Source organism: Pogona vitticeps, chromosome 3 (assembly GCF_051106095.1).
Source record: "Pogona vitticeps strain Pit_001003342236 chromosome 3, PviZW2.1, whole genome shotgun sequence".
NCBI classification, from domain to species: domain Eukaryota; kingdom Metazoa; phylum Chordata; class Lepidosauria; order Squamata; family Agamidae; genus Pogona; species Pogona vitticeps.
Genome location: NC_135785.1, coordinates 20,503,499 through 20,575,587, shown reverse-complemented (window position 1 = coordinate 20,575,587; position 72,089 = coordinate 20,503,499). Strand labels below are relative to the sequence as shown.

Genomic DNA, 72,089 nt, shown 5'->3' with positions numbered 1-72,089 from the left:
GAACTCGAGACCAAATTGCTAACTTGCGCTGGATTATGGAGAAAGCCAGAGAGTTCCAGAAAAATATCTACTTCTGCTTCATTGACTATGCGAAAGCCTTTGACTGTGTGGACCACAGCAAACTATGGCAAGTTCTTAAAGAAATGGGAGTGCCTGACCACTTTATCTGTCTCCTGAGAAACCTATATGTGGGACAGGAAGCAACAGTTAGAACTGGTCATGGAACAACTGAGTGGTTCAAAATTGGGAAAGGAGTACGGCAAGGCTGTATATTGTCCCCCAGCTTATTTAACTTATATGCAGAATACATCATGCGGAAGGCTGGACTGGAAGAAACCCAAGCCGGAATTAAGATTGCCGGAAGAAACACCAGCAACCTCCGATATGCAGATGATACCACTCTGATGGCAGAAAGTGAGGAGGAATTAAAGAACCTTGTAATGAGAGTGAAAGAGGAGAGTGCAAAAAACGGTCTGAAACTCAACATCAAAAAAACTAAGATCATGGCCACTGGTCCCATCACCTCCTGGGAAATAGAAGGGGAAGATATGGAGGCAGTGTCAAATTTTATCTTCCTGGGCTCCATGATCACTGCAGATGGAGACAGCAGCCCCGAAATTAAAAGACGCCTGCTTCTTGGGAGGAAAGCGATGACAAATCTGGACAGCATCTTGAAAAGCAGAGACATCACCTTGCCAACAAAAGTCCGAATAGTCAAAGCTATGGTTTTTCCTGTCGTGATGTATGGAAGTGAGAGCTGGACCATAAAGAAAGCAGACCGCCGAAGAATTGATGCCTTTGAATTGTGGTGCTGGAGGAGGCTCTTGAGAATCCCCTGGACTGCAAGGAGAACAAACCTATCAGTTCTAAAGGAAATCAACCCTGAGTGCTCACTGGAAGGACAGATCCTGAAGCTGAGGCTCCAGTACTTTGGCCATCTAATGAGAAGAAAAGACTCCCTGGAAAAGACCCTGATGTTGGGAAAGTGTGATGGCAAGAGGAGAAGGGGACGACCGAGGATGAGATGGCTGGACAGTGTCTGTGAAGCAACCAACATGAACCTGACACAACTCCGGGAGGCAGTAGAAGACAGGAGGGCCTGGCGTGCTCTGGTCCATGGGGTCACGAAGAGTCGGACACGACTAAACGACTAAACACACACATAAGTTATTGCCAGAAACTCAACAATAGGCTTTTCACACATTTTATGGCAAGCATTTCAATGAAATGAAACTAGAAAAATAAGTAAATTAGGGCTATTGGCTTAATTATACTACTAGAAACATAGTTGCAAAATGTCTGATGGCAAACACCTTTTACAATTATACGTGACATCCCCACCATTACAAGCTACCCTTTCTAAAGCTATTGCTTTCATTAAAATGCCTAGCAATTATATTGATTTATGACTGTGTGTACATTAATCAGCTCTTTGTTAAAAGCTTTTATGGCATATTAAACATCTTCATGAGTCAATTTTTAAATGTGTTTATATCAAACTGATGAAATCTCTAGTTAACCTGTGAGCCATACCAACTACACAAAAGATCGTCAACTATAATTGGAGTTCACAATGATACCTGAAAATGCAAAACACAATGTCTGTGTGATAGAGATATTTATTCTCTCTCTCTCTCTCTCTCTCTCTCTCTCTCTCTCTCTCTCTCTCTCTGTGTGTGTGTGTGTGTGTGTGTGTGAGAGAGAGAGAGAGAGAGAGAGAGAGAGATGCCTACATCCTACAGAACATTCAATTTATAAGTAGGAAATAATTTAAAATATTTACATATATTTCTAGAATCCCAAAGCACAAATGTGTTTTGGCAGATCTACCTGCGGCATGGATTTCATAAACCAATATTGAGTGAATCCAGGAAGGAGCTGCATCATGGTCTTGAATGTTGTTTGAGAATGACCCTGCAAATAATCCTCCAATCCTCCATGAGATTAGCAGTGTGTCCAGCTTTCCCTTGTATGGGAACACAGCACTATGTATACACACTTCTTTTGCAGAAGTTTGGGGTGGGGGGTAGGAAGACTGTGTTACACTGTCATGATAGTGAGGATCCTGCTGAATACCCACCCACCCCAACTAGAAAATTCTGATCTCCTCCCTTCTCCTTTACTGGAGTTGTCTCCCTCTTTTCTGGAGTAGATTACAGCTCTCCCATACCATTTATAACAGCTAGTTTTGTTGTTGCTAGTGGCAGGTGTAAAGTTAGAACATAGAAACCACTCTTATGAAGTCAGATTATTGGTCCACCTCTACTATCTAAGGCAGTGATGGTGAACCTTTTTAAGCCCGAGTGCCCAAACTGCAACACAAAATCAACTTCAAAGTGCCATTTGTGCAATTAAAACCCAAATGCTGAGGTTTTAGTTTAGAAAAACAACTGTTCCTGCACTGCAAGGGTTAAATGCTTGTGTTTTCCAATCCCCCATTGGGCTAGACTGGTAATGGTCGCCATTGCACCCCTCTGCTGGACCACTGCACCAGCAGAGGGGAGTGCCAAAATCTGGGACTGGAAGACAGGTAAGTAATTCTCTATGGCGACTTATGGCTGACAGCTGCTCATTTCTAGAAGGATTCAATTTAAAATCTTGTGACTATTTGAACCATTTGTGTTACCACCTGGGAGATGGTCAGCAACAGAGAGGGCTCTGGTGTGCCAGATGTGGCATGTGTGTCATAGGTTCACTATCACTGATCTAAGGCAACAAAATTTTGAGGAGAAAATTCCGGGAGGAACCTCCCTGAGGGCCTGTGGCTTGATAGAGTCACTTTGTGAACCAATTTTGGCCAGGTGGTCAGTAATGCCGTGTTTCTCCTATAAACTAGATGGACATTGGAAGGCTTTTTCAGGTGCCAAAAAAAGAGTAACTCCTAATGCAACTACATCTGAAAATCAATTTTAAAAGCATCAGGGAGATAAGAGTGGACAGAGTAGTTCCTGTGGTTTCTAGCCAGTGGAGCAGAGGCAGTGTCTCACTTTTTCTGTTCTATTTTGTTCTGAACGGGGGAAATCAAATTGGAAACCTGGAACAATCTAAGACTACAGAAAGTCCTGAAGTCAGGAATATTGCATTAGGCAAAAGTTTGTAGTAAGATAAAAGAAACAAACTGGGTCAGAGTGTACCCCCCCACACCCGATCTGCACGAAACTGTATGTTATATAGGAGGGCAAGATGATGTGTCATCAGCTATTTGGAGCACAACAGGATCAGAAATATTATAAGTTTGTCGTATTTTGAATGACATTTTATGATGAATCATCTAATCTGTTCTTAGAGTAGGCACTTGATAGGTAAATAAATTCACCCATAGCTCAGGGTTTAAACATTTTGAGAGTAGTGGTGGTAGGGTTATAAGGTACAACTTAAATATTATAAATAAGGTGGGTTCTTTTGGTTTGTGTTTCTGTTTCCTTTAATAAGACCATTTTCACACACTGAGATCCAGGATGTTCATTTTGAAATATAAGCATGTTCATTCCAGTATCTGACTTACCATATTTTTCCATTTATAAGACACTACTTTTTCCTAAAAGCATTACACTAAAAATTGAGGTGCGTCTTTTACACAAAAGTAAGCTGAAATCGCTGAGGAGAGAACAAAATGGCAGATACCTTGCCTCTGTAAACTGGCTTCCTTCAGCCACAAGGCTTAAGTTTCCTACAGTCAGGTGACTTAGCTTCCTCCAATCACAAGCCTTATGGAACTGATGTCAGCTGATCCTGAACAAACCAATTGGAACACACCTCCTTGGAGGTGGAGCATGTAGGCTCAAGATTCAACAGAGATTCAAAATGTCCAATATTCTGAGCCCAGAGGCTGAATCCTCAAAGCTATGTTTTCTTAATTTTTGGGCTAGAAAATTTTGGGGCTGTCTTATAATTGGGAGCATGTTATAAACGGAAAAATACGGTATCTTGTTACACATATTATATGCTGCTGAGCCTTACCTTTTGTTTCAAGGGTGATTAATACACGGTAATGAGCTTCAGATCACCCTGTGTTTGGTTGAAACAGTCATGGACCCAAAACTTGACACTGTGACTGAAATCAAATACAGTTTGTGGAAGGAAAATGCTCAAAACGGAGAAAGGAAAGAAAAAGAAAGTCAGGAAAAAAGTTAACTCAAAAATTGATACGGATTTATTAATAAAAGAAGGAGGGCAACTCTGATACCTTTGGAAGAAATAACGGCCAAAATCCATTTGAAATTTTCCATGCACAGAAATACATTAATGGAAATAATGGGTTTTTTTGGGGAGAGGGGGGGTTGGTGATCATGCAACAGGTTATGTGACTGAATATACAACCAAAAGCAGATCTGGTGCACAACAGCCAGCCATCCAAACAGCAAAACATGAGCAATTTCCCTAATACGATCACATACAAATCACATTTGACTTCTTGTAGGAAGTCAAAATAAACTGAAGAACAAATTAGAATTACCTGTTAGGTTCTGCAGAAATTCTGAGCTACAAAGCATTACAAAATATTCTGTATATTCCGTCAATAAAGACAGCAAATTAGGGACAAGAAGAAGAAGATACTGAATAGAAAATAGTAAAAGAAATTCAACAAAAAATGCCATAAAAACCACCAGCAACAATAACAACACAATATATACAAAATATATACAAAACATTAAGATAAAGCTGAGCTATATGACATATTGCTTTCCATTATAGGAAACCCTCCAGCATTGCTCTTTAAGAATTAAATCATGTTAAGATGCTTGAAGTTTTATAGTACCTCCTATATTACAAAAACATTTTAAGGGTAAAAGCTATTCATAGCTAAGAGAGTTCAGTGGGAGCTTTTTCTTTTCCTCCTCCCAAGAAGGAGGGGAAAAGAACAGTCTGTTTCCTTCATAAGCTTTTTATATCAAGCAGAGATTATTGCAAACGTATTTTGAGAACTTGCCTTCTTTCCCTTTCCCTAGATAACATATAAACAATGTTGATGCACAATTCATACCACTGTCCTTTTCTTTGCTAAGCACACTTTATTTCAGCATTATGTCAATATAAATTATTCCCATTGATTCCACCTCCCAACTTGACACACTGAGGATATTGAGGGGGTTAACATACACTTGAGGAGATGAATATACTTACATGATCCTCGTGGTGCGGTGGTTAAACTACAGTACTACAGGCAAAACTCTGCCCACTACCTGGGTTCAATCCCAGGTAGCCAGATTGAGGTTCACTCAGCCTTCCATCCTTCTGAGGTCAGTAAACTGAATACTCAGCTTGCGTGGGGGGGCAGGCAGGATGTGTAGCCTGCATAATTAAATTGTAAACCACCTAGAGTGCTTTAAGTGCTGTGTGGCAGTATATAAGCAGCATTGTGCTTTTTGCTTTTAGTAATCAGAATTCCCTGTACAATGGGGGTCTCTAGTTGCATGACACTTCAAATTATATTCAACCACAGAGAACTGAAAGGAGTTGGTGGAAATACTGTAAGAGGCTATTGGAAAAGGAACAGAACAATTCTGTTACCCTCACGGATGAAGAATAATGTTTTTTCCCCTTTACTTGTAGTTAGATCATCATAATACTGTTGTACAGTGTCACCAGATTATGACAACAATGTCTCTCATCTCTCAACTGTTCCCAGCCTCACTGACACACTCAAACCCCTCCACCACATTAAGGTGTGTATTTAAGATGGAATCACCATCCAGCACTAGTCACTAACACCGTATTTGCTTGTGCATTGTGCCTTCAGCAGGTAGAATATGTGGGAAACATTCTTAAAGAAATTTTCTGTTCCATGTCTTGGAATATGACAAGCCAAGTAAACAAAAAAATTATATGGTTTCATTCAACTAGTTTTATCAATTGATCTGGACCTTCAACATTGCTTGTCCATCAGTTTCATAATTCTTAACATAGATTAGGACTCTAAAATTTAGGGAACCATGGATAGTGGCAGTAGAAAGCACTTCAGTTGGACAAGGCTCAGTCCAAGAGCATCTCTATGACTGTTCAGCTCCAGATGACCTTAACAAGTCATGACATGCATTTTCCCTGCAATAAGCTTTTAAAGCTCTGGGTGTAGAGTTTTCATCATTTTTCTACTTGCTTTGTGCTGTCATTGAAATGCTGATATGCTTTTCTTACAGGTTTGTGTGAAATGCCATGAGTACAGCCGCCTAGAGTGTTCGCAATGAACAGATAGGCTGGGTATAAATGGAATACATAAATAAATAAATAAGGTGGTATATATATATATTTTAAAAAATCTCAGAACAAGAGGGCAATTAAAAGACACAAATTGTCCATGTTAATTGAGTTTGAAGGCTTGTCTTGAGAACCTTTCTGCAAATCAAATCCCTGTGATTTCAGTCCAACCAATTTATTCTTTCATTTGTACAGGTCAAGTAACCAAATGCATTTGGACATCCACGGGTTATTGATTTGCCCAGTGAAAATCAGATGTGACACCCGATCTCCTAAGATAATTTTACATTGGACTGCTGTTGGGTGGTCAGGTTTAAACCTTTATGCAATAACATTTACACATCTCACATCTGAAATACAATTATTCTTTTTCCTTCAGCAGAATACCAGTCCTGTGCCAGAATATAACAGTCCAGGCTATCATTTAAATCTTACAAAAACCTGGAGTTTTCTAATTTTTAAAAATATAAAAGTAAAACAACTATGATTTACCTGATAATTGCTGTAATAAATACTGAATGTCTTGTGTGGTTGCTGATGATGCTTAGATAAATGTGTGAGAGATCAATTTTTCAAGAATTAAAATAACCACTGTTTTAAATTTGATTTAAAAAAATGAAACCATATAAAAAGATTCTCATTCTTGCAAACAAAACCTCCTACGAACACATATAATCACAAGGGCACCATAGGACTTGCTAACAACATTTCAAGACTTCATTTTACTCTCTTAAGCATCCTCAAAGCCTACATTTAGCATTTAAGTATACAGTTGTGAGACATTTGTTGCCTGTAGAAATAAGTAAGCTGATGTTGCCTGGAATCATTTCAACAATGAAAAAACTTATACCTTGATACCCAGGTGAATTTTGATACAACTGGAAATGATTATGTGGATTCATTCTGGAATTAAACCCTTTTCAGGGTTAAAAGCTGGCTGTGAGAAACACAAGGTTCTGATATTTCTCTAGAATTCTATAAAGTTCTGAAAGCCTCTTAGGAAGATGTTCAGGTGGCAGATTCTCTGATCTGACACATGCACCCCATCACTTGTGTTTAGATGCTCCTAAACCACCCCAAAGCCTTCAAGAAAAAATGTGGTTGGAAACAAAAAGTGGGCCAACCAAACACACAAAAAGGGTTTCAGGATCAGATGTTTTCTCACAGTGCCCCAGTATTTGCTCACCCCTGCTCTAAGCAGTGTTGTTTTTCTTACAAACAGGAAACACCCTCCTTTGACCTAGAAAGGGTGCCCTTGGCAAATGTTTACCATACGATTTGACAGGACTCTTTGAGGTCCATCTGAAATTGCCTTTGTGAGGCATGTTTGGCTCTGAGGGCTGCTCGTTAGCTTCACTTTGCTCACCTATGCTATAAAATACAGCATTTGTATGCTTGCCATGTGTGTCTCATATACGTCAACATGACAGAAGCTTTTCATATCAGACATAAAGAACTCATCTCTTCATATAGGTCAAGAAAACAGTTTCGCAGTGCAGCCATCATTATGGTACAGATAGTACTCTAATAAAACACCTTACTGATTAGTAGCTTTTTATCACTACACAGGTTAATCAGCTGTCCTCAAAATAAGTGGGACCAAGGGTTTAGAGTTAGCTTGGAAAAGGGAATCATTGGGCAGCTGCTAAGTCTCTTAGCTTGCATAAAATCTTAAATACTTCATGCAGCTCATATCTGATATGCTTCGAGTATCCAAAATTTGTACATAATAAGCATCCACCTGAAGTAAAAGGCAGATCTGCTGTCACAGAGAAGGGTGAAATGAATACTTGTGAATTTTCTCCTTGATGAAAAGAGGTGTCTCGACACATTAAAAGCTCTAGTGTAAAAACAACAACTGCTGTGATATTCTTTGCTCCTCTACAACAGGCAAAAAGTCAGCAGAAACCAAACCAACTAAGAAATAAAACAATCATGCAATAAGGTTGCATTTTTTTTATAAAGAGCCTTGTGCTTTATCCAGAATACCCTGCATGTGGTGCAATATTAGAGATATTTTGCATAATATGCATGTTTTTGCAAAAATAAAAAAGAGAGGCACAAGCAGCTCTTGAAATACCAGTCTTGCAGAAAGAACATTTTTGTAATGTTTTATTTGTCCTGCTGGAATGAAAGAAACAATGATTTATGCCCTCTAGTTAAGTGGCAAACTAGAAGTTGATGCTTCTGTCTAAACTGGAATGGAGAACTGCATTCGGAAATGACTTGGGAAAGAGAAAACAAACTATTGCAGCATGAAGTGTGCTTCGACTATGGTAAGCAACACGCTTTCAGCCAATTAAATGTATAATAATAATTTAAAAGCTTATCCAATTCTTAAAATCTTTCAGATACACCCTTAAAAGGAACATGTGCACACTATTCATAAGGGACTAATCATGCCTGATTTAGTTATTTAAAACCCTGCCAAAAAGGCAGGACTTTAACTGGCATAAAAAAGGATAGAAAGGAAGGGGAACAACCTAATCTCCCAAAGGAAAGTATAGTTCAGTGGTTAGCAACATATCTGTGAAGATTCCCATTTATTCAAGTGAAGTTATCTGGAAGCTGAGTTATGGCAACTGGAGTTCTTTATTGTTAGGTTGAAACATTTTGCTACTCATCCAGGTAGCTTCTTTAGTCTAAGGAAAGTTGGTAGGAGATGCCTGATATATCTTCCATGTTCGTTTCACCGTCCAGAAAGATTAAGACCACACATACCAGAAAGACCACTGTTGACTACTGTTAACAACTCATGAGGGTCGGTGGAGAAGGACTGCAGAAGTGGGATTCTCCCCCACCTCCAATCCTTTGTCCCCTAATGAGCATATTCAGACCACCGGAAGTGAAACCAATGTGGAGGATATATCAGGGATTTCCTACCAATTCTCCTCAGACTGAAGAAGGATGAGTAGCAAAATGTTTCAACCTAACAAGAAAGAACTCCAACTACCAGCTCAATGGCTAGATATTTGGCTGCAAAGCCAGAGGTTGGCAGTTCAATTCTTCACTGTATCTCCTTGACAGGGGCTGAACTCAATGATCTATTCTATAGGGTCCCTTCCAGTTCAGCAATTCTAAAATGATTATGATGTATAATGATGATGATGGAACTGTTGGATAGCTCAGTGGTTTAGGTATCTGGCTGCAGACGCACAGGCTGTAGGTTTGATTCTCCATTGTGCCTCCTTGACAGGGAGCGGATTCCGTGATCTTCCAGCTCTGCAATACTAAGATGGTGATGATTCTACAGCCTGTTTGCACATATTTTGTCCTCTTGTTCCATTAATTCTCAGAACGGATGTTCCAGTGTCTCCAAGAATTGGTGGAAAAGATTCCTGGTGTGAGACCCTAGAAAGCTGCTCCCATTTGGTGTCAACAATGCTAGGATAGAGAAATGAATAGCCTGTCACACTGTAAGACACCTTTCTATGTTATATACTGAATAGGCTATTCCATAGACTGTAGATGGAAAGAGTAACTTTTCCCAGCTTTGAACACACTTACAAAAATGCTGTAGTCATGTGCTGAACATACAAACATCTTTGACAAAGCAAAAAGTATGAGCATATATGTGGGTGGTGCATCGGTGGGCTAATTTTTGTCTCATCTCCATGTTATTCCTGTGAGTTTGTAGATGAAGACCTGCATAATGACCATCATCTCTGTAAAACTCATTTGCTAGAACTCCTCGTAGTCTTTGTGCAGCATACATCGTTTGCAAATATTTCATTTATTAATCTCTCTGTATAAATCTGTATCATTCTGAAATTTTGAACACCAAGAGTATGAAAGTGGAAGTGAAATGTCACAATGCAGCAAAATCTTCATGTAATCTCAAGATATTTCTGTCAAATTAAACTGCAAATTGTTCACTAGTCACTCTTCCTTCCCCTCCTCTCTCTTTTTTGCTCCTTTTCAGAACAGTGATTGTGCCTTCAATTTATATTGGGCCCTGAGCTACAATTTTCTAGTGAGGAAAGACCCTGGAAGTAAAAGGTCAACCTTCTTTATGTGTCAACAGCATATATCACGGTGTGCCTTACTGCTATCCCTCTTTTGAATCATTTTTATGTCCTTGAGGTTTTTAATTTATCTATAGGAACCTAAGAGCCTACTTTATATTCTCTCAGATTGTTGTTTCTTCCTCTAGTCCAAAATATAAATTCTGAGTGCTGGTAGTGGGATCCTGTACGATGCTTTTCTGATAATCTCCCAACCAAGAACGAAACCAGTCCTAGTTTACTTCTGCAATTAGATTAGGCTGAGTTCGTTTAAAGAAAAGCAAATCCATTTCTTCCATAGTCATAGACAACCTTCATTTGTCTTTAGACACCTTCTAATATTTGCTGCTTGAAATTTAGAGTTACAGGAGAAACCATCCACAACCTGAAATAAGGATCTTTGCTTCCATCCCTTCAGATGAATGGAGCCTAAGGTATCAAAGCACGGACAAGGTGAGGAACAGTTTGACAAGTGTTGCATTTAACTGAGTGCTTAACACTTCTCAAGCAAGCTGTTCATTTCCAGTGTTCTATGTAAGGAGGTGATTTTTATGATATAAAACTTGTCATGGTTTCACAGGTTCAGGTGAGGATGTTTCTGTTACCATTAAAGAGCAAATGAAAAAGGTCCATCAAATTTCTCTTAAAGTTCTCTCCTCTGGGAATTTTGTCTTGAAATATTCTCCTAATACTTGAATATGTTCTGAGAGTTACCTAATATTTTTGTCAATATCAGTCAAGGGTAGGCAACTTGTGGCCTTCCTAGTGATGTTGTACTGCAGATTCTGTTAACCCAAGTAGGTATATGGAAGGGTAGTGGTTTATGAGAACAGTAGTCTAATGATATCACAAAGGCCACTAATAGTCCTTCTATATGGCATCCTAAGTTAATCAATAGCTGGCTGGATAGCTTGGTGATTTAGGTATATGGCTCTGGAGCCAGAGGTTTGCAGTTTCATTTCCTACTGTGCCTCCTGCAAGCACAGCCAGCCTGTGTGGCTTTGGGCAAACTGCACAGTCTCAGGGTGCCACCAGAAGAAGGGAATGGCAAACCACTTCTTAGTAGTCTCTATCCAGAAAACCCTGAAAAGTCAGAATTGGCTTTAGGCCTTCTCCTCCTTCTCCTCCTCCTTTTCTTTTTCAAGTTATTTAAGGCCAGTATTTAACAGAGAGTGTATCTGAGAAGTTTCTTTTAAAAAAAAAACACTTGGTATTTGAAATCCAGCAATATTTCATGCTTTATAGCAGTGGTTCCCAACCTAGGGCCCCCAGATGGTCTTGAGCTAAAACTCCCAGAAACCTCTATCACTAGCTGTGCAGACCAGGATTCTTGAGAGTGATAATCCAAGAACATCTTGGGGACCCAAGGTTGGGACCCATTCCTTTATAACAACTTAAGGTTACCATACAGTGGCCAAAATCCTATTGCGGAACTCCATATGTGTAATGGTGAGGATATCATCAGTGTCAAATCACCACTGATTAAGGCTTCTTTTGGGGATGTCAATGTGCACTTGACTTCACTTCATTATTTATTTATTTATTTATTTATTTATTTATTTATTTATTTATTTATTTATTTATTTATTCCTTCCTTCCTTCCTTCCTTCCTTCCTTCCTTCCTTCCTTCCTTCCTTCCTTCCTTCAGTCGTTCATTCGTTCGTTCGTTCATTCATTCATTTGATTTATACCCCGCCCCCTAGACAGCATCTACTGTATTATGTACAAGTATTATGTACAAGGCAGGTGCAATCCAAAGTTGCCTTTAAGCAGTGGAATCTTTCTTTTAATCAGTTTTGATTTGCTGCTGCTGATAACATCATTATCACCATTGTTTGCACAGAATTGTGCAACAGGATTTCTACAGTATCACCACAGGCAATTTTTAAATTTTGCTAATCTTTATTAAAAGCTCTCATCTTTCCATCCATAAAGACAATTTTGCAAGATGGTTGATATTCGTATTGGATACAAAAGGATGCTTTTATTGATTGACTTTTTTCCAGTATTATCTCACCACTTTTAAACAGCATCACACTATAGAAAAGCAGCTAACACTCCCGCTCAGGTCAAATATCACTTCAAGCTGAAAACCAAACAGAGCAACAGCAACTTAGGTAGCTGTTTAAAGGTTGACAGTGAAGGATCATGGTTTCCACTTCTGAAGGTCACTTGTAACACTGTAGGTGGAACAAGCCTGGGATTAATCAGATTTGGGCAAGCTCATATGGGAACTGAACCCAGAATCCAAAGTCTAGATCATTTAAGAAAGGGGAAAGGAAATTTTCATATCGAAGCTAGATATTTCTGACTTCAGTTACCATCATGCCAAACCAGTATGGTCAATGCTAAGAGACTGTAGAGGATGGAGACCAAAATATCCAGAAAGCCCCTGGGTTTTAAAGGTCATTATCGGGTCCAGTGGTTGGCTCACAGTACAGAAACTAAGAATGAATGAGTTGATATTAAAGAGTAGAGATACCACCATTTCTAAAACACTCACAATCAAATGTACAGGCAAAATTCCCAGTCACTCATTGCCCTGCCTCACAAGGGTGTTGTGAGGAAAAGAAAAAAACATTCGTGTCATCTTAAGTTCATTAGAGGAAATGTGGGCTATGAATGGAGCTAATAAATAAAATCCCAATGTAATAAATAAAATTAGTGTCTTTGGTCAATTTGAAATACTTCAAATGATTCAGCTTATCTGTATTGAGCACCTTATTTCCCTGTCTTCCCTTTTGTATTTTATCATTTCTATTTCACTTGGTGTTATAATAAATGAATGACACCATTTTCTTACCTATGTTCTGCCCTGACAAAGTTTATACTGCTGAGCATTAAAACTGTACGTCAATGACTAGCCTTTCATCAGACTTGCTTTATGAGCACATGGAATTTATTGTGTTCACAAGGCAAGGTTAAAACTATAAGGTAAGATATACTGACCTCCTAGATGAGATAGTTCAATTGTTTTCAGTACAATGACACCAGTAAAAATGGACATTGACTCACCCTTAAAACTGGAGTAAATTATAATTTAATGATTAGTTTTCACGTAAAGCCTTGGCCAAAATGGATCTGGAGGGTATGTTAGCAATGTAGTTGCATGCTTGTGTTTTGTGATTTCCAGACTGAATGACAGCAATATCAGTGTAGGAAATGCAGTTCACGGTGTATTTAATTTAATTTTTTAAAATAGATGTAAAATAATAGTGAAGAAATAATGATATCTGTTGCATTTCTTATTCTGTGTTGTCAAGTGGGAACCAAATTACAGTGATCCTAATAGGGCTTTCAAGGTAAGTGAGATATTTAGGGAGTGGTTTTATCAATTTTCCTCCCCCAGTGAATTTCCATGGCCAAGTGGGGATTTGAACCTTGTTTTCCAGAGTCGTAGTCAGTCACTGTATCCACTACACCATACTGAGAATCTCATTTGCTAATTTGTAATTAATAGAATAGTATGGGGATGTGGTGGCACTGCGGGTCAAACTGCAGAAACCTCTGTGCTGCAAGGTCAGAAGATCAGCAGTCGTAAGATCGAATCCATGCAACAGAGTGAGCTCCTGTCACTTGTCCCAGCTCCTGCCAACCTAGCAGTTTGAAAGCATATAAAAATGCACATAGATAAATAGGGACCACCTCGGTGGTAAGGTAATGGTGTTCCGTGTCTAGTCGCGCTGGCCACGTGACCACAGAAACTGTCTATGGACACACGCTGGCTCTACGGCTTGGAAACAGGGATGAGCACCGCCCCCTAGAGTCAGACATGACTGGACTAAATGTCAATGGAACCTTTACCTTTACCTTTATCTTATCTACTGTAATTAATAGGATGGATACAGATTAAGGAGAGTGTATTTAGCCAATTTTTCTGGATCTCCCTCTTCCACCACAATGTAGCCAATAATATCCTTCTCCAGCCATATTCACAAGGATGTAGTGGACTACAGTTTGTATCATCGTCAGTTGCAGTGTGACATACATAATGAATTTTATGTATTTATTCATTATTCATTCATTCATTCATTTGCTGGCTATTCTTATTTCTCCTAGCTCATGTTTGAATTGAAGGCTTGTACCTTGACATTTAACAGCATCTATTTAGCAGGAGATTGCTAAATAAGGAACGAAATGTAATACTGTGGGAAACTTCTGCTTAAAGGTTGTAGCTGCATTCTGTTCCAGTGATGCGCAAACACTCCTGGCAGGATGCGGCAGCTGCCAGCAGGCAGGGTAGCCCCTTATTTTTGCCCTTTCACTTAGAAGTAGAGCATAAGATCAAAGGGTTATTTCAGCCAATCCTGGTTATGATTACGTAATTAGTATCCTATCTGTTTCTCTTATAACATACTGTGCAATCATGCTAAGTCAATAAAAGAGCTCTCAGGGCATTGGCAGTTGGCTCCGCTGGCTTGGACTTTCGCTGTTGACTACTTTGTTCTCTCTCTAAGGCAATTGGCCTTCCTTTGTTCTGTGATCACCCACATAATACAGTAATAAATGTGTTAGAGCAATTTGATACAATTTTATCATGGCATTTTCAATCTCATTAGGACGATTAGACATATGTATATTATAATTTGATGGTTAATATTATTAGCTATTGACCTCAATGAACACCGCTCAAAGTTTTCCTTGCCAATGACAAAGTGAGTTGCAGAGCAGCATACGAGGTATATGCAGTATGACTGGCATTTTTCACAAATAAAATGATGCTTCCTTCATTCTTGAAGAGTGCGGGCAGCATACAAGTTGAATAAATAAAATAAAATAAAATATTTCCTGTTTGATCTGGATAAATAGGCAACTTTTGGAAATAAAGAGCTGTCCAAAAAAGAAAACTGCTTGTATTAACATGTAGAAAAGTAGCAATACTAATTATATGATACTTTAACCCCGGCTTTTTATCTCATCTTCTGTAGTATGGCAAAACTGTCTTGAAACGTAAAGTACGTTGGAGGCGACTGGTGCAACTCAGCTTGCAATGAAGATGTCATTTGTTTACATTAGAAGGAATAGATAGAGAAGGACCTCACTGGGTTTCCTAGACTGTCCTTCACTTACTCTAGCCTGTGCTGACTTGCCTTCAGCCTAGCCTGATATGTATAAATATTGATGTAACTTCCTTCTCCTCACATTCTTTCTTGGTTCTCTCATGGAAAAGTGAAAACTTTCCTTGATTTCTAAGAGGAAGAGGGCAGCTATGGCTCACTCCATCTTCACCACAGTCATGTAATGAGAAATGAAAAGTACAGATAGTTACACCTAATGGTTCAGGATAAAATAAATGGAAAGAAGTTCAGGTAAAAGAATAATTTCTTAGCTTAAAAAACCTCAGAGACTGATTTGGATGTAATGTAACATCCTTTTTGAGCTGCAATATTTAAAGTCAGGAGTAGAAACGGGAAAGATTTCTCTGTTTAAAATTGTAATACATGGCTGTAGGATTCTGTGGTCCAGGAAAGAAACATGTCTCATATCCGAGGCATGGCCCAAGATAGTCTGCAGCATAAGGAAAGGGACAAGATGATGCTCTGCCCACATTTCATGTAGAGAAGCCAACTGAACTGGCAGTCATGGTTTATTTCAACATGGCAGTGGGATAAGCTCCAGGACATTTTCGAAGATTCAGGGCAGAGTATCTGGCACAGATTGCTTTGTCTTCTGGCATCAGCTATGGAGAAATGTCTAAATGGCCATTGCTGTTACTAAGGATGTGCCCACCTAAGCCAGCTCCTGAAGGAGGTATAGTCCTGCTTCAAGCTTTTCCCACAGTCATTCTGACAAGCCAAATTTATGTATGTGTCAATTAATGTATGGAAAGTGCAGACAAGAATCAGAAGAGGACTGAGAAGGACTCAAGAAAAGATCCTCAAGTGTATGGATGAGTCAGTCAAACCCAAGATAAGGACAATACTATGGTATTGCTGTTACTGTGTACAGATGTGAGAGCAAGAAAGCAGAGAAAACCGAGAGGGGAAAAGTTATTTCATTTGAAATGTGATACTGAAGGAGTGCTTTAAGTATACTGTGAGTCACCAGAAAGGCAAAAAAAGTGCCTCCCTCTTAATCAGAGGATGAACCTTTATCGGCTTGGGTTTGGGCTCAAGGAAACCTGGGTTCAAATTGCTACTTGGTCATGAAGCTCATTCAGAGGCCTTGGACCAGTCACCGTGTTTTAGTCTGAATTACCTTGCAGGTAGTGGTTGTGAGAACAAAGTGTGAAGGAAGAAGGGCCATGGAACTGTAGTCACCTAATCTAGACCCTAAACCTTGTTAGGGAAGAAATGTGGGTGCCAAATATAACAAACAGATGCCTACATTTTGGGCAGAATTGTGTAGGGTTACACAACTGAGGAAGGGCCATCACTCTCACTGTTTTGCAAGGTGCCCATCATACACATGTATATGCCGTGATTACACATGGCTGATAACACAACTGGCTTCATAATATACAGTTGACATAATGTGACAATCACACTGCTTGTGTGATGGCCTTTCTGTATACATAACCCTCCACTGGAATGTGGTCCTAACAGGTCAGCAGAAGCTTCAGTCAACTTGATGCCTTTGCTACTACTGCTTTTGTTATTTCTGAGTTGTTACAGCTTTCGAAATAAATTATATAAAAGTTGGTGTGTCTCATTGGGACTGATATCCTGGGGCATCCATTAATATTGCCCAAAGGGAATCTCCTCTGGCACATTCTTAGGCACTTGCTTTCTATTCTCTTGATTTCTCCAGCAAAATGCTGAGCTCATTCCTGAAATTTAATTGAGAAGATGGAAGAAAAGCCAGGCTTCCCTCCTGTGGGATTAGCTCCTGTATGATCTGTCCTCTCAGTGTGGTTCATTTGAAAGCACACGGACTAAATTTTAAGCTCTAATTGTTTTCCATTTACATTATATTCTCAGGCCTAAATCCAATGCAGAGTTTGGCAAGCATAAGCCCATTGCTTAGGGGGCATTTGAGCAAGCTTAACTTTGCTTTGGAGTTGAGCCTGAGAGAGGAAGCCCTTTTGATTAGAACACTCAAGGATAGAACAGAATATTCTATGTCACAGGCAGCGACATGGTTACAAATTCAGGTGCAGGGTCTTTCTGTGAAACATACATAGACAGACAGACACAAATCCTCTTTCCATGTGTGTGACCCCTTCCTTCATGATCACACATATACACATCCATGTCCTCCAAATCATGATTTAGCGGCTATTACTAGTGGAAAGGGAGGAGGGAACAGAAATTCATGGGGAGGAGAGAAGCTCCCATCCAAAGACCAGTCCTACACACAGATACACACACTATCTTTCGCTGTTGTGAATGGATGAGGCAGCGCAAACTCTGGCAGCTTTCCTACTACATCTCCTTATTATTCCTACTCTCCTCTTCTCATGAGCTCAGAAACAAGACACTGCAAAACATACCCACTCAAGGATTTGCGTGGGATAAAAGGACAGAAGTACTTTTCCCTAGCAGCCTGATGAGTAAGTTGCAAGATGCTCTTTTTTCTGGGTGTTATGTTAGCTGACATTTTGTGTGCACGTGCAGAGGAAGATTGGGGCATAGAAAGCCAAGTAACGCTCATGCCATCTTAATCAGATAGGCCAAACCAGCTGTTGCAAGTCTATGTGATTTGGTGCACAACCAAGAAGCTCAATGGTGACTCATTCATGAGAGACAAGTTTGCTGTTGAGTTAGCCTTATTCCCCTTTCGCCAGTATAACTATGCAACTATGGGAAGCTAATGCCCAAGGCTATTAGTTGTTATCTGTTTCACTGAGAGCAAACTCTCCTGGCAGAGAAGCAGTAGCTGTCAGTGGGCGGAGTAACCTACTCATTCTGCCTTTTCCCTTAGAGTTAGATCATAAGTTCAAAGACTTTCTCAGGCCTAGTGGCAATTAGGTAACCAATATCCAATCTGAATTCTCACAACATACGATGTAACTTTTGCTAAGTTAATAAAAGAGTTCTCAAGGCGTTGCCTTTAGGCTCCGCTGGCTCAGACATCTGTGGTTGACTTCTTTGTACTTTCTCTAAGGTTAACTGCTTTCCTAATTGTCTATGATCACCCACTTCATTGGCCTTCCTTTTGTTCCGTGATCACCTACACAGGACTTGGGCCATTATTTAGCAATTATTACAAAAGGGTCCAACTGTTGTGACATGACACAGTCTCACCTGCTGTTCTCAGGTTTTGGCACTGAAATGTCAGATTATTTGAAACAAATAACCTGGTAACCCATTTAGATGCCTGTAAAGGAAGATATAATTTCACAAGAGCTGGCTGGGTAGCTCAGTGGTTTAGGGATCTGGCTGCGGAGTTTGATCTCCCACTGTGCCCCCTATAAGTAAAGCCAACCTTTGCCTCCTTGGGCAAGTTGCACAGTTGCAGGACACCACCCCCCAAGAAGGAAATGGTAAACCACTTCTGGAAATCCCTGAACAGAATTTCTATAATTCAGAACTGACTTTATAGCAGATAGTTAGTTTCACAAGAAATGAAAGTGTATGTTTTCCAAGTTTGGCTGCTGACATTTGGGAAACTGGCCATTTCAGGCATTGCACGCTCGTGTACCTCTACTGTGACACTCATTATCTCCTCCTTTGACCTATAAAGGAAAATGGGGCTGCCCCTTAATTTCACACGAGACACACACAAATGAAGGGGCTGGTCATTGGGAGCATCGTCTTTCTATTGTTTATAAAAATGGCACCCCTTGAATCAATAAAGCGCAAGTTGATGTCCAGAATCTATCTGAACATAGAATTATGTCCAGTCCTGAATTGTGACAAACTTTGAAACAATCCAGTAAAAACTGCCACAGATGAAGGTAAAGGTAAAGGACAATTTTTGTCCAGTCGTGTTCAACTCTAGGGGGCTCCTCCCCGTTTCCAAGCCGTAGAGCCAGCATTTGTCCGAAGACAATCTTCCATGGTCACATGGCCAGTGCGACTTAGACACGGAACACTGTTACTTTCCCACTGAGGTGGTCCCTATTTATCTATTTGCATTTGCATGCTTTTGAACTGCTAGGTTGGTGGGAGCTGGGACAAGCGATGCGCGCTCACTCCATCACGTGGATTCTATCTTACAGCTGAATATCTACAGACCTTACAGCACAGATGAAAGAAGTTAACAAATGCTGAAAATGTGCCCTTCTTACTTCAGTGTTCAAATAGGCATGTAATATTTTTTTTGCATTTTGAAAGAATTGCTGCTGTTCATTCAGGTTTGTCAAAGCAGGCTTTCTTTGGCTGGTGAGAGTCCAACTGTTTCACACCCTGCTGGCTCACTCTCTGCATCATTTGTGTGCGGAAGAGAAAAACAGCCCTTCCTAAGGCTCCTTCAATCCATTCTTTAGCTGTGACCTTTGGGAAACTCAGCTCTGCATGGACACAGCTCTTTCCAACTTTTGCTTCAGAAAGGGATTTAAAATGCTCACTTCATCTATCAGTACAGGGTTATCCACTGAAATAACCTTCTTAAGGTAGCTTTGTGAGGAGAATAGTTCATTCCTGATGTTATGTGGTGATTCTACTATTTGGCAATTATTACAATATCATTCCTGAACATGGAGTACATCTGTTAATGAATCAACACTAATTAGAATTACAGTGGTGCCTTGCTTAACGACGTTAATTCATTCCAGCGAAATCGCTGTAGAGTGAAAACATCGTAAAGCAAAAATAAAAAACCCATTGAAGCGCATTGAAAACCGTTCAATGCGTTCCAATGGGCTAAAAACTCAAAGTCCAGCGAAGATCCTCCATATGGCAGCCATTTTCAGTGCCTGTATAGCGAGGAATCCATCCCTAACCACAGCGGGGAGCTATTTTGAGCACCCAGTGGCCATTTTGAAAACCTGATGATCAGCTGTTTTGATCATCATAATGCAAAGAATAGGTTCCCGGGGCAGGGAACCGATCTTCGCAAAGTGAAAAAAAACATTTAAAACATTGTCGTGAAGCAGATTTGTCATAATGCGGGGTAATGGTTAAGGCACGACTGTAATATGAAATTGGTTCGACTCTGCTCTGAACTGGCATGATTATTTCTCTTACCCTTCCTCTTCTTTATATTACTGAATCTCCAATTATTTTAATATTTCTATCTTTGTCTTCTTTAGGCTTCCAAAGAAAATAATTTGGGGCATGAGATGGATAAGAATTGTGCATGCTCAACTTGTTTTACACAAAGGAGGTCCAGTTTAATACATTGTAATCCAAAGAAGAAAAATAAATAAATAAATAAATAAATCATATGAGTTACACAGCCTTCCTATTTGTATGATCATAGATAGAGCTTCTGAGTATTCACTGGAAGGACAGATCCTGAAGCTGAGGCTCCAATACTTTGGCCATCTCATGAGAAGTGAAGACTCCCTGGAAAAGACCATGACGTTAGGAAAATGTGAAAGCTAGAGGAGAAGGGATCGACAGAGGACAAGATGGTTGGACAGTATCACTGAAGCTACCAACATGAATATGACCAAACTTTGGGAGGCAGTGGAAGACAGGAGGGCCTGGCGTGCTCTGGTCCATGGGGTCACAAAGAGTCGGGCACAACTTAAAGACTGAACAACAACGAAGATAGAGCTTCCTACCAAGTCAGTGGGTATAGATCAGTGGTTTCTAGCCATGAGTCTCCAGATGTTTTTGAGCTATAACTCCCAGAAATCCTGGGCAGCACGGCTGGTGGTGAAGGCTTCTGGGAGTTTTAGCTCAAGAACAGCTGTGGACTCAAGGTTGGGAACCACTAGGATAGATCAGTGGATGGGCTAAAAGATCAGTCCTAATAGGTCAGGGAGGGAAACTCATGGCAAAAGTTCCACCAGAACTACTGAAGGAAAAGAGATGGTGATACATGTTAATTTCCTTCCTTTCCTCCCTTCTATCAACGTTTCCTCATCATCTTTTCTAGGGTTAATATTCTTTTCTTCCTGTTCCAGGGTATGTTGAAGGAATGACTGGGCTTTGGATACAGTAGTACCTAATCTTCACCCAAAGTAATTCCCATGTGATAGTAACAGCCAATATCTGGTGAGCTTGTAATTGTTTGCCACAGTGTTTCTGGTCATTGACCTTCACCCTTGAAAGACTTCAAAACGAAGTCTGAATTAAGGCCAATATTACTAACAAATACATTTGTAGGACTCTTTTTACTTATGCATTGTCACTGATCTTCACGTCGTTGTCTAGTCATTTAGTCGTGCCCGACTCTTCGGGACCCCATGGACCAGAGCACGCCAGGCCCTCCTATCTTCCACTGCCTCCCGTAGTTGTGTCAATTTCATGTTGGTTGCTTCACAGACACTGTCCAGCCATCTCATCCTCTGTCATCCCCTTCTCCTCTTGCCTTCACACTTTCCTAATATCAAGGTCTTTTCCAGGGAGTCTGCTTTTCCAGGGACCTTCACACCTACGCCCAAAAGTGAAATGGTGTGGACTTTATCAGCTCAAACAACTAGGTCAAGTTAATAAATTTGAGTTTAGAGTCATGCACAAGCTTAGAAATATTTGACAAAAGGATTCCCTAAAATAAACATAATTCTGCATTTGTGAAAGGTAAGGGTTTTTAAGCCTAGAGTCTGTAGAGTCAGAAGTGACCACAAAGGTCAGAGAGTCCATCCTGCACCCAGTGCAGGAAAGTCCCAGCTAAAGGATTTTTTACAGGTGGCCTTCTAGCCTGTTTTAAACCTTCTTGCAATGGAGAACCCACCACTTTCTGAGACATCAAATGACTCTTATTGTTAGGAAGTTCCAAAAAATGGAAGCAGTTTTGAAAGCAGCCCCCATCTAAGCCTTCCTGTACTCCTGATCAAAGTCCTTGAGACTGTTTTTTTTAAAAAAAATACATTAAATTGCTCATAAAATGCAGTTTTAATCTTTGACCTCCTTTAGAGTACTTGTTCGTACACGTGTTTGGCCATGTCCATTTAATTTCACATTGTGTATGCTGAATTACCAACCATTGTGAAACAAGATGGCCAGTTGGGTGGGTGTTTCTAATATTATTTAATATGGATGTTTTGTTACTTCCTACCCCATCTCATGTTATTTTGTTTCCATGTATTCAGATACATTATGCCAAGTTTACTGAGGGGGGGGGAATGCATTGAGTATCTCCAAAGGCCATCTTGAAAGGATGCTTTGTATTGCAAAAGCATCCACCAGCTACCATAACAGAAAATGCTCTGCCATTCATAGATGACACACAGCACTTTTCAATATGTTGAGAAGCTATTCAGACCATAATGATCCCAAAGAAATTATGGACGTGCATAACTCTATGCTCCAAGCTTGGTCTATGATGGATTGCTTTAATTAAAAAGCTTGCTTTGTTTTGCTAGATTTCCACATAGGGTATGGAGAACAATTGTTTTAAACAAAGTGTTCTGTATACACATTCTTAAATTAATATATTTAACATTGCACTTCAAAACACTGAAGAGGCAGAAAGAGGGTGTGTAAAAAGGATACATATTAGAGTTAGGCAGAGTTGGGGTTTGGGGGACTATAGCATTTTGGGAGTTGTAGTCCAAAATTCCTCAAATCTGCCTACCTCTAACACATATTATGCATAAGGTAAAGGTAAAGGTTCCCCTTGACTTTTAGTCCAGTTGTGTCTGACTCTAGGGTCCAGTGCTCATCCCCGTTTCCAAGCCATAGAGCCAGTGTTTGTCTGAAGACAATATTTTGTCGTCACAGGGCCAGCGTGACTTAGACACAGAAGGCTATTACCTTCCCACCGAGGTGGTCCCTATTTATCTAATTGTATTTACATGCTTTCGAACTGCTAGGTTGGCGAGGAGCTGGGACAAGTGACGGGAGCTCACTCCATTGCATGGATTTGATCTTACGACTGCTGGTCTTCTGACCCTGCAGCACACAAAGGCTTCTGCGGTTTAACTCGCAGCACCACCACGTCCCTTTTGCATATTATGCATAGAAAATGAGAAATACTTCCCTTTCAATGATTTACTTTGTAAGTTCCAAGCTGACTTTATTACATGTTGATTCCTTAATAAATTATATTCCATATTCTATACTTGAAAATTTTTGAACTGTGCTAATATAAAGGGCTATATACTGGATTTGGATAAATGCCAAGACTAATTGAATAGACTTGAACTTATTTGTATGGGGCCCAGGTTGACATGGAGATGCTAGATTCAGTTTGGGGATGAAGCAGAGTGAATTTGGAAATGAATTCAAACCCAGGACACAAACTGAAACGTAAGGATCACAGCTTACTTCAGCCTACTAATTTTTTGGGGGATGGCTTGAAACAGATTTTAAAATGTGCCTAGTACACAAATCCAGAACTTCACTGTTTGACCTTTAGCAGGTTTACTCCCTTCTTTAGGCTCTACCACAAAAATGTGATGGCTATTTTGGTATTCCAGTATATTGACTGGATACATTTACAAATTGACTTGGAACTGGTGCACAAATGAAATTGGATTCACTATAAATTGCTTCATACAAACTAGGGTACATTCCAAAGCTTTGAACCTGCTACAGAATGAATAAGGGGATCTACGCACAACTTTACTAATGTATGTAGGCTGTCTCTGTCTGCCTGCCCTGATTCAGCAAAACAAGTAAAATGGAACAATTTTCAATACGGATTGTACTGACCTTAAAGCTCTTTTTAAAGTTTGGCATTACCATACAGAGAGAACTCTACCAAGATCACTTTTTAAAAAAATCATGAGGAGCTTATATCCCTGGCAGCAGTCCAACATTTTCTTGTCAATCAGGACACTCACAAAAGTGCTGATGGGACAAGAAAGAATTTCAGATTCTTCTCCTGTCAGCCAAATCGAAGTATAATTTGAATATTGCCACCAGACAATAATTTAGTACTGTGAAGAATGTTATCTTGGATGCTGAGAACGACGGGTAAAACAAGAGCTACTGAAATATATCTCTTGTTGCTGAAAAGGGACTTCTGGGGAGAGGAAATTGCTAGGATCAATATTATAGTTTTTGAAGACACTCCTTACATCTGAAAAAGTTATTGAGAATCTATTCAAAACATAATAATTTGAAGAAAAATATTCCAGACCCACGTTTAGATTGTATAATTTTGTGCTGTGCTATCTGAGAATTAGTTCCAAGACTCCACAGGAGTGCTACAAAAACTCAGTAGAATTCCTACAAACTATGTCTCACAACATTTCCAAATGATGCAGTACTGAAGTACTTAATAAACAACAAATGTCAATTTAACTTGCTGTATTAAGAACTTTTTATATTCACACACATCCCCAAATGCCAGAAAATTGCAACAATTGAAAACAATCCCCTTAATTTCATTGGAATATGGTATGTTATCATATGCTGCCATTAATTTTAGATTTAAGACTGTTTTGGAGCCAGAACAGCCACAAAGAAATCATTCCTCTTCATGTCTTCAGAGAGTCAGTATGATGTAATGGACACAACATTGGACTGGAACTTGGGAGGCCAAAGTTCAAATCTCTACTCACCGTGGATTCTTATTGGGGGTGGTGGCACAGGTAAAACACTCCTTAAACATCTCACATACCTTGAAAATCCTGTTAGAATAACCATAAAGTGTTGATGGCATATAACACTTAATTCCTCACGTGCATCTATCACACTGGAAGTCCTGTTGTTTATAAGGGCATTGCAGGAGGATCTCTTAATCCTTTCATTCATCTGTTCTTCACCCCACTTACACATGGGGTGGGGGGGGAAGAGAGGTTTTGGACAGCCTCTGCTATCATGGTGGTTCTCCACATCACGTAGAACTTGGTTCTGACTCATGGAAAACCTACACAGATAGTGAAGTCTCCCCACTTCAGGCTGTCATTCATTTGTGGGAGGACAACAGAATCTGGAATGCAGTGGGGTAGCATTGCTCCAGTTCCTCTCCTTAAGTGTTGATACAACATACTATTAAATTACCGAACAGGCGAAGGTTTCAGTTCCCTCTGTAACCTTGAAACATGAATCCCCCCTGTATAATATGTTAATATTCTTTTCATGGAATGAGAAAAACTGCTGAGAGAATAATTCTATTCAACATTATGAAAGTATGCAATCTCCACATGCAAAAAGGAGAAAGTGGCCGCCTCAACCCTCCCACGATTGCTTTAATCACATGAAAGTGATAGTCTGAAAAAGGAAAGGCTGATTTAGGCATGTAGGCTCTCTGTATGAGCCAGAACCAAATTTGTTCACTTTTTTTTTTACTTATGTGAAGATCCTACACCAAAAGAACATCCTCTTCAGAGAATAGCTTTTCTGTTTGCTGGCTCCTAAGAGAGAAAAGCAGAGGAATAAAACTGAGGCAGACGCCAGGGAGCAAGCAACCAGAGAGAGAGAGAGAGAGATAACAGGAGTTTTACAGGGAAGGAGTAGTGAGGAACGGCTTCACTGTAGGAAGAGACAAAAGGAAAAGGGAGACCAAGGAGACAAAAGCAGAGAGTTATATATCAGTCAAATTGTCCAGCATCCTTCAAGCAGACAAGACAAAGCAAAGGGCATTCCCGGGTAAGCAGAAGAAAATTAAAAGGTATCAGAGATCATGGGGTGAAGAGACATTTCTGTGGTGATGAACTGCAAAGTGTGTACAATTTTTATCTTTGTACCTGAGAGCAACACAATGTATGCATGCCCAGATATCTTCTTGCCTGTCACATTAGTACTAAGAAGAGGAACAGAAAAGGAAAGGGAAATGATCCAGGTGAATGACTGGCATATGGAGGTGGTACAGTTGTGAGGAATTTGGGTTTTGGGACCACAGACCATGCTTCCTGGAAGATGGACTGCTGGCAAGTGATGGGTTGCATCTCACAAGGACTGGGAAGAAAGTGTTTTACCACAACATGAAGAACTTCATCAGGAGGTCTTTAAAATGAATTGGAAGGGGAGAGAGATTTTCCTAGGTAAACATGATGATGTGAGCATGACAGGTAGTATGCATGTATTTTGTTCGTTTTTTAAATTGGTTGTTGTGGGTTTTTCGGGCTTCTTGGCCGTGTTCTGAAGGTGGTTTTTCCTAACGTTTCGCCAGTCTCTGTGGCCAGCATCTTCAGAGGACAGCAAACTGTGCTCTGGTGTAGTTTGGCTAGGGCGTGGAGTATTTATGGCTGTGAGTTGGGATGATTAGTGTGTATTGTTGTGAGTGTATTGTTTTCTGTGGATGGGTGATTAGTGTGTTTTGTTGTGGGTGTATTGTTTTGATAAGGAGATTATCTGCCACTGTGGTTGATGGTAGTGATCCCCTTGACCTTGAGGTTGGGTAGAGTTCGTGACCTTTTGCATGCTGTATTTTTGAGAGCTGGGAGCCAAGTTTTGTTGAGTTTCAAACTTTCCTCTTTTTTGTTGAAGTTTTTCTGGTGCTTGTGGATTTCAATGGCTTCCCTGTGCAGTCTGACGTAATGATTGCTGGTGTTGTCCAGTATTTGAGTATTTTGAAATAGAATTTCATGTCCAGTGCACTAGTTTTTTAAATTCTTTATCTTCAACTCTGAAATCTCCTGGAATTGCAATGTCAATGACGCAGTTTGATTACTACTAAGTCTGATGTGTTATGTACAAGGTGTCTATCAGTTTGGATCTGGAAATCCTACAAGATCTTGATGTCATCATTTTCTGACACTTTCTCTCCTTTATGTTCCCATGGGGTTTTGGAGGTTTGCAAGTTATATTTTTTGCATAATGACCAGTGCACTAATTTTGTCACTCTATCGTGTCTAATTTTGTAATCTTTTTGTCCAATCTTTGGACATTCACAGATGAGGTGTGACAGTTTCATCTTTTTCTTGGCAGAGTCAACATTTCATGTTAGCACTCATTCCTTGGATCTTAGCTTTCATCACATTGGTTTGGAAGCCTTTGGTTTCTTTCTTAATGGACACCTGTTTTAGCAATCTCCATGTTGAATTTATATCATACTTTCCATCAATATTTCTCAAGTGTTGTCCATGTAGTAGTTTATTTTTCCAACTGTTTAATTCATTTTCAAATTGTTGTTTCTTATATTGAGCCTTTGTTTCTGTTGTTTTCAAAGCAAGGGGGAAAGAATTAGAGAATTACACCTGGTGAAGGTGCAGTAGCCTGATGAGGAACATCTGCTTAAGGCAGCCAGAAGCCAGATAAAAAAGGAGTGAAATCAGGGCTTTAAGACAATGCTGGCCAACAGAAGGAGGAGTAGAAGGAACCTCTGTTGATGCCCAGAAGGAGCTGGTGCTGCCTCAGGGAGCCAGAAGAGCTGTGTGATGTTCCTTCACCCAGAGGACCACTGCTAACTGTCAGCAGAGCCTCGCCCAAGCCTTCTCCCTAGGAAACACAAGAACCAGGGAGAAGGGAAGGGATGGGCAGCTGGCATCCATATCAAGGACAGTACAAACCCTCTTTAAGCCAGTCAAAGTCTCATGTTGGTGGAATTGAAATATGGGGACCCTCAGTGAAGATAACTGAGGGTCCCATTAAGGGAGAGGGTGCCCAAGTACTGATGTATGCCCTCAACCTGCTTCTTTCAAGTTTGCAGGGATTTCGCAAGGCTGTAGCACCACAATAAAGCACCTATATATTTACACCCTGAAGTTGAACCTATGGAGTTTGTGCCAGGGAACCCAGCTATAGGCAGCTCCACAGCATCAGAGGCTGGCTATGCCCACAGTAAAGATAGATGAAAGCCTATGCACAATAAGAAAAACAGACTGAGTAGCTCTAATGAGCCCAATAAAAATCTTCATAAATATGTGCAAAGGAAAGCAGGCCACAAATCATACACTCTCCAGTGTATACAGTATATATGAATGCCAAGAACATGGGAAACAATCAAGAAGAACTGGAAATCTTAGTTCAGGAGGATAAACATGACTTCAGAAGAATAACTTGGTAGGATGACTTCTATAACCGGAATAGAGCAATTAAAGGTTACAATTTGTTCAGAAGGAAGAGAAAGAATAGAAAGGGACGCAGAGTTCCAGTATATGCCAAAAAATACACACTTCTGCACAGAAATACAGGAAATGAGTTGGATTGTCCCACCAAGAGCACCTGAATTAATATAAATGGGTTGAAAAATAAAAGCAACAGAGTAGATGAAATCTCCCATGACTGCCCAATCAAGGAGAATATGTGGATGAAGCCTTTGAAAAACAAATCACATGAATTTTAAAGAGACAATGTAGTAGAAATGAAGATTTCAATTACCCTGATATCTTTTGGGAGGCAAATTCTGCCAAATATGGCCTTCCAAGAAGTTCCTGGCTTGTATGTCCGATAATTTTCTCTTGCAAAGAGTGGAGGAAGAAACTAGAGGATTAGCTATCTTTGACAATAGAGATGACTTGGGGGAAGAGGAGGGAGTAAGGTTAACACTGGGGGAAAGTGACCATGTTCTACCTGAGTTCTTGATTAAAAAGGAAATCAAAGCAGAGTGGAACTGCATGTCTATGCTGGATTTTAGGGAACCCAGATTTAATAAAATCAGAACAATGATGAATAAGGTCCCATGGCAGGAATCCAAGGAGTCCAAGATGTGTGGGAGTTTCTTAGAAAGGAAATTCTAAAGGCAGAACTATAAACAATTCCAATTTTTAAAAAGGGTACAAGACAGCAAAAAAGACCAATGTGGCTTCACAGAAAGCTCTGAGAGGACCTGAAAATTGGGAAAAAAGGATGGGGAAACATATAGGAAGCAGAAGGAAGGCCAGGCCACAAAAAAAGAGTACAGTCAAGAAGCAAAGAAATGGAGTTTGGAAGGCGAAAGCTGAGAATGAGCTGAGATTAGCAAGAGACACTAAAAGCAACAACAAAAAAAAATTTGTCGGGTGTGTGTGTAGCAAAAAGCAGAGAAAAGAAATAGTGGCTCAGTAACTCGATGGGGATGGGAAAATAACATGACCAAAAAAAAAAAAAATGGTGTTCAATTCCCACTTTAGCTTGATTTATTCCCAAAAGACAGTATATAACCCTCCCCCCAATGTAAAGTACAAATGGAGGGAAGAGGATTGCAGCTTGGAACTGATACACAGTGAAGGAATATCTTATCACTTTGAATGGGTTTGAATCTTTCAGGCCCTTATGAACTGCATTCAGTGGAGTAGATCATCTAGGGTCCCAGTAATGTGGATGCTTATACACTAGCAGTTACTCATATGCCATCTTCTCTTTTCAGAGACTGTCCCTGTCAATAGACCTGCAGACATCAAGAAGCTACTCAGCTTTGCAGACAAGATCAGCCCCACAGTTCCATTGGCTCCTTCTGCCAGAAACAGAAGGGGGCAAACAGCTGAGTGATAACTCGCATCATCCCCCTGCCAGTGGCCAGGCAGGCTGGGACAATTCTGAAAAACAACCAAGAGGTTGTTTTTCAAGCAGCAAATTTTGCAAATACAGTGGTGCCTCGCTTAACAACGATAATCCGTTCCAGGAAAATCGGCGTTAAGCGAAAACATCGTAAAACGAAATTTAAAACCCCATTGAAGCCTGTTCAATGTGTTCCAATGGGGTAAAAACTCACTGTCCAGTGAAAATCCTCCATACAGCGGCCATTTTCGCTGCCTGTATAGCGAGGAATCCGTCCCTAAACACAATGGGGAGCCATTTTAAGCACCCGGTGGCCATTTTGAAAACCCGACAATCAGCTGCTTTGAACAACGTAAAGCGAAAATTGGTTCCTGAAGCAGGGAACTGATCTTCGCAAAGCAAAATTCCCCCATTTAGACCATCATTTTGTGATCGAAATTGTGATCGCAAAAAGATCATCGTAAAGCAGATTTGCCATAATGCAGATCATTCGTTAAGCAAGGCACCACTGTAGGAGCTCCCTGTGGAATATGTGGAAGCACCATATGGAGAAGACAGGATAGAAATGTACAATCACCAGTACCTCTACCTCAGGTAGGCCAGGTCTTTCCCACAAAATTCATGGATGAAAAGAAATATGGCTATCGGAATGAAATGTTAGTTGCCTCAGCACAGCAGTTCAAGTCTTTTACTATAGTAGTACCTGTTGCATCAGCAGTGCAAATAAGAACTATAGCAATTCAATGTCGATGAAATATTAGCTGTAGGTATCTCTTAGGGAGAGTCATGTTTGGAACGCTTCCTTCTTGCTGCTGTCAAACTCCAGGTCCACAGAACTATGGCCAGACTGAACTCCAGTGAAATCTTCATTCTCTTAGAATTAAAGATGGAAAGGGTTGAGTGATCTAGATCACTACTGCTCTTTGATCTCACTTTGTGAGGACATTTGGCATGCAGTGGCTATGTAAAATGAAGCCAGATAATCAGCTTCCATATAATAAGTACTGGCATTGTCAATGTGTTCCTTTTTAACGTTCACTCTAGCTAGTGACTATTACATTGTTATTATGGATTGTTGCTATTGATTAAACAGAAGAGCTCTTAGAGTTAAAAAAAAATAAACTTGTCTCTTTCAGATCCCTTGAAGTGCTAAAATAGTGCAGCTTCACAATGTGTCTGCCAGCACAATTGCTTTACATTTAATTTGATCCCACTGAGCATAGATTGTAAAGGAGAAATTTATTTCACTATCATTTAGTATTCTCTCATTGCAAGGACACTATAAGTTTCATCGTGAATGCTTATTCTTTGTCTAGAAACTCTGTCAACAGATGCTTCATTGATGAAAAAGGAAATTCTTCATTTGATCAATGCAGAGTTGATCAATGCAGAGTTTGATTAACAGTTTGGGGATGGGAAAAATCAATGTATATGATGCATTCAAACATAGAATCATCAATTGCACTGACTCTTTTGAGGGCCCACATTGTAGAAAAGCAGAAAATATATTTGAACAAACTTCACTGATTTGCACCATATTTGTTCCTTGGAAAAATCAGCCCAGGTTGAAGTTAGTCAGTTACTTCCAGCTAGAGTAGACCTGTTGGATCAACTTAGTCCCAACTAGTGTACACTTACTGAATCAATCTGGGAAGCCAACATTTATATAAGCAGCACTGATTCACATTTTTTTTACATCTAATAGCGACTAGTGACTTTATTTAGGCCATCACCTTATACATGGCGATTTCAGGAACCAAATACAGTAAATAAAAGAGCTGGATGTTCCTTCTGATGGTACATGTCCATGCAATGTTTCTGCTGATAAAAGAGGGGAAGCAAATTTATGGATTCTCCTATAGTTCTCTCTGTCCCCAGTAGGTCCCCTGTGTAGGATTATTTTTATTTATTTATTTATTTATTTATTTATTTATTTATTTATTTATTTATTTATTTATTTATTTATTTATTTATTTCATTTCATTTATATCCCGCCTATCTAGTCAATTGTGACCACTCTAGGCGGCTTACAACATACACTTAAAAAAAAATTTAAACATATAACATACCACATCACAAAAAATAGGGGATTAGGGGACTCTTCAGAACATCGTGGCAGTGGAAGGCTAGAAGAGATACTTGGCGGAACACCTTCTCCCACCAAGATCTACCCGTGTCACTCGTGCGAACCAGGAGGTGAGGATGAGGATCCTAACGCCGAGGGAGGTCCAGAAGGAAAAGACAAGAAAACGGGCCTTCTCAGCGGTGGCTCCTCGCCTATGGAACAATTTACCTCCTGAGATTCACGGGTCTCCCTCGCTGGGTATCTTTAAGAAACAGTTGAAGACATGGATGTTCCGGCAGGCCTTTACATCACATACCTCCTGATCCCCTCTTTCCTCTTCTTCTGTTTTTGTTTTGTTTCCTATGTAATGTCATGCTTTTATCATTTAGAATCATTTATTTGTATTTTTATTGTATTGTTTTTGTTGTTAGCTGCCTAGAGTGGTCCTCACCGACCAGATAGGTGGAGTATAAATTAAATAAATAATAAAAACAATAAATAAAAAACTGACAGAAATGTTCCTTTTCCTTCAGGTGGACGCTTGCCAAGTTTCAATACACCAGCTAACATTCAGGGTACCACTATGTTTCTCAGGCAAAGAGACAAATTTCAGAGTGAGTGGTGCTAGAGAAGGAAGATGTTGGATTTGTGTCTGTCAGGAGACTTTAAATCATGGAGACCCATCGCCATCCAATTCTTGTTTGCACAGGAGGAGTTTTAGTTCCCCTTTCAAATTTTGCACGTTCTGCCCTGTGCCATCATAAAGGTTCATACTAGAGGTTAGGTTTTGGCCTTCAGATTTTAGAGATTGGACTGCTGTTGACATCATAGCTCTGCACCAGCCCCAGAAGAGCTCACCGCCAACGTCTTTCCAAGGTTCTATTGTACAGTCCAACTATCATCACCATACTGAAACTTAGAACTCTTCAGCTCAACAAAGGAGAAAAGGTTTTTTTGGGGGGGAAACTTACCTTGGTTCTTAAGGAATTAACAGGCTGTTTTCCACACATTTGAAGAAATGAGATGACTTCCTTAAAATCTTAGGCCAAATAAAGTGTGTTAGTCTTTAAGATAAAACAAGACTGTTTGTTGTTTTCATCCCTATCAAGAGTTTTGAGCATACCCTTTTATTAAGCTTTTCTGAAGAGGCCTTTCTCTTGGTCGCGCCACCCTCACAGGTACATTTGGTGGAGGCATGAGAGAGAGTATTCTGTGTCACTGCTCCCAGACTCGGGGAGTCTTTCTCCCACAGGCTGGCTCCATCTTTGCCGTCCTTCGCAAGCAGGCAACGGCCTTTCTCTTTAGGCAGGTTTTCCTCTAAATGACTGATTGAACAAGGAGATTTTTTTAAAAGGGTTTAATTTCTTCTGTTGTTTTAAATGTGTTTTTAAATAGTGCTCTTATTTATGAGTTTTAATATAATATCTGTTTAATGCTTTTTAAAACATTGTAACAATTTATTATTTAGCTTTTAACTTTGTTTCTTTTAATACTGTAAGCCGCCATGGATCTGTAGGAGAAAGGTGCGATGTGAATACTTTGAATAAATAAAATAGTAACATTTTGAGAAATTACTTTTTTGGAGTAATCCTCATGCCAGCTGAGGACTCTGGGAGTTGCCCTCTAATGATTTCCAAGTTCTGTTGCACTTTTATCACATTTTATTTGGCATAAGCTTTTTGTTTTCTTCCCAGTAGACTTTGTTAAAGATCATATGGAATCTGTAGGAGTCTGACTCATCAACTCCATACTTACCATCTCTGGACTGAGTCTGATTTATATTTCCATAGCTTAAAATATTTAGCAATTTGTGTGTGTGTGTGTGTGTGTGTGTGTGTGTGTGTGTGTGTGTGTGTGTGTGTGTGTGTGTGTGTGTGTGTGTATGTGTGTGTGTGTGTGTGTGTGTGTGTGACCTTGCTCACCACCTCCACTATTTCACTCTCTAGATCAACTTTGCTGCATTCATGTTCAACCTTAGGTCTCTGTTATTTCACTGGGCTTGGAAATGGCTTTAAATTGCTATTTCTTTCCCTTGAACAGCAAAAGCAATGGATAGGTACTTCTAGGCTTGTCCTTGGGGAAGGCAATAGAGCCTTGTGGATAACCCCATTTCTATCTTGTAAATTCACCTCGCTTCTGTGAACTGCCCTCCCTGTCCTATAAAAATAGGTGAATGTTTCTTATTTTTAAAGTTGAACTGACAAGTGTATGAAGGCTCTAAAATGCCCCGGGTGAAGGTGGAGTGGAAAATGTCCCAGAGGGCTGCATGCACGCCCTGCCTACCCACCTAATACATACTATGCTTACCAGTTCAATTTTAAAAATAAGAACATAGCAGCCTGAGCAGCTTACACATTGTTCGTCTAAAGCTATTCCTCACCTGTGAATTTTTTATTTGTTTAACTCCTCCTTTAAAATAGCTTGCAGAGACTAGTCTTGCTTGTTCCCCTTTTCAACTGAAGACCATCTTTGGAGGGGTTATTTTGTCTCTGTGTGTGTGTGTGTGTGTGTGTGTGTGTGTGTGTGTGTGTGTGTGTGTGTGTGTGTGTGTGTGTGTGTGTGTGTGTGTGTGTGTGTGTGTGTGTGTGTGTGTGTGTGTGTGTGTGTGTCTCCAGCTGTTTCAATTTGTGTTGATGAACTTGTAAGTGCCACTTTCTTTTGTGTGGTGGTGGCGGTGGCGGTGGTAATAATAATAATAATAATAATAATAATAATAATAATAATAATAATAATAATAATAATAATAATAATAATAATAATAATAATAGGATCAGGTTTCTGTAAATTTATTTTTGTAAAAAATTATAAGTTGCTCTGAGTATGAGTTGAAGAAACGTGATACAGAAAATAGCAAATAAAACAGCAATGTATACATATTAATTTTTAAACTGAGAGGCAGCACGGTCCAGTACATTAAAAGTTTGAATCAGATTGAAATCCCTCTTCAGCCAAAAGTTCATGGGATAATCTTGGTCAGATTGCTGTGCCTCAACCTCATGTCCAGTGTCTGTAAAAAGAGGGGAAAAGATTGTTTATTGCAAGAAGATGCATTGTGTATAGCCATCCTGCCCAGGTTTATTTTCAACCACACCACAATCTGACCCTGTATCTGGAGCAGCTGAAATTAAAGAGGAATTTGTAGCTCTGTACACAGCTACCTCGTATAGAGAGCCAGCTGGGCTAAATGTTACAGAAGGTAAGCAGTTTGCAGTAGTTAGTTCTTTAAAAGATATTCTCTTGTACTATAGCTTTTTCATTCCCCAAAGCAAGCACAGTCACAGTGGTAGCCACACAAAAAAACCCTAATTTTTCAAGCTCTGTTTCTCAGCTTCTACAATGACTTTATGTTTCTTGGTTGGCTTTTAGCTTTCTTACCAACAACTGCCAAGAAAGGAGGTGTTGATTTGCATATGTTAATACACAGGCTTCCCTGCAACCAGATGAAGGATTGTGTGTGCCATGTGTTGTCAAGTTGCTTCAGGCTCATGGTGGCTCTGATATGGTTTTTGAGGTAAGTGAGATATTCAAGAAGTGTTTTCATGGGTTTGAAATCAGGTCTCCTGAGACGTAGTCCAACACATGATCTATTATATTTCACAGGCTGTCAGATAAAGAATATCCATAAATTCAAGGAACAAGATATGTCTCGCTATGGGAGAGAAGACTGCAACCAGGGGCCTTAGTTCCATCTGTTCTCTAGGTGCTGATGGCTAACCTCAAGACCTCTCTTTCCCATCTTATGGTTCTTATCTTCAAACTGGATTTGGATGAGGCAGGCCTTCAAATGGAAAACATGCCTTCAAATCCTCTATTTCCATGGCAGAGAAGCTGTAGCCCTCCAGGCAATATTGAACCGCAGCTACAAACCATCTGCATTAGGAATGCAAAGGACACATGTGAAGTTCTCTTTTCTATTGACTTGTACTGCTTCAACTTGATGCTATACCTCAACATTGAATGTTCAAACCTCATACAATGTCTTGCTTCCAACAGAAAAATGAGACAAAGTATTTTTCCCTCAGCATAGTCTCTGTAATTTGCACAAACTGCCTCTACACAAAAGTGGTGTTTGAGAAACAGAGCACATAAACACAAGCATATACAAAGAAAGCTCACAATGGATGGGTAATTGTTAAAAGAGGTACAACCAATTACTCTGAAAGTCCACACAACAAACAGCAAGCCATTGCTGTTTTGCACATTTTTTGCTATTTGCATAAAACCATTGTTAGTTTCACCCTCTTAATGAGAGTGAAAGAGAAGAGTGCCAAAAATGGTCTGAAGCTCAACATCAAAAAAACTAAGATCAAGGCCACTGGTCCTATCACCTCCTGGCAAATCGAAGGGGAAGATATGGCGGCAGTGACAGATTTTACTTTCTTGGGCTCCATGATCACTGCAGATGGTGACAGCAGCCACGAAATTAAAAGACACCTGCTTCTTGGGAGGAAAGCAATGACAAACCTAGACAGCATGTTAAAAAGCAGAGACATCACCTTGCCGACAAAGGTCTGCATAGTCAAATCTATGGTTTTTCCAGTAGCGGTGTATGGAAGTGAGAGCTCGACCATAAAAAAGGCTGACTGCCAAATAATTGATGCTTTTGAACTGTGGTGCTGGAGGAGACTCTTGAGAGTCCCCTGGACTGCAAAGAGAACAAACCTATCCATTTTAAAGGATATCAACCCCAAGTGCTCACTGGAATGACAGATCCTGAAGCTGAGGCTCCAATACTTTGGCCATCTCATGAGAAGAGACGACTCCCTGGAAAAGACACCGATGTTGGGAAAGTGTGAAGGCAAGAGGAGAAGAGGACGACAGAGGATGAGATGGCTGGACAGTGTCATCAAAGCTACCAACATGAATTTGACCCACTCAGGAGGCAGTAGAAGACAGGAGGGCCTGTCATGCTCTTGTCCATGGAGTTGGGAAGAGTCGGACATGACTTAACGACTAAACAACAACAATTGTTTTCACAATTTTGCTTAATTTGTGCAAAAAAAGAGAGTTGCTATTCTCTTCCTTTGTCAGAGTCCAAGATACATATCTGCCTATCACATGGCATGGATGATTGTACATTCCCTTGTGTGTGTTTTCAAGGGAAAAAAAAACCAAGGATTTCCATCCCCTATTTAACCACTATAGCTGTTGATGAGAGAGGATGGGAGATGCAGATGAACAACACCTTAGAAGGCCACATATTGTACACAATAAAAATAGAGGTGTCTCCTTTGATAATCCTTCAAATATCAGATTCTGCATACTCAGAGAAGTATGATACATGGCTCACCTGCATGACTGCTTTTTCTGGGTTTGCAATGTATCTGAGATGTTTTGTAGCTTATAAGCCTCCCCACTAAGGTGGTACTATCATTTGGCAGAGTAAGGCAGCTGCCTGGGATGGAGGTGGGAATTAGCATAAAGGTGATGGGGAACAGAGTGATGTAGTGCACACATGCTGTTCTGCAGACCCTAAGTTAGTCTGCTGCTGTACAATATGCTGTCCTACTGCCAATGTTGAAGTAAGACTCAATTGCTGAGTCAGCCAGCTTCTGTGTATAGAAAGAGAATGGAGATAGAGCCCTTTCTTCCACCTCAAATAGTAGTGCATTCCCATCCATAATCCCTATGATCTTGCTGCAAGCTTTTACTCAACTATTGCCTATGGCTCAGCTTTGATATCTAAAGGCTTTCTCCACAGTTCCCATTTCCCAAATGAGAGGAAGATGCAAAATGAATATCCAGACTAAGGCCTCTAGAGACAATTTGGATTCTTCTATTAAAACCAATGAGATTTAAAGGTCAGTTGTATGTCTGCAGAAGGATTATGACATCACTGTCAGGTGAAGATTTTTGATAATTAAAGACTTCCTCTTTCTGTCCCACAGCTCCTACTACTTTCATGCAATGCTGATGTCTGTTACTCTAGTTAGAAACATATATTGTAATAGTTTCATTCTGAAACTGGTAGCAAACTGTTTAAGATGGCCGATCTGTCATACAGCAGTTTTTATTTAATAAAATGTAAGGCACTTTATGCTTTTGACTACTCTTACAGACATATCCATGATACAATTCAAAGCTATACCAGTTTAACTCAGTAAAACATGGACATTATGGACTTCAGTGAAAAAAAAGTGATTGCTCAGTTTTGAATTGTCTGATGAAAACTAACAGATATGTTGATTGTTGGAGGAATAGAAATTATAATACTTTTCAGCTATTATATGCGTGCAGAAATTAGGATTTAAATATTAAGTTGGCTTTAAGCAAATGAGAGCATAAACAGCCAACAAGAATAGAACTGAGCCTTAAATGTTAAGTTGGCTGTAAGCAAGTGAGAACATATATGGTGTCAAAAAGAATGAAATTGAATAGTTTACTGTAGCGAATTGGCATTTTGCAATACTAAGGGTCAAGGATATCCATTTATTCTTTTAGATTCTTATTGGGCCCCAAACCAAAGGCTCTGAGGAAATGTAAAATTGTAAAAAAAATTAGTAAAGCCCATTTTTGCAATTCCAAGTAATGATAAATTCACATACCTCATCCCATTTTTGCTATATCTACACTAATGCTTCCTACTTTGAGCGTATTTTCCCAGGTCCTAACATAAACAGAACATAGACATTTCCTATCAGGAAACTGAGAGAAAAAGAAATTTTGGGACAAGAAATAGCTTCTGCTTAAGGAAAAATGATACCAAAATCATTCAGTTTCAGAAAGAGATTTATTTGGTAGGAGGAATTCTGATCGTGCTTTTGAACAACCAGCAATCATTAATGGAAGAATTCGGTTTCTTATACAGCAGGGAGGAGAAGGGGACGACAGAGGATGAGATGGTTGGACAGTGTCATCGAAGCAACCAAGATGAATTTGACCCAACTCTGGGAGGCAGTGGAAGATAGGAGGGCCTGGCGTGCTCTGGTCCATGGGATCACAAAGAGTCGGACACGACTAAACGACTAAATGACGACAACAACAGGGTGTGAAATCCCATGGTTTATTTTTTTTTCCAAAGGCACTTTAGCACTCCAGAAATTTTAGCCTACAACATCTAGTCTTTTATAATTAGCAATACAGGCTAGGGATTCTGTGAGTTATAGTCTAAAACATCTGGAGTGATGGAGGGTTGTCACTATTGTATATTTAGACCAAAGAAACTTGATGCATGAATGACTGAGCTGAGGTTTGATCCCAGGCTTCAGATACTCACATACAACACAACACATGCTGGTTTTGCTTTTGTCTCCTCTGTAGATATATTTGCTTTGACTTGTTGACACTTTGGGGCCAGATCTATAATTTTGCCACCTTTCTGTTATGGAGGATTTATTCCTGTGTGCAGATCAATGAAACTCCAGCCTCATTCACCTGATAAACCTCTATCAAAACATGAAGCAATGAAGCTGCAAAAATATTACTGGCCTGCACAAACCAATGACATTTCAATTAGATATCTAAGGGCGTGCCCAAACTGGCCTTTTTGGTGTGGGCTGATGTGTTCCAAATAGGATTGGTTGAGGTTGGGGGCAGGAGGAATGATAGGCTGTTTGGTGTGATCCCCATGTCCATATGGCACAAGCAATCCAGTTTCCAGTATCCTGGAGTGGCAAGTTTGTGCAAAGCTGGAGTTTAGGAGAAAAGAAGGGGTTGGAGGTGCGAGGGGGGGGGGAAACAGCCAATCACTGGCAAAAGCAAATGGATTCCACTTCCTATCTATTACTCTTTCCCCTAACTTTCAAGTGACGCATGCAGGAATTATCTCATCTCTGATCATATAAGTGTTTAAACTATTAGCATGATAAACTGTGATAAGAGATGAGGTAATTCTTGTATATGATACCAGAAAGTAAGGAAAAAGAGGAAGGGGAAGGTGGTGATCCCTCTTATGGAATCCTTCTGATGTGTTAATTAGAATGCATTTTGCAAAATTAATGTTCAAACTTTTGATGTTTTGTACTCTTAGACCTTTAAGTACCTTTCCATGTTATTTTTCTATAAAAAAAGTTTTTGAAAAATGTAGTAAGTAGCCTGAAGGTTTAAAAGAGAAAACAGATTCACAGCAAGCCATAAAAGGATAGGCAGAGGTGGGACCAGAGGAAGGAAAGAAAGGGAGGTTGTGCACCAAAAGGCAACTTGCATCACATCCTGTATGAAAAGTGAACTCTTAAATCAATCTGCAGCCCTTGTGTGAGCCTAACTGTGATTTCAAATGCAACAAAGAATGAAAAGCAAATCATAGCAAAGTATTTCCAGTGTAGATACAACCTAAAATTTGTTTATTATTGTACTGCCTGTTTACAGCCTAGCTTCAAAGTCTGGATTTATCTAGTCCTCACAGACCAATGCCCTGATTTCCTCCACCAGCAGCAGCAGTAAACCTCCAAACAAGTGGAATCAAAGCCTTTTTCCTGATTTATATATCTTATTTTAGCATAGCATAGAATTTGTCCACTATTTTAATATTATGCAGTACAATTTAATTGCAGAACAATTTACTTCTGAGGAAACATAATCCAAGAATTCCAGTATATTTTTCTGCAGAAAAGAAGCACCTAGGAATGTCATGTGGATAATGACCTCTGTGTGTTATTTATCATTTAAAGAGCAAAGTGGATTGAGGTGCTGGCATTATTCCATTTGTATTATTGTATTCTCTTATAGTATTACTCAGAAGCCATCTGTTGATTATAATTCACCCTGTTGGCATCAAGGGAGCAAAAAAAAAAATCTCACCCTTTGGCTTATGCTTTATACTGACTGCAAGCAATGTACATGAAGAAAGAGGTAGATTTAAGGTGCTGTCACACAGCTAGTGACAATGCAGACCAACATGGCCTGTCACTTTGTGATCCTAAAGTGCTGTATTGTGTATCAATGGACAGCGCTCTCCTTAAAGATTTTATAGCACATGCTACCCAGAGATTTCCTGGAGATGAGTAGTAGAAAAGCCACAACTTCCTAATTACTGTTCAGCTTGTATCAGCCAGGATTGAAGCTCTGTGAGGGCAGGTTTTTTAAAAACACATTTTCTTTGCTATATTCTTGACAGGTGATGATGATGAATCCCTCCCCTTCTTTCCAACCAAGTCCAATGGAAGGGAAATGCCTATCCCAGTTATTCTGCTCCCCATCCACTCTGGAGGAAAGGTCTGTTGGGGGTAGCAGTTGCACAGTTTACTCCCATCTGATCAACAGCTCCTCCAGGATTCCCCATTCTGTCTTCAAAAGAATCAAAGTCATGATGGCAGCAAAACTTGCCTTCCCGATCAAAGATGGGTGCAGCGATGACGACAACAACAACAGAGAACAAAAATAAACAAAACAAAAAGAGATCCCCACCACAATTCTTCCTTCCTTGTGAAAGGGTGAGACGTACCTTGCCAAGTTCTCAGATTGGCAAAACTCTGCTTTTACACAAATATCACACATTACTCAAGTTGTGCAAATGGTACAGACCTTTGACAACTGCTACCTTGTTCCATGACTAAAAAACAGAAGCATAAAGTGGCTGGTTTTGACTAATCATCTGGTCCGTCAGTGTTTGCTGCATGTGCGTGGCTTGTTTTCACAAATGGAAAAGGCACTCGTTTGATGTGCAAATTCTGGAGAACTCCATTGAAAACAAGCGTTCTTTGTCTAGTTCTTGCAACAGAGGTGGAAATCTCATGGAAGGTCAGTGACTTCTTTCCTCATTGTCTCCTCGGGAAAGAATAACTCTGCAAATTTTCTTCACCCAGTAGGGTGGCTTCCTACTTTAAAGGCTACAGCTATCTAGCTTTACTGATACAGTGGGGTCTCGACTTACGAACTTAATCCATATTGGAAGGCAGTTCTCAGGTCGAAAAGTTCTTAAGTCGAATCTGCATTTCCCATAGGAATGCATTGAAAACCATTTAATCCGTATCTGCTCTTTTCGTCCATAGAAACTAATGGGAAGCTGCTATTCCGCCTTCTGCCACTAGAGGGGGATATCTTTTTCTTTTTTTTTCCTTTTAACCTAAGATGACTTAGTTTTTAAAAAAAGGGAAAAAAGAGTTCATAACTCGAATCTAAGTTTGTAAGTCGAGTCCATATATTCCTATGAGAGCGGTTCGTAAGTCGAAACGTTCGTATCTTGAGCTGTTCGTAAGTCGAGACCCCACTGTACCTCGGTCAAATCAGTGACATCTTGTTCTATTAAGTTATACCACATAAAGCTGAAGATGTTGTCAGCTATGCCAATTTCTTTTTAAATAAAATATTTCCAGTTCCTACTCTGAGGGTCCTTAGTCTCCCGCAGAATCCCCTTCATCATGAGGAAGCCATTAAGGGATGAAGGGGAAGGCTTTCATTACTAAAAATCACCACAGCCATAAAATTATCCTAGCAGCAGCGGTTTTTGGAAATTAAAGGCTTCTCCTACCTGCCTTGTAGATTCAGTGTTAGCTCAGTGGTTTAGGTCTCCGGCCGTAGAGCTGGAGGTTAGGAGTTCAATTCCCCACTCTGCCTCCTTGACTAGGGCTGGATTCAATGATCCATAGGGTCCCTTCCAGCTCTGTAGTTCTGAGATAAGGAGGAGGAGGAGGGTTCCTGGTGATGAAAGGGGTTCCACGGGAGCCTCAGGAAGAAATTGGAAATGTTTTATTTTGGAAAAATCACTGTAACTGCTGACATCATAAGCCTAACATGGTCTAAATTACAGAACATGATTTCAGCCTCTGTCTCTTAGCTACAGTTCCCCAGCTGAAACTGGGAAGATTGCAAGGTTACTCTAATGTAATGCAATGTTCTATTTTAAAAAAAGAATATATATATTGAAAAACATATTTCAACAAATGCATACCTTTTTTTTTAGCTAAACATAGTTATAGTTTCTTCTTCCTCCAATAGCAAATAACTCAAAGAATTAATTACGTGCATTTTCATTTATGTTGTATTTTCTTAAAGTTGGTTTATATAATCACAAATGTATGTGTTTTTTGGGAAGGGTACTAGAATAAATTTGCTAGGATACATTCAGAATTAACAGTGACATCATTTACATGTGCAATGCAGGAAGTATGGCCCTCCAAATGATGTTGGGTTGCAAATTCCATCATCTACTGCCATTGAATGCTGTTGGCCTGTAATCCTTATCATCCTTCCCAACCTCTTTCCTAAACCACTGCTATAAAATGGGCCCCCAGTTAAATGCTCTGCTTCAATATCTGGAAGAACACAGATTTCTGATTCCTGCTTTACCAATCAACTTGGAAACTGATAGTTGTGCCACTGCCAATTAGTCATGTTTATAGTTAGAACCTCCTTCAATAGATAGCAATATATCTTTTAACAGGAGAATGCTGAAGAAAGCAACAAGGAAGTACCGTCATCTGTCCTAAAGTTGGCAATGGATTGAGTTTTAGCAATTACGTGTAGATTTGCTTAAATATATTTTAATTAAATCCACTGGGTATTTCTTCATTGTAATGGCTGGAATCCTACTGATGTTTGCATAAAGGATTTAATGGCTAATTGTGCTAATTTACAAGAAGCTATGTCACATCTTTATTGTACAATTGGGTGTGCATCCAGGCACATGCCTAAGAAATATCCTGTCACCTAATCGGTTAGCTGAAATTAGCTACAGTAAATTATGTGGAATGTCTCCCAATAAGGTAATTGCCAAGTTTTTAAAAAAGAATTTTCTCGTTGTTTTTCCCCAGATAGATAGACAGATAACTGCTGTTTTTTTTCTTTCTTCATTGATTTTTTAAAAATCAGTATTTCCCTAATATATTCTTGATACAATCGCTCCTCGGCTTCTTAAGGCTAACATCATGCTTGTGTATATTCTTGATACAAACGTTCTATGATTTAAAAAGTAAATATGAGATACTGTGAATGAGACATAAATTTAAATGTTTAGAATAGTGCATTACATTGCAGGAGATTTCTATTTCCACCGCATTCTCTAAATAAAAAATAAATTGTAAAAAAAAAGGTGACCTTTGTTTTCCTTGAAGATGTTTGCTAAATATCACATTTATGCAAGAAGAAGGAGAGGCAGCTGTTTGCGAGCAGAAAAATCAGCTGTTGGCAAAAGAGACTAAGAATCTCTTTCAGCCCTGTGGCTCTTTTTGCTCAGAAAGGCCTCATCCTCCCTCACAATGATACTGGCTTTCCACTTGCCTCTTTGTAATTTACACAAAAAGAAGAATTTCAACGTATAAGCAAATCCAAAGCCGAAGGCGCCCTCCTGGTTCAAATTCACAGATCGAGTTTGGCTGCTCTCTAGTCCAGCAGCAAATAAGAACAAAAAACTGTTACAGATGATGCAAACAAATAAGGTTCAAAATAAACCTCTGTATTTGCTTGTAGAAGGCTTTGGATGCAGGTCTGTTAAAGAAGCTCAGGAAGATCAAGAAATATGGATGCAGAGGTTCTTCTTCTGAGGAGAAACCCGAGGAATTCTGAAGGAAGACTTTGGAAAAGTATTTTTTTTTTAAGAGAAAGAACCCTGACATTCGTAAGGACTGTTAGTGACAACTATTTAAATATCACCTCAAAGAGGCCACATGCCAACAAAAAGATGGTGAGGTAGGACCACTCTGTGGTACATCAATTTTACATTTTAAATACAAATATAAATATTTGTGAGGCAGTTCGAAACAAAAAGGGTAATATGTACAATACACATCAATTTTTTTTTTAAAAAAAATTACAGGCTGAATGAAAAAAAAAACAGTTCACATTAGTAAAAATTCTGGATTAGAAAGGCCTAGAACCTGAAAGCCTTCACAATACGTACCAGGCAAGTACCCTCAATGCAGTATTCTCTGGAGTACCACCACACAGAAGACCTTTTCCCAACATTATCCAATGAATTCACATCATATGGTGGGGCAGCCAAGTTCTTTGATAATGGCCTCAGTATATGGGTAGACTTACAGTAGAGAAAATGATTCTATTGATACTCAGACTGTAAGCCTTTAACACCCATATTTATAGTTCTGTCCAAAAATGGACCAGAAATCAGTGCACTTACTAAAGAATGTGGAGAAATCTGTTCCCAGTGCTTGCGCTTGGTCGAAGTGTATCACCTGTATTTTGATTGAGCTGTAATTTCTGAACAATCTTCAGGCTAGTCCCACATAGACGTCATATAGTAGTCTAATCTGGAGGCTACCTTAAAACTAGCGAGATTATCTCTGGTGATAAGATCCAGTGATGCTCATGAAATGGAGCTGGTCACATGCTGGAAGGAAGGGTTAAAGCATCTAGTCTGAGTTGCTTTGCCAGCTAACTGTACTTATGGACTGAAGACTACATATGCAATTGCACAACACTCGGGGTGTATCATTGTGATCCCATTGTCATACCATCACCTATAGCAGCAGTGGGCAACCTCCATAAGTCCATGGGCCACTCAAGCCTATACTATAAATGGATTCTGGAAGGCCACGTCCCATTTTTATTAAAATAAACCACTACCAACAACAAATTACTACGAAAAAGCTACCTCATGTCCTCAAGGGGGCATAAGGGCTCTCTCTCTCTTTTAAAATCTTTTGAGTTGTTTTAGTTCCAGAAGATATTTCTTGAAACACAAAATTATCAGAAATAATTGTCAGTTTTAATTAAAAGGCTTCTTCAGCCCGAAATAGTTTATGGAGGCTGAAAGTCTTGAGAGATTGCCTCTCTAACCCTCAGAGAGTGTGAGAAGTTTTGCTTAATTTTTTTAAAGTATGGGGGCATGGGGATCTAGAGGCTTCAATTTGATTCTGAGGAGTGTGTGCATGCGCTTATAGGCTGCACTTTGCACATGCCTTATCTAAGCCTGATTGGGAGGCTTCCCCCAGTCTATCGGAGTGGGCCTAGTTGCTAGGATCAAGTGAAGTACTGTTCCCTGCATGAACCATGCGGGTCCACAGCACATGCTGAAGTGTCCAGAAATGTAGAGGCTATATTATACAACCCCTTCCCTTCCTTATCACCCCACACCATAGTATATTAATACATCAAAGGGCACTTTTCCATGAAAAATCATGTACTTAGATTCTTAACATCAGTGCCAACCTGGGATATGCAACAGAAAATGACTATAATGATGAATCACAATAGGCTGAGACTGATCAGAGATACACAACAGAGGTAGCCAAAAACATTTTGCTACCTGAGGCAAAGCAATAAAATGGCACTCAAATTACAGTAGGCAGCATCCAAAGCCAACCAAGTCATTCTGTCTGGGACAAAAGGCAGAAAATCCCTCACGCATATCTTGTTGTCTGATGCAAGGAAAAATATAACCGGCTGCCCTTTTATGATACCATGGATAGCGTGTAGATCTGGTGGGTGTATGACCCCAATATTTGTTGTGAATGCTGCTCAGTTATGAACCACCAATGGACCACCCATAATTCTGCTGCTGTACATGGCTGTTTCACATTGTCTAACAGTAGGATTGGTTCTCAGGTAAACAATAGAACAAAAAAAAAAGGGAGTAGGGTAGGAAAAACTTGATTCTGCAAAGTGTTTCAAAAAGGAAGAATGCCACATAATTTTTCCTTCTTCATTTCAGTCCTTCATCCAAGATGATTTATTATTTTCCACATGGTAGTTTACAATGAATTGTGGGAAATCATTCTCTTCTTTGCTTATGTACCTCAACTAGCAAGAGGGTTGGCAAATGATGATCCATTTCCATGTGCACAACAGTTTCATGATAGCAAGGAAAGGTGATTTGGTCTGTTTTGGTTTTTTAAAGCAGAGAAGCTTCCCTTCAATCCGGAGGTGGGTAGAAAAATGTGTGGCGCATCAGGAGGTGGTTGGAGCATGGCATTGAGACTCAGATTGGGGAAACAAAGCTTGAAATCATGAGCCTGCATTGTAACCTACTTTTCGTTTGGCAAGATCACGGAAAATTTCATGATCAGCAGCCATCTCAAGTATTTGGCCCAGACAGCTGCTTATGAAGATACAATGCCTCAGCCTTTTTCAGTGAATTCCTGCTTCTTCTGAGGCCTTTGTTCATTTCTCTGATCAACCTTGCTCAGCTTCTTGGCACTGTAACATCTGTGTTTAAAATTTCCCTGATGTACCCTTGCTTTAAATGTTCTCCAGGCTTTGCTCATTTTTTGCATGATCAAAACTATCACTGAAGATTTTCTCAGACGGCACCTGTCTTACACAGTCAGATCAGTTTCACACCAGGCTCATTGTCATAGCTCACTAAAGCCTGAAAACAGTCTCCGTAAGTCAGAACTGATTTGATGGCATATGATTATTACAATGGAGGGATTGCCAGTGAGAAGGGGCAGTGGATGAAGGAGACATTAGTTCAAATGTCTGCTTGGTCATGGCAACTCGTGGGATGGGGGTGGCAGCAATAAGCCGTACCTTGACAACTTCATGTGTGTTTCAGACCCTATTTCAGCTGTTGTAAGTCAGAAGTAACTTGAAAGCACACAACAACAACAACATCTCTCTAAGGAATCCTAGTACACTATGTATAGTTTGATGAGAAATCCAGAAAGCATTTTGAGAAGGGATCAAGGATTAGAACAAATTTAATTCTCTCATTTGGTCAGGGTGTCTTAGGATCTGCAGTTGACAGCAGTTCTTCGTCTGGAATAGTTTTCTGTGAGTGGTGCATGTATAGCTGGTGGGACGCAGAGGTAATCTCAGTGGCATGCAAAACTTTTGCAATAATTGTTATGAATTTATTATCTTTGCATTTTACAGCTACCACAGCAGGCAAACTTATACTCAAAAGTCTAAGTGCCATTCTCAACTAGCAATGCAGCAGGGGGCACAAGCCCATACTCATAGATTTTCCCGTATCAATATAGAATTCTTTTGCTGATATCTTCCTTTTTGGGGGGAGGGGTGTAGGGGTGGGGAATATTTAAGTTTAGGTCCCACTGCATCACACACTAGACTTTTGTCGTATTCAAAAGACATCGTGATTTTCCTTGGGGAGGGAAACTAAATTTAATGTCTTTTTGATAATATGATATATGCATTATACTTAAGAACAGCTGCTTTCAATATTTGGTTCTTTGACGGCACCTAACAGGATAAGCTGCTAACTAATGAAGCCCTCCCTGTGCAGAAGTAATACAATACAAGTTCTGTGGCACACAGAGAGAGCCCTGTTCTCCAAGAGAAGAAGGTTGGAGATTCATACTGCTGCCTGAGGTGATTACTTACTTTCCTTAGCGATAGAACTAGCACCTTTCCCTCTCATCATCTGCTACCTGAGATTGTCACCTCATACCATCTAGCAATAGCCCTGCACATACACAAAGAGAAAGATTTACTCACATGCTCTTATATCATATAATCTATCTGTTGATGAAAGCTTGAGGGATTGATAGTGTTGCTCTGTGGAATTGGCCCTCGAAATTTACAATTATTTTTGAAAGCTGTTGGCAGCCTACAACTGAGAGGGCCCAAAGTCATCTTTGTTATTGCTACCTAATGCCAGCAACATCCAGATTACATCAAGCCTCCATGCATTTGACATTTGGAAAGCATTACACTACACTGGTTATCTGACAAAATGCCCCCCTTTTTTTGACTTCTGAACTAATTTGAACCTGCCCTAGTTCCAGATGCTTGCAAAGAGAGACATTTTGAACTTGGCATGCTATATGATATGACCCTTTGAACATCGGTCACACATCCCCTGGCTTGCTTGCAATACTTTCTCTTGATTGCTCTTTAACACTATTACCCCCATGGTGAATTGCTGTTTCTCCAAAGCAAAATAGAACAGCCCATCCTTTCTGCTCATTGCTAGTTTCTTGCCAACCAAGAGCAGAGAAGCCTATCACTGTATCTTGTAAGGCAGTGGTCCTCAACCTTGGGTCTCCAGATGTTCTTGGACTACAACTCCCAGAAGCCTTCAACACCACCTCTGCTGGCCAGGATTTCTGGGAGTTGAAGTCCAAGAACATCTGGAGGCCCAAGGTTGGGGACCACTGTTGTAAGGCACACAACACAATCCTTAATATTCTTATACATTAAAAACATTGGCAAAGTTAGCCAAACTCAAGCTTCAGATTCAACTTAGGACGCTGATAAAGCCCACCTTGAAAGGAGTGTTGCATGCCTACAGTATTTGGATCAAAATCTGAATCAGAGAGTAATTCCAAGTTCTCCACCTCACCCCCCTCCCATCATTTTTTCAGTTCCTTTTTCCTTTCCCCAAAAGGTATCAGTGCCACCTTCTGTTGGCACAATCCAGTCTTTAATTCAGGACAGCTGGTACAGAAGCAAAATCATGGTGAGTGGAAGAAAAGGAAGTTTCTTTCCTTTGACATTTTTCTGTCATCCCATCATGTTGATAACCACAGGATCGGTTTGAAGAAATTAAGAGATTAGAGGTTGTAAAAAAATCCTTCTAGAGATAATACTTGAGTTATAAACTGCTGGATAGCTCAGTGGTTTAGATATCAGGCTGCAAAGGTCGGGAGTTTGATTCTCCAGTGCACCTCCTCCAGTGCACAATGGCTGGACTTGATAATCCATGGGGCCCTTCAAGTTCTGTAATTCTAAGAAGATGATCACCATGACCAGCAGTATCTTTAATGTAACTTCTTTGTTTACAGTTACCTTGATATCTAGGAGATGGGGGGGAGTTATAATCCAAAAAAGAAATTTGTTCAGGTTTTGCTGTCGAAGCACATGTTTACTCTTAGCTAAGGAAATCTGGCTAATAGCAGAGTGTCACTTTTATAGTCTTTTGGAGTGATCAAGGATTCTGTCCCTTGCTTCCTCCAGAAGTCTTCCATTTTCTTTCTTGCCGCAGGTACAGAAAATGTGCAAATCAAGCCAGAGAGAACCCTGAAGGTTCTCCTGGTTATCTAATACAAATCTGTATTATGCCAAGCCAGATTCTCATTCCAAGAGGTCCAACATCATGTTACCAAGTCTGGCTGGCAATAGTTGCCTAAGGTCTCAGAAGAACTCCTTCCTGTTCTCAGGGATTCTAGTTGGAGGTGCTGAGGATTGAACCTGGAGGTATCTTGTATGCAAAGTCTGTGCTCTACCACTGAGCCATCCTCCCTAAAATTTGATCTTCACAATTACATGGCTAGAAAGTTGATTTTATGCATATGCAAAACGGGAAGCCAAGCTCTTTTGAGTCAGTAGACAAAGGAATTACATTAAATGAAAGATGTCACTTGACCTACATAAGCACTTTTTTTTCCTGCGCTAGGCGGACGAACTGGTAAACGACAGTGTTTCTGTGAAGCCTGCTTCCAATCAGTATGTATACAGTCAGGCATACCAAATGGCACCAGCAGATTACATAAGTTGTGCTGTATTTTTGCAAACATGAATACATTAGTAACAGCTGAGCTGAACATACAGTTTCTGGTACGCATTGTTGCATACTTCTTTAAGTGCTGTTTTCAGTAAAAAAAATAAAAATAAAATACACATATTCAAGACTTTAACATATATTTGTCTTGCCCCTGGATCAGGAGACACTTCCCCAAATTTTTTTGGAGTCTCTTGATTACATGGAGCCATTTCTACTGTACATTTATTGGTTAAAATAGCACCTGATTTGCCCTCAGTGGCATATACACAGCGCCAAGCCTAACTGGACATGTAGTGTTATAACATCACAACACTGTCATCTGTGCAATTGGATAAGATCACCCAGAGTATCAATCCAGGAAGGAGGAAGAAGTGACATAGTAGGATGGGGAAGTGGAAGTACAAAGCAGCAATAGCTTCAAGAAGCAACAATGGTGCCTATTGAGATTCTGTTTCAATGGTATTTGTGCCATCAGAGTGGATGGGGAAGGGTGATGAGCCACAAGAGAGATAACTTCTACTCAGAAATTAAAGCAGAAGAAAAAGCTATGGCAGTCTCTCTGGCTGCACTGAAAAATACTTTGCTACTGTCGAACACATGCACAATTAATTGCCAAAATATTCTGTTAGGAAAACCTATCACTGTTTATGAAATACTTCCCATTTCTAGGGTATAATCATATGCCTTCCTGTTTGAATTTATTTGTTCTCAGAGGATCCTCTTCTTATTCTTATAAACCAGGATCCTGCTGGATTTACTGCATAAGTAAGAGAAACTGAACAACCAGTTTTTAACCATTTGTCGCGGTGGCCACATGTGACTAGTTCTGAGGTTAGTTGTGCAACGAGTGTGTGAACAGGTGTGGCACAGTCTACAAAAATGATGAAAACCAGTTGCGAAATTCCATTCTGCTTGTGGTAAGCATGAGATGCTACTTTCAAAATACATGCACACTATGTAGTGACAACAGCTTGACTCCACTTTTAACTATCCCAAGGAATCCTAGGATTTCTTCTTTGGTCAAGAATGAAGACGCTGAGCTAGAGCATTCTTGTGAATGTCCCTGAAACATAGCACAGACTTCTAAGTTCCCTCTTAAACTGTAAGATCTAGGATTCAATGGGACGGAGTCATGACAGTTAAAATGGTACCAAACGTAATATTACTATATAATGTGGAGACATTTTCACTGTTTCTGTGCTTCTGTTGAGTTCTTTCGGAGCTGTTCTTGTTCCTCTTCTCTCTCTACTCGCTGTCTCTGAATGACATCTATGTAAGTGTCACTTGTACACAGGTAAAACTCAGCCCTCTCTTATCTACTTCTCCAACAGCATCTAAGATATTTTTTTCCTTGGATATTCTGTCATTGTTTTAAACATGGTATGATCACGCTCTCATGTTTCATTCCAGGTCCTCCTCTCATCTTACATTTTTCTGTAAGCACTGGCAACGGTAGTATGCACCCCATCTTTCAGGATATGGCCATGAATACTCCGTCATGATGTTCAATAATTGCAGCACATCCTGGAATATCACAATGCATGGTGATTTTTTTAGAGTTCATACAAATCTGGCCACCCAATCTATATGCAAACTCTCTCTCTCTCTATGTCTGTCTGTCTGCCTCTGGTTCTTGTTCTCTCTCTCTCTCTCTCTCTCTCTCTCTCTCTCTCTCTCTCTCTCTCTCTCTCTCTCTCTCTCACACACACACACACACACACACACACACACACACACACACACACACACACACACACACACACACACACACACACACACACACACAGGAATGTAAATCATGGCCTAGTTCATGATGTACAAAAAAGTGGGAAAATGCCCTTCCAAATCTCTGTGCCAAATCTCCATGCCATGAAACGGCAAGATTTTTTCCCTAGCTTCAGACAGAATACTGTATGTGCATTACACAGATCCTTTTTTTTGCACATTTGCACAATTAAACAACCTTAAAACCACAATTACCACTCTCTTACTGTTGCTACATACACTATTAAAGAGCAGACATATTCAGCATTTTGAGCATTCAGTCTATGCTTCTGTGCTTGCTGTGTGAAGCATGCTTAGCTTCACAAAGGCAAAACATGGTAGACATTTTGTGCAAATTGGTAAATCATAATGGGAAAAAGGATCTTGGTCATATATAAGAGGTTAAGATATTTCACAGAGCTTCAGAATCCTGAGAGCTATCTTGCTATGTCAATACAGCCAGTCTTAGCCATAAAATGCCCCAATATTTGAAGAACAGTCATGCATACCCCAATATTTGAGGAACAGACATGAATTCTTATTTAAGTTCTCACAAGTTACATGAATGTAAATTCCCGGCTCCACATAAAAATAAAGCCTATATTTGCAGCTGTAATTTCATGAGATGGAATTTAGGTCATCACTTCCAAGGTTATAGCTTTGTAGTGAATGCTAGAAAGGTGTTTGTCTTCCAGAGAGTATGGGGTGGTGATGGAAGCAGGGGAATTCAATACTGCTGAGAGAAAAATCAGTACATAGTCTATACCAAAAGTCTGCTCTGCCGCCCAGAGTAGACCTTTGGTCTAGATGGGCAGGGTAGAAATCCAATAAAATAAAAAAATAAATGGTAAAATATATAGTCATCTTGACCTCCAATAAAGAATTCTAAATTGAGACAGTGTCTAAATAGGTTTCTTTTCTCTTTAACATTGAATAGTCCTGGGACTGTATGCCTTAATTCTAAATTCTTTTTCCAAAAGCAAAGACTCACAGACCTTTAAAGCTGTGGTTCCCAACCCTGGGTCCCAACCTTGGACTACAACTCCCAGAAATCCTGGCCAGCACAGCTCATTGTGAAGGCTTCTGGGAGCTGCAGTCCAAGAACATATTGGGACTAGGTTGGGAACTCTTGCCCTGAAGGATCCTACTTATGAAAAAAAGGGAGGAGTTGACTTTGGCCAATTCTCCTTCCTCTGCAGTATCAGTGCATATACCCTCCACTCTTTCTTGCTGTCAGAAGAGAATTTTGATTCCAAGACTTTGTGGCCTACCATTCCATGCTGGGTTTTTTAATTGTCTACAGACATTATAACAAATCCTTGTGTAATCTGTGTCTCCTTTAATAACATATCATGCTCCCAATCATTTGGGAGTTAGTTTTGACAACATTCATACTTTCTTCTCTACACCCTCATGGATTTTTGTCAGAATCTGGCTCAAGGACTTACTAATTTTGTAATGGGAATGCAGACTGACTGTAGTAATTTCTCTGACCATAGAACTGTCCTTCTGAAGTCTACAGACATATACTACATCACAAACAGAAGTTCCACTCCATCCCTGTCTATAATCTGGAAAAATATTGCTTTCCAATACATGCTTAATTAAAAAAAAAAAAAAAAGAAATGCTACTGTGAAAATCTTATTCTTTCCCACTACAAAAGGGCCCCAAAATTGCATATAAACTAAATATCAGCTCACACATGATTACATCCCGCTCCCCATACACACAGGGACATAGCACGTTTAATAACAGGAACACATGTAATTGTGGGGAAGTAACTTTTATGTTCTTCATGCTTTATGAGGTAGGAATATTGAATAATTTCTGTAATGAAGATTGGGGGGGGGGATCCTGAAGCATGTCATAAACCTATTAAGTACAGAGGAAAAACAACAATGGCAAGATGAAGGACGATCAAATTGAAGGACACTGGGGGGGAAAAACTTACATAAATGGAAATTCAGTGCTAATAGGCCCTATGTGCCTGCTCCAAAACATCTCTTTTTGCATACACAGCACTCCAAGCATTTGTACCTTGGAAGTCTCAGAGACCTTTTGATGATGTATGAGGAGCAGAGATTATTGATTAGCTTACTGTGATATATTGCCATCAGCATATATTTGTGATGCACTGATTACAACGCTCACTCAGTTACTGCAAAAGAGCATATTACTGCTGCCTTGCTCTCTTTGGCCCTCCTAACAACCCTAAGAGGTAGGTTAAGCAAAGAAAGCATGCCTTGGGTACATCTCACCCAATGAACTTCATGACTAGATGTTGAATGGCACCCATGCATATTTATTTATTTATTTATTTATTTATTTATTTATTTATTTATTTATTTATTTATTTATTTCCTGCCCATCTGATCAATTGACCACTCTGGGCGGCTAACAACACTTAAAATAAATCAATTTAAATACGACATCAATAATCAATTGTTCAAAATGGAAAGGAAAAAAAACCATTAATCAAATAGTGGCTGGAGGGAAGGCCTGCTTAAACAGCCAGGTTTTCAATTGGCTTTTGAAAATGCCCAGCGAACCACAGTAGGCTGCATTTACCCATGAAGGTACTGTGTGTACTTAAGGTCTGTTTACAAGAACTTCCCTGACTTCCCTTTATGTCTTCAGAGTTAAAAATTGGCCGTGAAGAATGTCTTGCCCTTCACACTGCAGCTCCAATTGCTGTATAATGGTGATCAAATCTCAATAGGCTGGAGCACAGGAAAACAGAAGGGAGTATGTTCATCTGTTACTTATACACTACCTGGAAAAGCGAACAATGCTAGAAAAATATGATGACAGTAGGGAAAGAAGAAAACTGAGATGGATAAACTCCATAAGGAAACCATGCCCTTGAGTTTGCAAGAGTAGGCAAGACTGTTAATGCCACGGCTTTTTTTGAGGCTATTCATTCAGACATTTGGCAGTGACTTGACAGCACACACAATTGTTCCCGTCCTTGGGTCCCCAGATGTTCTTGGAACTACAACTCCCAGAATCCTTCACCACCAGCTGTACTAGCCAGGATTTCTTGGAGTTATAGTCCAAGAACATCTGGGTACCCAAGGTTGGGAACCACTGCACTAGAATAATAACAAGGACCCTCCTGTTAAAATATGAGGTTTTTAAAAATACTTTAAAAATACTTATTTCTGATCCTAGAAGCTTCCAGAAATAGCATAGCTTGTGCTGGAACATTGGAGAATCCCCTGAGACCCTGCCGGAAAATAAAAATAATAATGCAAAAATGAAGATAGTTGGGGGGGGGGAGAGGAAATGAGTGAAAACAGCCATTTCAGACGTGTTTGTCATAAAACAGGGCAGAAGGCAAAAAAAACTTTGCCTACTTCTGCTCTATAAGTTTGTTGGTTGACTAGAATCTAAGTCCCTGAGATTTCAGTCAAAAACCAAGGACAACTGGGCAGCTTTTGTGATACCTGAGAGTGGACCCTTATGGCATCACAGTGGAAGGAAGCCAAAGGTGGGAGCAGTGGAACATTTTCTAGGCCAGCTGACTATAAAAGCAGAAATTGGATATTTTGGCTCAGAATCCACATGGAATCTGGCTATCCAGGAAATGCGGGGCTTGGGGTAGGCTCCCCAAAAGCTCAACGGGATTCCTTCATCTCTTCAGGCCCTGTCCCCAGTCTTCCATGGCTTGTTCCATAAGAAGTGTAGTGACAATGCTTTGCCACTTCCTGCCTTGATGCAAATGGCGTCATGGACCTAACTGCATGGACCCAAGTCCTCTTCCCTTTCGCCTGCCCTACTGTGGCACCAACGTTGTCTAAGCACAAGACATGACCCAGTAGCTATGTTTGAATCACTGATAAGAGCTGGGAATAGTTGAAGATGAACATCCGTGGCTTCAAAGCCATCTCTCACATAAAAATCAACATGTCTCTGTCTCTCCAGTATCACTTGCCTTGGAATTTGTCTCCCTGACTACACACCCGAGAAAGCACAATGATCTCCTGAGACTTAAACCAACAGCCTGAGATGTGGGAATCCTACAGCCATATGTTGGTGATGCAGTATATGTGTGTGTGTGTGTGTGTGTGTGTGTGTGTGTGTGTGTGTGTGTGTGTGTGTGTGTGTGTGTGTGTGTGTGTGTGTGTGTGTGTGTGTGAGAGAGAGAGAGAGAGAGAGAGAGAGAGAGAGAGAGAGAGAGAGAGAGAGAGAGAGAGAGAGAGACCTTCCAGTTATACACAACCACCACTGTTGTCATTAGTAACCCAACATTTCTACAGTCAGTTTTCTCAGGATCAGTCGTGATTGGCACAAACTGGGAAGTAGTGTGCTATTTACATATTGACTGCTGTCTAGGCTTAATGGCCAGAATCCTATTGGATATTTAAGCAGAAGGAACAGTGGAAGCTGACACAACTAACTAATGAAGTATCATAGACCTAAAATACACATCACGGCAACTTCTGCCATTCCTCTCACATGAATGTCGGTATCTAGTAGGACTTGGCCCAATACATGTAAACCTATCCAAGGAAAAAGAGATCATATCCCAACTAGGTCAGTGTTTCAGATAAACATGTCACATAAAGGCAATTAAAAACAAACCATATTTAAAATACCGTGCACATTCAGAACATATAATGCCATTAATAGTTTGCATCAGTCTAGAAAACATTTCAAAATGAATGACAGCGACTCTGTAAAACATCACAGCATTTGAATGCAGCTTCCATTAACTGGCATTAGTTTCTAGGCAGCTACCTGATTAGAAAATTGGTCTCATTCAGGCTCACTCGAACATTTTGTCCATATGTCACAGTGGTAAATTGCTGCCAGCCTAAATGCACCTTTATAAATATTTCACATTACTATGTTTTTAATACAGTAGCATATCAGACTGCAGGTAGAAGAATTTATACTTGAAGACCACAAGACCACGTCACACTTAAAAAAGAAAACATCCACCCAAAATGTCAATGTGACCCAAGAAGAAAAGTGGATAGTACCTGTCCAACAACAGGGCAGGTTTCATGTTAACCATACAAATTAACTTAACACCTGCATTTTATGTGGTGAATTCTGTGGATGGCTGTACCACATAACTTTGATTAAAGTAAACATATCTAACTCCATAACAGACCTAGTTTGAAAAAAAGTAACTCTTGGGATTATAGGCCCAGAAAAGCAACTTTTCTAACTCCAGCCAGGCTATTAGTCCATCTTATCCTATTTTTCATATTTTAACTGTTATGGTTCTCAAAGGACGTACAGGCATATCTTTCCCAGTGCAACAGTCTTGGGCTGGTACTGAAAATACAAACCGATGCATATAAACTATGCATTCTGCTGCACCCAGCTATTAATTTGTTTAAATGACTAAAACAGGATGGACATATTTGTTTGTTTCTTCCTGGAAAACAGATTTTCCTTTCATCTTCACATTCTACTAATGAAGGTTTGGCTGACCTAGTGTTGCTTCAATTATATTTCTTACTAAGACATTGCTTGTCACTGTATTTATTTATTTATTTATTTATTTATTTATTTATTTATTTATTTATTTATTTATACCACACTTATTGGGTCATTGCGACCACTGTACAACTTTTAAAAAATGAATTAAAAGTTGATCAATTCATGAAAGTAAATGTTTAAATCAATCTTATATCTATACAAATATGAAATATAATTTTCCTCTTTGGAAATGCATAACACAGTGGATGTAAGATGGTAAAATCAATATTTTGCTACAGTTAGTGTTGGAATTATAGCAACCTACATATTATGCTGGAGGAGACACTTGAGAGTCCCCTGGACTGCAAAAAGAACAAACCTATCCATTCTGAAGGAAATCAAGCCTGAGTGCTCACTCGAAGGACAGATCCTGAAGCTGAGGCTCCAATACTTTGGCCATCTCATGAGAAGACTCCCTGGAAAAGAACATGATGTTGGGAGAGAGTGAAGGCAAGAGGAGAAGGGGACGACAGACGAGATGGTTGGACTGTATCATCGAAGCTACCAACATGAATTTGACCAAACTCCGGGAGCCAGTGGAAGACAGGACGGCCTGGCATGCTCTGGTCCATGGGGTCATGAAGTCAGACAGGACTTAATGACTAAACAACAACAACATATTATGCCTTCAAGAGGTTTGAATGGGAGGTAGTTTGGATTGAATGTCAATCAATTAATGCCAATTGTTCCCTACCTCAGATTCCTTTCCACAACTTTGTAAACTAAGGCAGAATTCTGTGTCAATTAGAGTCAATCAGCAATGTCAGTATTATTTGAGTGTTAACAGTCTGACAGTTACTGAGTTAGCAGTTAAGAGTCTGAGTGAAATGTTTACATAACGAGCCAGTTAGTCAAAAAATGAAGTTAACCCATGAAGATCTCAAACTATGTAACAAGTACACTTTTAAAAATTCTGATATATATGATTTGCGAGTTAAAAAGAGTTTTTTTAAATCCTTTCTCAGCAGCAGAATCTCTGACTGAATTGATTGAGACTAAATTGCCAGTTGAGGTAAAACTAACTAAATAAGGGGTGGTACATTTGATGGAGATTTGTAATTATTATAATCTGCTCTGCAGGTCCCTGACTGTTTTTTTTCCTCTGCTGTGCAGGTAGTGGTTTTAAGTCAACAATTTTCACACTCCAGCAATAGTTAATAAAAACAAAATTCATGCTTTGCAGTGCAACCGAACCTTGGTTGAACAATTATTAATAAAAGTCACCCTAAGTCATACACTTTGTCAAGTAGTTAACTCTTGACCACAAATTCATCACTGCAGTCGTCAATGATATTTTCTACACTTGAGGATCCCCTCCTTCCATCTACCTGTAATGGGGAACAGCTGTTTTGCCATGAATTTTATGCATTTTGTAAAATCCAGGAGTCACATATTAAGACTAAAAATCACCAACGTAGCAAAAAAGAGTTTGAACTTAGAAAGTGTATAGCTGTTGCCCAAAACAATTCTGCAGATTTTCTTTAAGAATAAGGAGAAGAGATTAACCATCTTTTGGTAAATGGTGATAATCCTTATGGAGCTCAAAATAAAGTCCATTACAGTCATGATTTTTAGCATTCACTTTAGAAAAATCTGAGAAATAGTTGGTTTATTTTAATTGACTGCCATTAATACCAAACAAAATAAGGAAAAGTCAGATTTCATTTATTATATTCTTCATATGAAACACAACTAATTTGACTAAGAGTGGGTGAAAGCCATTCATTGGTCAAACTGGAGGACCATTTGACAACTTTCATGGCACCTGCATTTTCTTTTCTCTTTCCTACCTTTCCTGTCTCTTTTGCATTGTGTGTATTACACAGTAAAACTGGAGTAGACTCCTTGTGATCTTCCCAGTGTTGCATGGCAATTTTCATCACATCTCAACATTGGTTGAGATGTGATGAAAGCTAGCTAGGACACTCGGGAGTTCTTCAACAGCTATGTGAAGGGTCACAATTTACTTGCCTCCACTGAAGACCTTTCAGAAATGCCTCAAATGAAGAATAGTGTATAACAGTGGTCCTCAACCTTGGGCCTCCAGATGTTTTTGGACTTCAACTCCCAGAAATCCTGGCCAGCAGAGGTGGTGGTGAAGGCTTCTGGGAGTTGTAGTCCAAGAACATCTGGAGGCCCAACGTTGGGGACCACTGGTGTATAATATATAAATGCATAATATGCAAATGATGTAATAAATAGGTAAGCAAATTAAATTCAGAAGAATCTTTCATCCACCCCAGTGGTTCCCAACCTTGTCTTCCCAGATGTTCTTGGACTACAATTCCCAGAAGCCTTCACCAGGAGCTGTGCTAGCAAGGGCTTCTGAGAGTTCCAGACCAAGAACATCTGGGGTCCCAGGGGTTGGGAACCACTGATCTATACTATAGAAATCTTAAATTTGGTAGACCCTTGTCAGTTCATCCTCAGTTCTTCTACACTGCCCTCAGAATGATCTCCAAACACTAGTATACTCTCCATATTCCATCTCAAAAGCAACCCTTTCCTAGCTAAACCAAAAGGTTGCGATCAACATTCAAATAGGTTATATATAAGCAATGACATGAATGAATTTACAGTACTTCAAACAAGAACTGATGGCAATCAAAGCATGCATCTGATTGAAAAGATTGAAACATAATATTAAATATGACATTTGTGACGGAAACTGTTGTTTTAGATCAGGATGCCCCATAATTCATATATTTAATCTTCTATTTTTAAAATTCAGAAAATATTTTATAGGAAATATTTTAAATTTTCTGTGTTACTTGATGACCGTCATTTCTTACTATCATTCAGCCTGACTTAACCCTGTTACCACTCAGCATTTCTATTTCTGGGTTAAAGCAACATTCTCTGCCCTTTCTAAATGCAGAATTCTACCACAGAAAATATCTTAATCCTACTAATACCCCTGCAATCTTCATTTACAATACTTTTATAATACATACATTGGAACAATGCTAAACCAGTCTCTCCCAGAAAAAGAATTAGATGCACACACCACTAAAATGTATACCCTTCTTATTTTATTCATTCAGTGAGAGGTTAATTAACAATTATTAAACCTCTTACTTTGACTTTTGGAGACTGGCCTCATTTCCAATTAAGCTCTATTCAGATACAGAAAATTCGGATTACTGCACCATACGTTTCTGCCACAAAGTCATCAAAAACCTTGGGACATAAATAATTACCGTAGTTTTTTCCCCCCACATGTGAAAGGAGTTTTACTGTGCACACAGTACATGAATAGTAAACAAAAATATTCGTTTATCATTCCTTTTTCTTCCAAAATTAAATCTGTTCAGGATCCTACTTTCCAGTATACAAAAATTATGTACCATCAGGTTTATTCCAGCATAGAGTGACCCTCCTAGGGTTTTCTAGGTATAAAATACTTAGAAGTAGTTTACCAATCTCTCATTCTGGTGGTACTCTAGGGCCCTAATGCCCCTTGGGTCAAGCCACAGAGGAAGCAGATCATAGCTCTGCATTAGCCACACACACAACATGGGGTTTTGGCCGGCCTGTCCTAACACAGTGGGAGTTCAAATTCCCATTTTGCTTCCAAGTGCTCTAGTCCATTGGGCTAAGCCAGCTCCTACCATAGGTAGCATATGGAATATAATAGATGGCAGGTCAGGTGGGCTATATATGACCCAAGCACCAGCTGCTAATTGCAAAGGTGTGCCATTTGTGTATCAAGCATGTATGCACACCTATTCGTGAACTCTCTCACACACAAAAGGGTCTGTTTCACTTAAATCATTTCCTCACAAAAATATATGTCCTGTGAATAGACAATCTCATTGTCCCCTGTCCTTCCACCCAATATTATTACAGCTTCTAACAATACTGCTAATAGTGATAAATCATGCCCCTAATTGCCAGTCGCTCAGATTAATGAATGAAAATCAGCACTGATACCATGACCCATTTTTGAGAAATGAGCAACACCAGTTCTGTCCATCAGCAATTCAGGCCAACAGTATTATCAACCAATAAAATCGTATTATATAGAGAAATACTGGAGTTAGATATTCATATACCTCTCACACACCAGATTTTAGTGGATTTTTAACACAAAACAAAATACATTGCCTATGCAAGGGAACAAAAAAAACCCAACAAAGCAAAAACCTGTAACCCAATTTTAGCTTAAAAGTGTGACTTTTAATATAAAAGTCCAGTCTCATGAACCTATTTGCACAAAATAAATAAGATTTGCTCCCTATATTTATGGTAAGATGTTCTTCCCTTTGACGGTAATAAAATGAAATCATTATTTATGACCGTTTATTCCCAACTATGCTTTGATGTGTGCAATACTGTTTTTGGAATGTGTTCAATTTTTGTCACAGCAAGATCCAGTTTAACCCACTCTGGATAATACTGGGCAATGCATACACACACATCTGCAATGTGATCAAATCCATGGAGCCTGACTGTCCGTTAGTCTATCTTGTTTTACACTACATACTAGGTATTAAAGTTTCTTTGTATTGTTCACACATACATGCTCCTCTAGCAATCCTTTGGGGATAAAAAAAACAGTGCTTAATGAAATATTGAAAACACAGTGAATCCATACAGGATTGATACTTGTTATTAAGGAAAGTGATTCAGCTATTTATCTCTTTGAAGGGTTTCCAAGATCAGCAAATTCAGATTCATTAATATTTTGCAGAAGGTGGTTTGGACACTCTGGTGTTCTGGTAAAGCTTAGGAAAGTGCCTCTCTTTTTTCTGTTAATTATCAGACCTTTTAAAGGTGTTGATTCCCCAGTCTCTATTGGACATGGGCATGAACTGCCATTTTGTTGGTTTGGCCCAGTTCATTTACTGCTGCAACAAATGTTCAGTGTCCCACCCTCTCCGGTGGGCGCCCACTCAAAGAGAGCACCCAGCTACATCTGAGTGGGTGCCCATCGGCACCAAACCACCAAACATCTGTTGCAGGGGTAAACAAACTGGGACAAACTGTCAAATAGCCGGCATGTGCCCATCTTTATTCTCTGGGACTCGACAGCAGAGAACAGCAACATGGTAATTTTAGCTGCATGGGATTTTAATGGAATCCAACATAGCGGCATGGTAGATATACAGCAAATGATATTTCCCTTCCATAAGAAAGGTCCTTGGATGCAAAACAGATTTTAGAAAAACAAACTTTTTGTGAAGGGGCCAGAAGTCATCAATAGAATACAGAATTCCTGGGTTTGAACCCTAGTATCTCCTAAGAAACCTCTCATTTCTCAGGGAACCTGAGATTGGATAGGGGCAAAGTCTTAGAAGAAGAAAATGCTGGCTTAAATTTACCAATGGTCTGAACCTGTATTCAAATATAGGTCCATTTACTACATGTTGAGTTTTTAGATGCAAGGCACCCAGTCTGGCTAGATCTCTACGTTACGGGGTACATTGCATAATGGATAATCCAGCCCTTATCATAACTACATCATAGTAAACAGAAAGCTAGAGAATCTAAACTGTCTTCTCGCAGCGTGCCATACAGAACAAGAACATGGTATGAAGCAGGCCACAGGGTGTTCGCTGCCTAGGGACCACTTAATTCTTTTTGGAAAGAAGGCCAAGCAAAAGCAAAGTAGCATTAAACAAAAATATGCCCTTTTTGTATTTATGGTCTGTTGTCTGTGCAGCTGAAACATTTCATGCCACAGCAGGAAAACGTTTGCCCCGAATCAGAAACCATGAAGTTGGAATAACAATATACAGGCTGAATTAAGGTCAGTAATTTCAGTGGGGAGTAAATGGCCTTAAATGAAATTTTCAGTGATTCTGGTTCATGCATCATGTTTGCATGAATGTCCTGATATACTCTTTTTCAATTTCTTTTGAAAACAATTGTCATCAATCATCACCATCCTCTTTTTTACTACCACTGTAGATGACCTTATGGCATGGATAGTACTTGCAGTTTAAGTATTGACTCGTTAGCAAAATTAGAACAAGCATAACATGGGAGAAAAAAACACTGGAGGCAGCTGGAATTTTTCATTTCTTTGCAGTAAAAACATAATTCTCCCTGGATAACATTTCTTTTTTTTTTTTAGTAAGACAATAAATAGATTTTGCGATTTAGTTTATTTTTAAATACATTTCCCTCTCTTTCTGCATTTCTGACTCTCTATATATTGACCGATAGATGTATGTATATATAAATATAAAAATCATTGCTTGAAATCTTAAGAACAAGGAGTCCCCCCCCCCCCATCGTAACTGTACACATCAAAGGAGCTAATGTCCACATTTCCCCTTAAATTTGACCTCTGTCTCGATGTAAGGCATTAGTGACGTCTGGTGAATTACATTCAACGTGATGATTTTCTATTAAGGGCAGATTCGGGAGTCCAAGCGGAAAACACCGGATGGGCCGTGCACAATTCAGAAAGGAACCTCTGCTCTGGTCTCTGTGTGCGGCATTTGCTGGAGCTCGGGTGCCACCTACTGGCCAGACCGGACGTGTGTATTTTTTTTTCCTCCAGAAAACATAGCTTTTCCTTCAGCATTATTCATGTGTCAACCCAGTTCTACAAGAAACAAGACACCAGCTAGATACCTCGGAAAGAAGCAAAATAAACAAGCAACCCACACATTTCTCTTTGGTTTTTCTCCAACCGAAAATCGCTTAAGAACGATACACTCTAACCAGGCTCCCTTGAAAGCCCTGATAAGGGCCACCATTAAGTTAGAACTGACTTGACAACACATTTTATTATTATTATTATTATTATTATTATTATTATTATTATTATTATTATTATTATTATTATTATTATTATTATTATTATTATTATTATTATTATTATTATTATTATTAACCAAACATATCCAGTGTAAAGTTAAAAAAGGAATGGAGGGTAAAGGGAGAAAACAGAAATACTTTCCATTAAGAATTAAAACTGTACACAAGAAAATTGCTTCATCATCTCATTCCAAGCTACGGTTTCAGAAAAAACAGGTGGGAGATTTGTTGCCAAGACAGGCAGAAGGCTGAATTGATGCTACTAGACCCAATGCTCCCAATTGTGTTAGCTGTCAAGAAAAGGTGAACTTGGTAAACAGCTGCTTAAAAAAAAAAACAACTCGGAATATATGTCTGCCATCATGCACTCTTCTATCTAGCACCTTTTGAAATATTATGGAATGCAACCTCCAGAAAGAAAATTCTAACCATTTTGTTTTGTTTCCCCCCCCCCTCCCCAACATCCTTGCACTGGATCATAACCCTAGCAATAAAAACAATTTAAAGAACTCTATTGCATATTTTCGTCTGAAAAGGGAACCTTACTCAGAGATCTACAAAAATCTGAAATGGAGGAAGAAAAGGAGAAAGATGAGGGGAAAAAGAGAGAAATGAGGCTGGAAATCTGATTTCAGGGCCCAGAATAGTATTTTGACAGGGAAAATGCGCAAATTATTATTTGTTTTATATTTTCCATGAACATCATAGTGGGTTGTACTACTGTCAGTAAGATAACATGGGTTGTAAAGGGAAGAAAGGAAGCATCGGTATGAAAAAGGTATAGCTGAAATTTTAGGATTCAAGCTTTGTATCTTCTAGTGTATATCTATTTTTTTCCAAAAAATGTTTTATTAGGAAAGCTATACCAGACGCATCACTGTACAATGATTAAACATTATCTTTACAATTTATATTCACTTGAAAGTACAGAATAAATATATGCACATTTGTATTTGTGTGTGTGTCTGCGTGTGTGAGCGAGGAAGAGAGAGAGAAAGAGAGAGAGAAAGAAAGAGGGAGAGACGTTAAAAGTGCTTCTTCTATAGAAATGCCTGCTGTAGGGACCTAGTGGGTTTTTCTTTTCCTTCCCCCACCTGTACATTTATTATCCTGGAGTCACTTGAACCAGAAGCGTAGCTGTCCTCCAGAAAGCAAACTTAATAAAATGGTAATGACCTTTCATGTAAGCGAGCCACAGGAGGGAACAAATATAAACCTTCTTTATATTTGGCATTTGGCTAGTATTAAGTCTGCCATCTCCCTTCCACAAAGAGAGGGGGGATTTACTTGAGTACCCCTTTAAGGGGGGGGAGAACCAAAGGAGGGCTGGCAACCAGGGGAGGACAGAGATGCTGACTGGGGAGGGCGGGGAAATGTCTTTGTTTTGATAAGGGTGCATGGAGGTGAGAGAAAGAGAGAGGAAAAAGACTAGATGGTGAGAACATTCAAAAAAGACCCACCCCTCCCATCCTGCAGTTTCCGGACATGCAGCAAACTGCACTGTTGTTGTTGTTCTTTTTTAACCCACCCACCCCCCTTTTTTAGTTTGCTTTGAAATAAATGTACAGATTCTGTGCCATGATGAGGAAAAAAAGAAGAAACCGAGCCACAAAAAAATGCTGTTTGGAAGGATGCCTCCCTCCCCTCAACAGGAAGGGGGGGAAAATAGATGAATGGAAGGGTTTGTGTTTTCATTTTGCTTTTTTGTTGTTAAAAAGAAATCTACAGCAGAAAAAAAGAGAGTGCGCGCACGCAAGAGAGAAAGAGAGAGAGCGCCATACACATAGAACTTACTTTGTCAGGGTCGAGACAAAGATTTCCCATGATGCTAATGATAATAATATTCTTATACCTTAGACAACATGGCACAGTCAAAGTCCCAGTGTTTCTGTTTTGCTTTTTTTGTTTTTCAGTATAAAAAAATAATGATTGATTAACATCTGCTGGCAAAAGTCTGCAAAAGGCACTTTATCGATTAATGATCATCTGAGTTGGGCCTTTCCTCCAAACCAACATCTGGCAGGGGGAAAGCACAGAGCTGTATCCTCTAGTATCAGCATGCGGTGGTTGGCGGGGATGTGGGGGGGGGGATCAGAAGGGAAAGAAAAGGATGTGGATCAAGGTGGTGAGGGAAGGGAAGGGGCTGCAGGGTACCAGGGGCTAGGAATTGGCTGTAAAAACCTAGACATTTTTCAAAACCTATAAGTGGTCTTCTCCAGGACTTCGAGGTAATCCGGCTTGGTTTGGAGTTTGGCCCTTAACTCGAGGTATTCACTTTGGGGGGTTTGGTGGTGTTCTGGGAAGCCCTTACCAGCTGAGAAGAGAAGGGTTTCTTTCAGCCTGGCGTCCTGCTGCAGGTCTGGATATTGCATGCCAGGGGGGTGCACGTGCAGTTCCTTTAATTTGGGCACCGTGCCGTAGAGGCAGTCCACAAAGCCCACTGTGCACGGAGGGGCTAAGGGTGGCCTCTCCCTGCTGTCTAAAATGGCACCACTAGGGGGGAATAAAACCACCCCACCGTTCTTCTCGTGATGGAAGACAGGTGGCACCAGCGCTAGTTCCCCCATGAGAGGCAACCCCCCACCAATACCCCCTCCAGGTGGGTGTGGGTGATGGTTGGTGGTCACTATGGTGTTGAGCTGTGAACTGGATACAGCCAAGCTCCACTCTTTCTCCTTCTCCAGCAAGGTCCTGTAGCAGCTACTGCTCCCACTGTCCTTTGTGGGATCAACAAACTGTTCCCCGGCACAGCCACCACCTCCACTGCCTCCTAGAAGGATGTCCCCAGGTGGCCCAGGTTCCCCTGCTACGGCATCATCCTCCTCCCGCGGTTTGTAGATGGGGTTGTTGCACATCTGGGTTACTGGATGTGGGATGTAATCATAGACATGGCCCACCGGGGGTGCCTTCTCCGGGGAGGCACTAATTCCCCCGCCTCCGCCGCTGCCACCTTCTTCAAAAAGATGGTGGCACTGCATTTGGATGCCGGTTAAGTCAAGGGCCTCCTGCCGCTGCTTGTTCCGGAAGGGAAGATTCTTTCGGCGTCGGCGCAGGACGAAGGCAAAAAGGCCCGCAGCAATGAAGACCGCAGAGAAGAACAGTACCAGTAGGCTGAGAATGAGCACAGAAAGAGGAACAGGACCTCCTGCAGCTGGGGGGAGCTCGTAGGGCGAGGGGCTGGTGGGGCTAGGATGGCCTGACGCTGGTGGGACTGGCGAGGCAACGGCAGCGTGCAACATCTCTGGGCACAGCACCTCCAGCTCCACAGAGCGGATGTCTCGGTTGGTGAGGTTTTCGGGGCTAGCACAAAGGACGTCCCCCACCACGATGACTGAGCTGATGGTCTCAATCCACTGCTTGAGAGGCACCAGGTTACATGTGCAGTCCCAAGGGTTGAGCTTCAGGTCAATCTGGACGATGGCATTGAGGTGCTCCAGTACGCCAGCCACAGGCAGGTACAGGAATTTGTTGTTCCTCAGGTTGAGCCTGGCCAGGGAGGTGCCGGCAAAGGCATCGGTTGGAAGGGTCCTCAGGAGATTGTCGTTGAGGAAAAGCAGCTTCAGGTTGGGCATGAGACTGAAGGCAGCAGGCTGGATCTCCCTGATCTGGTTGTACTCGAAGTACAGATAATGCAGACTCTGTAGGCCTCGGAACATGCCCGGTGTCAGCCTCTCAATGTCGTTGCCGTTCAGGTACAGACTCTTCAGATTCGGCAGATTGATAAACGCCCCATCCTGCACGTAGGAGATCCGGTTGTTCCCAAGATGCAGGAGATCCAAAGAAGAAAAATTCCAGAAATCTGAACGGTAAATTTTCTGTATCAAATTCCCACTCAGGTACAGTTTCTTTGCATTCACCGGCCTGGGCAGGAGCTCAGAAATGTTGTGGAACCCCCTCTCCTTGCAATTGACCGTCAGGCCCAAATCGTTTATGTGCAAACTGCAGGAGCAACCACTAGGGCATATGATCGGAATGGGAGGCCTTGTCTGGTACGCAGCAACGGGAGCCTGGTTGGGGCCAGGATAGAGGCCTCGAGGTGTCGGGGGCGGTTTATGCGTCCTGGGATGTTTTGTGGGTTTGGGCGGCTTCAGGGACGTTTTATATTCAACAGAAGAAGCAGTGAAATGGAAGGAGGACAACATGGAAGAAGGTTTAGTAGGCCAGGCATTCTCTTTGCTCGAGGGCAACTGAGGGACTCCAATGTTGACTAGGTCGGAGTCAGACAACATAGGGCAGAGCTTGTTTCTTTTAATTTCCCTCAGGTCCTTACCGTGAAAATGGAAAGGTGTCTCACAGGTTATGTCTCCCACAAGGGCAGTGTAAGGGATGCGCTCCAGCCAGTTCTTTAGCTGAACGATTTCACAAGTACAGTTCCAGGGATTCTCTTCCAACTGGATTTCCATCAAGCTGCGGCCGATATGGTCCAGCATTCCCCGGTAAGAGAGCACTTTCAACCTGTTCCCACGCAAGTCCAAGTGAGTTAAAGACACAGACTTGAATAAATTGGTGGGGAGCATGGGAATAAGGTTGTCGTTCAGGATGAGGACCCGGAGTTTGCTCAGATTCCGGAACGCCCCGCTTTCAATCCGCTTAATGACATTGTAATCTGCCTGCAGATACTCCAGACTTTCCAACCCAAGGAAAGTATCGTTTCTGAAAATGTCTAGTTTATTCTCATGCAGGTACAACCTCTTCAGAATTTTGAGCCCGTTAAAGGCTCCGATCTGAATGTCTTGTAGCGCATTGTTCCCAAGGTTAATAGAAACAGCGTTGTTCAAGTGAAGGAAACTGTTGGTGTACAATCTCCGCATGGAATTCCTCTGCAGGTAAAGTTTGAAAGGTCTCGACCACGACTCCGTTATCTGGCTAATATTTATAAATCCCTTGTTGTCGCAGTGTATATGGAAAAGGCTTTCTTTGACTTCACAGTAACAAGGGTCAAAGCAAGGTTCCTCAATTTCCTCCGAGTCCTCTATCAAAGGAATAGGGGTAGTCCAGGCTACAGCAGTTGTGCTTAAAAGAATAATCCACAGCATCTTCCTTTTACGGGGAGGATCTGCCGTTGGAGACTTCATGGTCACGATGGATTACAAAACTGCAACAGAAATTAAAAACAACAACACACAAACAGATTACAGCGAATAACTCTTTTTTTTCCAGTCTGGTATTCCAAAGCAAACAATTCCTTCCTCATCAGGGAAGGGGGGTTCTCGGGCTCTTTGGAAGTTCATTCAGCAAACAAATTCTAGAACTGCTAGCAAATTCTTCCCCCACTTTCAGCTGAACTGATGTTGAGAAATTTAATCATGCCATGGCCTTCTCTCTCCCACCCCATCCATCCTCCTTTAGGCTGTTTGGTAAATGACACCGCCATGAACAACAGCAGATGGACCTACGGGGCCTATGTTGTGAAAGGTACACCAGCATTTTTTTGTCGATATAGAAAGAACCCAAGCTCAAGAGGCAACAGTAGGTATTTCAGTCTTACCTCTACTCTTGCTTTAAGTAGGAAAAAAGTTGGCAGGGTGAGGAAAAAGGTCTCTCTGTGCTACAGATGCATCTATTTAGACTACCAACTAAAATATATTGCTGCAAACACACATCTACTTAACTTCAAAGTTATGCATTTCCAGGCTGAGGATATTCAGTCCACCCACGCTGGGCTAGCCCTTATTTCGGAAGGCGATAAAACAAGTTTCCAGCATCTCTGCCCTCTGTAGAGATGCTCTTCGCTGGGATTCTGTCCCTGCACACGGTGAGCAGCAACCGTTCTTTCACAACAGGGGGAAATGAATAAACCTCTTGTCTTCTGAGCAGGCCAAAGAGATTAACACAACTGGTATAGGATCAGATAAATGCACACTCCATATTAGTCATTTCGACTGATTAAAGCATTTAGAGATGATTAATAGTCGGGAAGCACATGCCTGTGCCATCCGTAGATCCAAGGGGGAAGTGACAGTTGAAGGCGAGGGAATTCAAAAGGCTGATGGTGTGTGTGTGTGTGTGTGTGTGTGTGTGTGTGTGTGTGTGTGTGTGTGTATTTATGTGTGGAGATGGGATTGTAATTAGGATGTCTTCTGCCTGTAGGTAATCAAAAGGTGGGGAGGGGAAAGAGATAAAGTGTGTGAGAGAAAATGCCTTAACACTAACCCCAGGTTTGTTTGTTTTTAAAAATACCTAGCTCTGTCCTAAAAAGCTCACAAAAGAGTCTACTTTAATGAGGTTACTATCACCCTATGAGCTACCCTGCTTCCTGAATTGGGGAAGGTAGACCTTCTGGCTTTCCTCTTTCTCCCTAGCTCATTCCGACAGTGGGGAATAAATCTTTGACAAATCTGAATCCTGACAACAGTGGCTTTGCAGCCCTTCTCAAACGTTGCCCATTCAAAGGGTTGGTCAGAGCCTCGGTATTTATTTCAGCTCCCTTTCTAGCAAAGCAGCTTCGTAGATTTGGATTATATGGCACTCCATCACCCCCACCCCCATGCAGAGAAAGGGAATTCCTTCCATCTGACTAGGACAAAAAGTGGTGGTGGTGGGGGACCCTTGACCAAGAACACACCACATTTTGGAAGCAAAATAGAAGAGACAAGAGAGGATTTTTAAAAAGATGGGGGGAAAATGAAACCAGAAGATCAATTTCCAAATATAGGAAACAGAGATGCCGGTTAAAAGGAAAGAACCCGAGAGGATTCGAATGAGAAATGAGGGAAATCAGAGAGGTCTCCTTTCAATACCGCCTTTTCGCCTTTTGTCTAGTCACAGAAATAAATACATTAGCTACTCCAGTGTGCATATAGATCTATTGATAATAATATCGATCTATTGACAGAGATACAGGGTGTTCTACAGAGGCACAAAAAGCGGTGGGGGGGAGGGGAGGAATCGAGAGAAAGAGAGAAGAGAGGGATCCAGAAAGAGGTTGTACTTACCAGGTCCAAGGAGAGATTTTTAGCACATTTAGAGAGCGCAGGGGGAACGGCAAAACCAGTTGGGGGAAAAAGAAAAAAAGACAAAGGCATGTATAGAATTTCCAAGGGCTTCTTTTAAAAAATATATATATACCCAAAAGGAAAGGATGGCCGGTTTCTCTCTTTCTCTCTGTTCTGCTTCTATACTCCTGCTGAGGGCTGAGGCGAAAGGAGGGGGGGGGCGAGCAAGCAAAGATGAGACGTGCGAGGAATGCAATGAGCTTCTTTAGGATGCAGAGATGCTGTTTGGCACAGTCAATGGAGGAAGGAGGCAAAGGGGGCTGATGCAGGCTCTCAGTTTTCCTGCCGCTGCTGCTGCCGCCACCACCACCGCCTTTTCTGGGTACCACCACCAGCTCATCTTTCTGGAAAAGGATGGGAGGGAAGGTCTCTCTGGAGCCGGCAGGTTCAGGCTTCCACTCCTTCTCTCTCTCTCTTCCTCTCTCTTAATTTTTTTTCTCTCCCTTTCTCCCTGGATGCCTCTCTCTGCCTCTTGTTGCCCCCAGATCAGGCTTTCTCTCTCTCTTTCTCCCTCTCTCCTTCCCTCTCGCTCCCTCCCTCCCTCTCTCTCTCCCACGTCATGAATCCGAGCTTCAAGAAAAGGGGAACAAATGTAGGAGGACGCGCTTGGCACCGGGTCGGGGGCGCTCGGCTGCGTATGGGAAGCCCTGGCAGTGCTGGGTTTGCCACCTCCCCCTTTCCCTTGCCTCCCCCTTCCTCCTGTCAAGAAGGAGGGGGAGGATTATTTGGGGGAAGTTATTTTGGGGGGTGTGGGTGGGTGGGGGAGGAAATAGGAGCAGGGAGACCCCCCCCAGAAGACTGGGGCGAGCGGGAGCGGCCAGCAGAGAGAAGCCGATCAAGGAGGATGGGGAGCACTTCCCTCCTGGGAAGGAAGGGGGGATGGAGAAAGGATCATTTACAAAAAGAAGGGAGATGAGAGAGAGAGAGAGAGAGAGAGAGAGAGAGAGAGAGAGAGAGATGGAATGTCTCCGGAGTTGGGTGAAGTGTGCAAATCCCGACAAATCCTTGAGCACTGCAGCCATTAAAGGGGGAGAGGATACCCGCCCCTCTTCCCCACACCCAGCCAGGAAAGATGCTCACCTCCTTAGCATCCTAAAACTCCTCTCTCTTCTCAACTCTCTCCAGCCACTACCTGCAGTTCTCCATCGGATCTAAACCTGTCCCAGAAGAAAGCGGCCAAAGAGAAATACGCAAGAAGG

At 40.5% G+C, this 72,089-nt stretch overlaps 1 protein-coding gene and 1 long non-coding RNA gene across 7 annotated transcripts; one reads left to right on the top strand and one right to left on the bottom strand.

Moving 5' to 3' along the window:
* The first annotated feature begins 12,403 nt into the window (after positions 1–12,403).
* On the top strand, positions 12,404–51,652 carry LOC144587776 (uncharacterized). Its single transcript, XR_013542920.1, has 3 exons — positions 12,404–25,732; positions 34,935–35,079; positions 40,624–51,652. It is a non-coding gene; the product is annotated as an uncharacterized LOC144587776 (long non-coding RNA).
* Positions 34,339–71,584, bottom strand: SLITRK3 (SLIT and NTRK like family member 3). 6 transcript variants are annotated; one of them, XR_013542918.1, is made up of 3 exons: positions 70,831–71,584; positions 65,690–68,990; positions 34,339–34,575 (listed from the first exon to the last, which is right to left on the bottom strand). XR_013542918.1 is itself a non-coding variant. In XM_020815072.3 (3 exons), exons 2-3 carry the CDS (start codon positions 68,968–68,970, stop codon positions 34,445–34,447), a joined length of 2,895 nt encoding a protein of 964 aa, XP_020670731.2. In that variant the 5' UTR covers positions 68,971–68,990; positions 70,831–71,584; the 3' UTR covers positions 34,339–34,444. The 6 variants fall into 6 exon arrangements, 4 of the variants coding, with proteins under 4 accessions (XP_020670731.2, XP_078245147.1, XP_078245149.1 ...); XM_020815072.3 differs by having other exon boundaries at positions 66,207–68,990; XM_078389021.1 differs by lacking the exon at positions 70,831–71,584 and adding an exon at positions 69,384–70,818 and having other exon boundaries at positions 66,207–68,990.
* Positions 71,585–72,089: the final 505 nt, after the last annotated feature.

Bases quoted from the DNA above. Each gene is read 5' to 3' on its own strand.
- SLITRK3 (XM_020815072.3), bottom strand. From the start codon at position 68,970: ATGAAGTCTCCAACGGCAGATCCTCCCCGTAAAAGGAAGATGCTGTGG. The intron at 34,576-66,206 runs GTAAGGGCTTCC...CTCTTTTTACAG, and splicing joins AACCCTTCTCTTCTCAGCTG to ACACTGGACATGAGGTTGAG.